Below are 71477 nucleotides of genomic sequence, written 5' to 3' on the forward strand. Positions count from 1 at the left end.
AGAAGAAAATCCGAACTAGTAAATACTCTTTGAGGGCTTAACCACTAGCCTGGAGAAAAACAAATTTACTAATATAGAATTGATGTTTTACTATTGATTTAACCCTAAAGCTACTAATATCTTATATAGACTTACTAATGTGAACCCACGTAGCTCTAACTCAATGGACTCTTTTATATATGAAATCTATCAAACATGAACACTCGCTCTTGACTTCAAGAACCCTCTTGAAGATTTTTTGCATCAATTTGTACACATACTTGCATAGTAGATTCAACAACTTCGATTGGATTATTAGATCTTCATAAGTTTTCAACTTGATCTATGGTTGATGCTTTGAAAGAGCTTGGTTAACGTAAACCAAGGTGTACAATGCCCGACTCTAAAAAGTTTGAAATAATGTATTGTAGAATCCACAAAACCTTAAATGCAGTGACAGATGATTGGGCTGAAATAGGATTCTATCAACATAATTCTTGATCAACTAATAAACATTATTCAAATTTTGATTGATCTAATATGTATTAAGGAAATGTTCAGATTACTGTCTTTGCAGCTTTCTTAAGCAATAATTGGAAAATATCTTGGACTTCAAATACCTTTTGAACACACTACAATACACAACTTTTTATTCCATTCGTTCAAAATTTGCCAATCTAACATTATGGACTCAACACTCTCCCTTTAGCAATCCATGAAAAGACCAAAATACACAATGAAAGCCCAATACAAGAAAAGCCCAAAATAAAATAAAACTCTTCCTAACCTGAAAACAATATAACCCAAGAAGTTGCAAGATCTATGTTGATTGTCTTGATATCAGAAGATACATGTCTTTTATGAAACACTCAAAAGAGCAAATCAAATGTATGCATGGAAACCAAGACAGATGAAACAACGTGGGTTGAGTGAACTGTCAAGGAAGTCTCTCTCCCTCAATCCTGCGCATGAAAGGTGATCTGGAAATTTGGTTGAGTGCTCTACTCATAGCATCATTTCCCAGGACTCTCGAAGATGAATTTTTACTTCTGCATTCATGATGGTAGTCCCCATCATACGAGAAAGATTCACTAGGAGGGATCCTTGATTTGTGCCTATATCTACTATCATCTTCACCGTTGCAAGAGAAGTCAGATTTAGAAGGGGCTCGTTTTCGCCGTTCGTGGCGTAAGCTTTTCTTTAAGTGATCAATTTCTAGCTGCATGGTTTTGGTATTTTTCTCATGAGAGAAGTGACTACCACCTCGAGAGTGACTCCTACAAGTATGGGTAGCATGCACACTCCCCTCCTGGTCCCTTCTCTGTTTGAGATCACGAAAGTGATCCCAACGCTGAGACCCCATAGATTCTACTTGGTTCGAACCTGAACCTACCATTGTTGGCCGTTATACTCACTATAGCACCAATAATTTCCCACAGATAGCGCCAATTGTAAAGACTAGATTTAAGTCCTTAGCCCAAAAGATAGATGAACCTTGGGCAAAACAATGAATTTGTAGAGAGTGGGTTGGAAAACTGGGTTAAAATGGGTTGGACAACAAATAAAGTGGGCTAAATTGACAAGAATAGGAAAATAGATTGAATTAAACTAAAGAAAATCTTCCTTGGCACATTCTGAGGAGATCAGTTTTTATGTATTTCCCATAAGTTTAATTACAATGTCAGCTCCTGATTGCTATAGTGTTTCTTCCTTGATTTCTCTCCCCTTTTGTCATTGCTCCCTTCTTCTTTTATACTCTTTTCCCTTTTCATCTCTACCTTTCACATGCAGACCAGATAGTTGGTGCTTGATACTTGTCCCATCAACCTCTTTCCTGAAATCTTTAGATAGTAGCTGTAAGGTTTAAAACAACTGTTCAAGTATCACCTCCACATTAATGTGGCTAGAAAGTTAGCTATAGAGCATTTAATGTGGTGGTAGCAGCTTTCTTCTTAGATATTTTCAGACTCCCTTTCGTCCTTTGTTTCTGCAATGCTTATTCATGCCAACAGAGCTTCCTGGAATATTTCCCCGGACAACAGACCACCTCTACGGACCTCGACTTTGGTTAGCCGCGGAGGGATTCATCCTCGGCCTAACCTCCTGGGCTATCATGATCAAAACTGACTTCTTCATTTACTAACATGGGCTCCTTTGACAAAGTTTACCCCTCCTTAGATGCCCTTTAGTCCTTGGCTTGGGCCTTAGGCCCACTATATACATAAATAATGAGCTCCTGGGCCCAATACCCCTACAATAGCCCCTCGAGATTCTTCTTTTTGGCTCCTCAGGAAGAACGAAGGATTTCAATGTCATTGTAGCTACCCTGTGCTCTTTGCATCCCACCTCTGCCTATGAAGACACCTTTTTAACAGCCCAAGGTACGCTTTTGGTGCTTCAGCATTCGAGACGCGCCTTCATTAAAATTTTACGGCTCCCTGTCCCCTACATTTTATGGCATGATGCAAATCCAGTGGCTGATGTTTTTGTTGGGTATCGAGCGGGAATTTTCCTGCTTCTAACTCCCTCCTTGATATAAATACCTCTCAAATCAATCACTCATCTCACTTTAGCATTCATTCCATTTTAGCGCACATACTTTGAACCTACAAATTTTTCCAACTCATCTATGCTCTTACAAATACCAAAAGCCTATCCGAGGACACTTTTATTCTTTATATAAGTCTTCTTGAACTTTTACTCTTTATTTTTCTATGGACTCTTCCTTTCTTTGCGTTCTTTCCTCCTTGTCCCCACTTTCTTTTCTCAATCTTCTTAGTTCCTTCCCACCTTTCCAAAAATGGGTAGATTCAAGAGTTTGGTAGACTCTAAGGAAGGAATAGAGAACTTTGGGGCTTAGTATAGGATCCCTCCTGAAGTAGATATTAGGTACTATAAAGAGGGGCATTGACACGAAGATAGGCAAGAGGGAGAAGTAGTAATCCCAATGATTGCCTTCATAGAAGGAGGGATAAAAATCTCTATGGGTACTGTTACCAGAGACTACCTTAGGGCTGATAGGTTAGCTCCCACCTAGTGTGCCCCTAATATGTTTAGAATATTAGGTTGTGTAAATGCCCTCAATGAGAGAATGGGCTTAAACCTTACCCACCATGACATAAACTGGATATACAACCTTCACCACCTAACTGGGCAGGGATACTACCTAAAATCTAGGTAGCCTGAAGTTAGGCTTATCCAATGCCTTCCTAAATCCAACAAAGGCTTGAAAAAGGACTTTTTGATCCTATCAGGGGAGTGGCACAATGGCCTTCCCTGTCCGACGAGGGAGGGGAAACCAGGTGGGATTCTAGACTTAGGATGGTTATTTTGAAGTTACCCTTTCTGTGCTCTTCTTATTTTCTCTTTTTTTTGTACTTGTACTTGATTTTTTTTTTTTTTAATTTGCATTGTTCTGTACTGATGATATTTTTTGTCTTTCCTAAAGGTTTTGCAGACAAAAACGTTGCCATCCCCAACTTCAGCCTTGTGAACCAGGCAAATTTAGATAAAATCCTGAAGGCCGAGTTGTTCATCCACACAGACGGATAACTAAGGGCTGCTCACCTGATCTTGGATTATATTCCGATTTCCAAGGCCTTCCAAGCGCCGAAGTGTGTAATCAAGGCAAGGGACCCGTGTCTACAAAGGATCAGTGTAGCCGCTCCAGGGTTCCTCACCACTGGTCTAATCCCAGAGGGCACATTTGCCACCTGTCCAATACTAGAAGGCATCCCCAAGGTAGAAGCCTCCTTTTCCCATCCCATCACTAAGGAAAAGGAAAATGAACAAGAAGAAGAAGTAGAAATAGTTAAAGTGTCCGACTCCGTGGACGACTTTGGGGTTTTTGATCAACTTTTATCTCCGGGTGCTTCATCTGGTGATCTCAGACAGTTTTCCCCATCCTAGTCTAGCTACCACCGAGGACCTACTCCTCTACTTGGCAATATAGGGATCCAACGGAAGTAGAGGTCAACCCTACAAGTACTGTTGGAATCCCAATTGGGGAGGGACGCTCTCAAGAAGTCGGCCCAGACAAAGCCCCCTCCTCCTCCACCTGTCCTAACCTTCTGAGCCGACCTTGCTGACTAGAAAAGGAAGTGGGAGGAAAAAGGGAAGGAGGTCACAACGGCAGGGAAAAACCTCCCCCCTATGAAGTTGAGCCCCAAAAGGGGGCTAAGCATTAGAGAGGCCTACAGATGAGGTTAGCCATCAAGGCAGAGCAGAGGGGTAACCACAAAGCTACAGCCCTAACTTAGGCCCCACGCATGGAGTTGGATGGGGCTCCCTTACTCAGTGATGCCTCTATCCGAGACTTCTAGCAAGGCACAGTTGGGTATGTGGCAGATGCTGTGGAACAATCCCTGCTATTGCTCAAGGATATGGCTGACCTCAGGTCTATGAGGCAGCATGAAGTCTTTCTCAAACTAAAGAGGGACTTGGGCCATGGTAAGTAAATTTTTAAGTTAAGTTTTAAGACAAGTTTTTATTTTATTTTTATTTTATTTATTTTTTAACTGTACTCCTCTTTTTTTCCAAGCCATCCAAGCCACCTTTAGGGCCAAGGAGATGGTGAACTATTCCCATCGAAAAATGAAGGAGGAAGAGGGAAGGAGGATAGCAACTGTGGATGCCTTCCATGTAGCTGAAAAAAGCATCCAAGATCTTAAGGCCAAGTTAATCGAGGAGGAGAGAGAGAGAGAAAGAGGGTTGTAACAACCCTGGACAGCGCTGAAAGACAGGCAGAAGGCCAAAGGGTACTGCTTTACAATGCTAAGGACCAATTGGCCGCCTCTAAGGAGCAAATCATTGCTCTGAAGAAAAAAATGGAGGAGGTCCAAAAGGCCAAGGATCAGGTGGAGAAAGCCAAGGAGGAGGTAGAAAAGGCTAGGAAGGAGGCAGAATAACAAGGGTATGATATTGGGGTGGCTGAGACCAAGGAAGCCCTTAGGGCCGAGGTCGTAGGGGTATGCCGGACTAATTGCCTCCAGGGATGGAATGAGGCCTCAACCAAGTTGGGGTTGAGGCTTCTTCTGTACTCAGGAAGGCAAAAAGTGTCTACTACCTTCAAGTCATTCGTGCCTCCCCCTCCAGCAGCTCTAAGGTAGACACCCTTCCCGAGGTGGCTGATCCAGAGAAAAGCAGCCCCCAGAAGGTCCCTCCCTCCTCTGGCAGCCCTCCACAAGTGGCCGAGCAGCCCAGGGTGAACGTAAAAGAAACTGAGGTGACTAAAGAGGTGGCCCCTGATGCCACCAAACCCCCGACTATTCCCCAGGATCCTTCTAAAGACAAAGAGGCTTCCAGGATGGAGATTGTTCTTGTAAGCCTCCCAATTCCTGCCAAAGGTGACTTTAAAGGAGTAGATCAAGGATCCTCGGACGCTGTAGCCCAGCAATCCAAGGTCTTTCCCTAAGGAAAAATTGTAATGAAAAAGAAGTAGATTTTTGTATAGTTCTCTCTTTTCTGTTTTTCTGTTATTTTGTTTTGGTTTTCATAGTTTGTAAGCAAACTGTCCCTTTTTGTACTTAACCTTCCTTGCTTAAAGGCTTTAATTAATGAAAGTTATGCATATATATTTTTTTCTATGATTGTCATATTGATGCTGATATAATTTTTATTTTATCTGAGACTTAGTGAACATAATGATGAGGTAAAGCTCTTCTTATTAATCTGCATAAGTAAGAGAAAACCATCCTATCTCATGGGTTAGTAGCAAAATAAATTAAATCTTCTAAGTCCATCACCTTGGTAAAGCATAATTTGAACTTTGAGGGCATACATAGTAATGTGGCATACATATAGGTTTAAACTTACTCTAGTCCTTACTCATTAGCAAGTTTGAAGGACCAGAAAGATAATCAATTCTCAAACAAATACAGATATGCCTGCAAATGCTTTAGGTGATGCTCATGAGTATCCATTTTAGCCTGCTACCACAGTGAAAATATTTGCCGTTTTAGAGTGGCTGACTATTTTTGACATTTGTAATCAATAAGAAACACTAATTTACCTTAAGCATGTAGTCCAAGGAGCCTGAAATGAATAAGGCTTTGCCCTGACACTTAGCAAAATAATGGGAAGTATTAATTTTTGCAAAGTATATGGTCCAAGGAGCCTGAAATGAATAAGGCTTTGCCTTGACACTTAGCAAAATAATAGGAAATATTAATTTATCCAAAGTATATGGTCCGAGGATCCAGGAATAACTGGGATTCTATTTAATACTTAGATGGATGTCAAGGAGTATTAATTTACCCAAAGCATGTGGTCCAAGGGAACAAGCATAGCTAAAGTTCTGTTTAATACTTAGAAAAGTAATTTAGCATATCAATTTACCTGAGGTATGTGGTCCAAGGAGCCAGGCATGACCAAGGTTCTATTTGATACTTAGAAAGATGCCATTAAGTATTAATTTACCTAAAATATGTGGTACGAGGAACCAGGCATATCTAAGATTATGTTTAATACTCAAAAAAGTAATTTAACATATCAATTTACCCAAGGTATGTGGTTCGAAGAGTCAGGCATGACCAAGGTTCTGTTTGATACTTAGAAAGATGCCATTAAGTATTTAATTTACCCAAAGTATGTGGTCTGAGAAACCAAGCATAGCTAAGGTTCTGTTTAATACTCAGAAAATCAATTTAACATATCAATTTACCCAAGATATGTGGTCCGAGAAGCCAGGCATGACCAAGGTTCTGTTTGATACTTAGAAAGATACCATTAAGTATTAATTTACCCAAAGTATGTGGTCCGAGGAACTAGACATAGTTAAGGTTCTGTTTAATACTCAGAAAAGTAAATGAACGTATCAATTTACCCAAGGTATGTGGTCTGAGGAACCAAGCATGATCAATGTTCTGTTTGATACTTGGAGTGACAATAATATTGAGCTTAATAGATAATGTAATAAACGATAATGTGACCAAGAAAGCTTTCATTAATAATAATACCTTTTCAAGTTATTTACATTCTATGAGCGTAGTACAACATTCTCATCTAAGTCCTTAAGATGATATGCACCTATTCCAGCTACCGAGGTGATGCGATATGGCGCTTCCCAGTTGGGCCCTAACTTTCCCCATGCTGGGTTCTTTGCAGTACTTAGAACCTTTCTTAACATCAAGTCTCTGGGCGCCAATGGCTTTAGCTTCACATTGGCATCATACCCTTGCTTGAGTTTGTGTTGATTATAGGCTAATTGGACCATGGCATTTTCTCTTCACTCTTCAATTAAATCTAGGCTCTTTCCTAACAACTCATCATTATTGCTCTGAGTGAAAGAACTCGTTCTCAGTGTTGGGAATCCAGTCTCTAGAGGAATAACAACCTCGGCTCCATAAGTCGTTGAAAAGGGAGTCTCCCTAGTGGACCTACGAGGTGTAGTCCAGTATGTCCAAAGGACGTGTGGTAACTCTTCTTCCCATCTTCCCTTTGCGTCGTCCAACCTCTTCTTAAGCCTACTCACTATGACCTTATTGACAGTTTTAGCCTGTCCATTCCTCTGGTGATATGCTGGCGTGGAATATCTATTCGTTATGCCCAGGTCACAGTAATATCTATTGAAAGCTTTGCTATCAAACTGGAGTCCGTTTTCCAAGATAAAGGTGCGAGGGATTCCAAACCGAGTGACAATATTTTTTCAAACGAATCTCTTGGCATCCACATCCTTGATATTCGCCAATGGTTCAACTTCAACCCATTTGGTGAAGAGTCTATTCCAACTAACAAATATTTCTTATTCCCTGCTGCCCTGGGGAAAGGACTTACGATGTCCAAGCCCCATTGGGCAAATGGCAAAAAACTGGACAGAGGATTAAAAACTCCTCTCGGTTGATGAATGTTGGGTGCAAATCTCTGGCGTTGGTCACACCTCTTCATATATTCTTGTGCTTCCCTCTGCATATTTGGCCACCAATAGCCTTGAGTGAGGGCCCTGTGAGACAAAGATCTGCCTCCTGTGTGGCTTCCACAAATCTCTTCATGTAATTTTTCCAGGAGTAGTTCAACTACTTTAGGGTGTACGCATAATAGATACGGTCTAGAAAAAGATCTCTTATACAACTTTTGGTCCTCGGATAGCCAAAACTGAGGAGCCTTTCTTCGCACCTTGTTAGCCTATGACTTCTCCTGGGGTAGGACATCCTCCTTAAGGAAAAATACTATGGATTCCATCCAACTAGGTCCTACTACCTAATTTGATGAATGTGAACCACATTTCTCCCTATTTCAATAGGCTTACACAAGTCTTCCACAAGTCTTTCACAAGAATCACCCGAGGTAAACTTTGTGTCGAGGAGGTTGCCAGTGTGGCAAGAGAGTCGGAATGTGTATTTCTACTTCTAGGGATTTGTGATAAGTTAAAAGATTCAAATATTGACTGTAAATGTTTAACCTGACTTAAGTACTCTTGCATTCTGAGATCTCTAGCTTCTAACTCTCCTTGAACTCAGCCTACAACCAGCCTTGAATCAGAGAATATTTCCACTACTTTTCCACCCATCTTCTGAACCATGGTCATCTCAGCTAACAGAGCTTCATACTCACCTTCATTGTTTGTGGCTGAGAATCCTAATCTCAAGGATTTCTCAATTATGATCCTTTTTAGAGTTATCAAGACTAGCCCTATTCCATATCCTTTGTGGTTTGCTGCGCCATCAACGTATACTTTCCAGGACAAAGGTTCTTGTACGAAGATTGCACCAACCGATTTTTCATCCATGTTCTACTTCTCTACTCTCTCTTCTAGTGGGGTTTCAGAAAACTCGGCCACAAGATTGACGAGGACCTGACCCTTAATAGAGGCGCGAGGCATGTACTTGTTATCGAAAGCCCTAGGATCGTACCCCACTTAGTAATCCTTCCTGTATAATCAGCGCTTCGAAGTAGAGGTCTAAGCGGAAGCTAGGTCCGGACAACAACTTATGTGATTGGAAGTTGTGGGGGAGCTTGTGTGTAGCATGCACAACTGCCAAAATGGCCTTCTCTAGGGGTAGGTAACGGACCTCGGCCTTATGTAGTGAATTGCTCATATAATAGATCGGCCTCTGCACACCACTATCAACTCGTACAAGCACCAAGCTTACTGCATGGGTAGCCACAACAATATAGGCAAACAAAACCTCCTTCACTTCGGGTTTAGACATAACGGGTGGCCGAGAAAGATATTCCTTCAACTACTGAAAAGCCAAGACACATTCCTCGGTCTATTTAAATCCCTTCCACTTATTCAAAAATTAGAAGAAAGGTCTACACCTATCCATTTACCAAGAGATGAATCGGTTTAGAGCAGCGGTCATCCCTGTTAGCTTCTGAACCTCTTTGGGACTTTGGGGTGGTTGCAGATTGTTAATTGCTTTAATCTAGTCAGGGTTAACTTCAATTCCGTGATGTGTAACCATGTACCCCAAAAACTTCCCTGATCTGACCCCAAAAGAACACTTAGAAGCATTGAGTCATAACTTATGCCACCTCAAGATCTCAAAAATATTCCCGAGGTCGTTAACGTGCTAGGACTCCAATTTACTCTTGACCACCATATCGTCTATATATACTTCAATATTCTTGCCCAGTTGTGGTTTAAACATCTTAGTCATCATCCTCTGATAAGTTGATCCTGCATTTTTCAATCCAAAAGACATCACCTTGTAATGGTAGTTTCCAATAGGGGTGACAAAAGCTGTTTTTTCCTGATCTTCCGAGGCCAAAGGTATTTGGTGGTAGCCTTGAAAGGTGTCCAAAAAGCTCATCTGAGGATGACTTATAGTGGCATCCATTAGCTGGTTTATCTGAGACAGAGAATGGATCTTTTGGGTAGGCCTTATTCAGATCTATGAAGTCCATGCATACCCACCACTTTCCACTTTTCTTCTTCACAACCACATTTTTCGCCAACCATTCAGGGTAGAACACCTCTTTAATAGCCCTAGCCTGCTTAAGCTTCGCCACATCATCTTTGCCAATGTCTGAATGATCCTTAGATAAGCGGCGAGGTGGTTGCCTTCTCGGGGTGATAGATGGATTGACGTTCAAATGATGACAGATGAAGCTCGAATCCACCCCTGGAGCTTCTTAAGCATTCCATGCAAACACATCAACGTTCCTCTTGAGAAACTCTACCAGCTCTTCTTTCTCCTGAGGGAGTAAGGAGCTCCAACTTGAAAAAAAACTTCTTCGAGTCATCACCTACAACAATTTTCTCTAGATCCTCACATTTCACCTCCTCGGCTGGTCCATTGACAGGTAACACCGGAGAGTTTGACTGTTATAAGCCCCCCTATAGAGGCTGAAGACTTAACTACAAGCTGGTGCATAATGGCAGCCACAAGGCACTGCCTAGCCATGGACTAACTCCCTACAAGCTCCTCAGTTCGGTCCCCTGATGGATACTTCACCTTCAAATGTAGAGTAGACGAGATAGCCCCTAGGGCATTAGGGCATGAAGCTAGGGTTTGGCTACGATGGCCGTGTAGGGAGAGTACGCATCCACTACAATGAAATCCACTTCAACCACCTCTAACCCTGCCTGCACAGGCAACCTAATCTGACCCCTTGGGATGACAACTTTACCGTTAAAGCTCACCAGAGGTGAATCATAGGCTCTCAGGTCCTTAGGCTTTAAGTTCAATCTTCTGTACAAATTAGGGTACATAATCTCTGCATCACTGTCGTGGTCTACCATCACCCTCTTCATATCGTACCATCCTATTTTGAGGGTGACCACCAAAGCATTATCGTGTGGCTGGATGGTTCCTATCTTGTCTTCGTCCGAAAAACTTAGTGCCGGTCAAATCTCTACTCTAGCCCTTTTTGGCTCAGAATTAAACTCCTTGGCTGATAGCTGAGCTACGGACATCACCTTAGAAGGATGAGAACTAGTCCTCCTACGTGCAGCAAAGATGACATTAATTACGCCTAACAGGGGCCTTGAAGAAGCGTTCCTCTGAGCCTTTAACCTTAATTGGTCTCCTTGTTCGTTGGGCCGATACAAAAATTGCTGTAACCTTCCCTCTCTAACCAGTTACTCCAGATGTTTCTACAGAGTTCTGCAGTCCTCGATGGTATGTCCCTACTCTTGATGGTATTAGCAATGAAGGTTTTGGTTGCGCCTCATGGGATAACCTCCCATTTTGTTGGGCCATTTGAAGTATGACTCATTCTTGATCTTCTCTTGGAACCTGATGTACTGACTCTCGGAATACCATGCTCAGCATTTGAGAAGCTGTAGGCCCAGATTGCCCAGCAAAATCCCTTCAAGGTCTGTTATTGTTATAACGGTCCGACCTGAAATTTCTCCCCTCCTGAGGGATAACCTTTCCCTTTCCCTTTCCTTTACCTTGTTGCTGGTCCTTCTCAACCCTTTTATACTTATCAATCCGATCTATAAATTGGCATACACTAGTAACAGGTTTCCTTGTCAAAGACTTCCTTAAGCCATGCTCGGTAGGTAGGCCGACCTTGAAAGTCCTAATGGCAACGTCGTCAAAGTCACTATCTATCTCATTGAACATCTCCCAATATCTGACCGAATACGTTTTCAGAGTCTCGCCTTCTCTCATGGACAAGGACAATAGGGTCTGTTCGACCATTATACATGGTGAACGTGGGTTGAGTGAACCGTCAAGGAAGTCTCCCTCCCTCAATCCTACGTGCGAAAGGTGATCTGGAAATTTGTTCGAGTGCTCTGCTCATAGCATCATTTCCCAGGACTCTTGAAGATGAATTTTTGCTTTTGCGTTCATGATGGTAGTCCTCATCATACGAGAAAGATTCACTTGGAGAGGTCCTTGATCTGCGCCTATAGCTACTATCATCTTCACTGTCGGAAGAGAAGTCAGATTTGGAAGGGGCTTGTTTTTGCTGTTTGTGGCGTAACCTTTTCTTTAAGTGATCAATTTCTAACTACATGGTTTTGGTATTTTTCTCATGAGAGAGGTGACTACCACCTTGAGAGTGACTCCTACTAGTATGGGTAGTATGCACACTCCCCTCTTGGTCCCTTCTCTGTTTGAGATCATGGAAGTGATCCTGATGCTGAGACCTCATAGATTCTACCTAGTTCGAACTTGAACCTACCATTGTTAACCGTTATACTCACTGTAGCACTAGTAATTTCTCACAGACGGCGCCAATTGTAAGGACCAGACTTGAGTCCCTAGCCCAAAAGATGGATAGACCTTGGCCTAAAAAGTCCAAAACAATGAATTTGTAGAGAGTGAGTTGGAAAATTGGGTTAAAATGGGTTGGACAACAAATAAAGTGAGCTCAATTGACAAGAACATGAAAATAGATTGAATTAAACTAAAGAAAATCTTCCTCGGCACAGTCTGAGGAGATCCGTTTTTATGTATTTCCCACAAGTTTGATTACAATGTTGGTTCCTGATTGCTATAGTGTTTCTTCCTTGATTTCCCCCCCCCCTTTTGTCATTGCTCCCTTCTTCTTTTATACTTTTTTCCCTTTTCATCTCTACCCTCCACGTACAGAGTAGATGGTTGGTGCTTAATACTTGTCCCATCAGCCTCTTTCTTGAAGTCTTTAGGTAGTAGCTATAAGGCTCAAAACCACTGTTCAGGTATCATCTCCATATTAATGCAGCTAGAGAGTTAGCTACAGAGCATTTAATGCGATGGTAGTAGCTTTTTCCTTAGATATTTTAGGACTCCCCTCTGTCCTTTGTTTCTGTAATGCTTATCTGTGCCAATAGAACTTCCTGGAATATTCCCCCGGACGACAGACCACCTCTACGGACCTCGACTTTGGTTAGGCACGGAGGCATTCATCCTTGGCCTAACCTCCTGGGCCGTCATGATCAAAACTAACTTTTTCATTTACTAACATGGGCTCCCTTGACAATGTTTACCTCTCCTCGGACGCCCTCTAGTCCTTGGCTTGGGCCTTAGGTTCACTATATACATAGATAATGAGTTCCTAGGCCCAATACCCCTACACTATTAATAAGATAATTCCCAATTTGAGTTTCATCATTTTGCGTACTAGAATATCCTCTCTAAAATACTGTTATCTTTTAATTAAATAATTTTAAATTTAAAAACACAAATTGGTTAAAAGAGTAATTTATTATTTTGAAAAAAGTTCTTAAGTTTTAGGCTTTTTCTTTCCTCTCCTCCAATTTGAATTACCAATTTTTATCTTAAATTCAAAATTTCAAACTTTTATCATCTCTCATGTAGAGAAAGATCTTAAAAATTAGGACACTATTCTATCTCAATTTTAAACATTATTAAAAAATACTCAGTTATTTTTTTTAATAAATAAAAATAAAAATAAAAAAAGAGCCTCATTGCATGCAAGAAGTGCGTGTGATGAGGCTAGTAATCTTCTAAATATGTTGAAAAACTAGGTAGTTCCAACCGTAGAAATCTAAGGGGGTGTTTGGTATTGTTGTTTAAACAATAGTTTTCAGTACTGTTTAAACAACATTACATATATTTCCAAATACTTTTTCTTCCACACGTATTTCCACAAAACAACAACAACGTTACTAGAAATCTCTTACCAAACGGGCTCTAAATTAGTAAAATGATTTCACTTAATATTTGGAAACCAATTCCAGGACAAAAAAATAAAAAATAAAATATGAATTAAGAAGATTGAGTTTCAAAAAATTAAGCAATATTGTGGAAACACATAAATTGAATACAAAGAAATAAATATTACATATAGGTATTAAAAAATGTAAAAATCATTTTAAATGAAATTACAAAGTATCCACACATCACATGGAACATCATATAGTTTTATGAATAGGATAGTAAATAATATATGATTTATAATCAATGTGACATGTTTGTTAAGAATAATGAGAGAGCGTAGCTCAACCTTAAGATTTCAAAATTTAATCTAAAAAAAATATTATTTAGTTATGTAAGATTAATTAAAAAGAAAATTACAAAATGTGTAATTTGAATTAATTTAACTAGTCGCTAACCCGTGCGATGCACGGATTAGTTGAACAAAATTTTAAATTTTAATTTTGTTTAAAGTTATGATCACTTGAAAAAATAAGTTACAATTTAAGAGGGAAATAAAATACTAACACCAATAATGTTAGGCATGCCATGCCTGTTATCAACGACATCCTTTCTTTAATGAAATTAAGGTCTCAATATTTTTTTAACATAATATTATCCCTCCCATTACTCAATTTGTTTGCAAAATTAGGGGTTTTTTCTTGCCATATAAAATGGAACCAAAAAACCCAAAAATAAGAAAATAAAAACTATAGAAGTTTTTACATAGAAAGCAGTAATTAATTACACTCAGAAATGACAATGACACTCAGAAGAAGAGTCATTAATCTAGAGCTATGTTTTGGAAAATATATATTTTTTTTTTTTTTGGAAAATCTAATTTAGTGTTATAGGCAATAGATATAATATTTAACATGTAGAAGAACAAAGGTGTATCATATGAATAAATTGACAATATATGAATGTAAAAAGAAGAAGAAGGAAGTACCAGTTGAAAGGCCATAGAGTTTTAATTGGGATAGAAGACAACCAATCTAGGAAGCACTTGGAATGCACTTATGATTCCAACTTTTATTCTTGGCGAGAGAAAGGAAAAATTTAAAGAACAAATTTATGAGGTTAACGCATAACCTAAGCTTGTTCATCAAGATTCAAGACCCAGCAACGTAAAAAAGGGTATAAAAAATAGAGTAAAAATGTAAAAATGTCATATATATGAATTTTTTTTTAAATAACAGTAATTTGTAATTCTTAATCACATTAATTCAAATGGTAAAGCAAAATATATGACTACATAATAGAAAAAATATAAGAGACAAATAGATTACCTCAAAAGAATATTGCATGGCTATAGCAATTGAAATTTGTCAAGACAATTTCATATATTGCAAAACATGAACTCAAAATTTACATGTTAAAACTTTTAAAAAGCCAAAAGAAAGAGTAAAGAACTCTTTCACTCCTAACCTTAAAAAGTGCAAAAGTTTAAAGTATAAACATCTAACAAAAATTGAAATTATCAACTCTCAATATAATAGGTACAAAAATCTAAACAGCATAATAAAAAATACCTTAACAAATCAAATTCAATGAAATCTTGAGGCTACATTGAATGAGAGGATTGAACTCTCTTGGATGGTTTTCATTCTTGTGTCAAAGAATATCAGGTATCATCATTGTCATTAATAACGCCTATAGCAAAACAACTACGCACATAATAAGACCCATAAATTAATATAATCACAATAGTGACGTTTTGTGATTCTTCGTCTCGTATCGAGGTCCATTGTCGCTGCTAGTAAAATCCATGAACGTCGTTCTCTGCTGCTTGTAGTCACATTACAGCCTCACGTGATGTAGTTTTGAATTGCATGAAAAAGAAGAGAAAAGTAAAGGATAGAAATGGCTGCCCAACGAAGTAACTAATTGTTAGTGGGAATTTTGTAATCAGTTTTTTTGGCCAATTTTAATATTGAAATCGTGACTGTGTTGCTGTTTTGTAAGGGATCGTTTACGTGGGACTGGGGAAGTATTTTTTGCAGGGTGTTTTTATATTAAATAAAATATTAGAAACGTGTAGGAAGACAAAGTAAAACTATAATTAAAAAATCCTAATAGTGATCTAGTGACCGGAGAATTAGAGAAGGAGAGAAGAAAGAGTCCAAAACAAAATAGAAAACTGTATGAGAGGAGGTGTTTGCATTTGAATACATCTTAAGAGTCCCGGAGAATTAGAGAATGAGAAAAGGAAGAGTCCAAAACAAAATAGAAAACTGTATGAGAGAAGGTGTTTGTATTTGAATACATCTTAAAAGTCCTAAATCAAATTAAAAAAATATAAATAATAAATATATAAGGTAAAACCTAAAATAAAAAGAATTAAAAAAAAAATAGTGATAAGGTAGAAAATTGTGAGAGTTTCAGAAATTTCGGTTATATATATATATATATATTGATTATAATTCTAACTATATATATTAACATATTTTGAATCCAACATTTTCTTTTCTTTGTCCTAGGGTTCAAAGGGATCTATAACAAAGCTCTGATGCAGACATTAGCCCGTCAATTAGTTGAAGCCCTCTGGAGAGAGGTTCGACTATTGCAAGAGCCAGAGTTTTCAAACCATGTTGTGACTTTTCTTTTTGAAGCTGCCAAAATGGGGAATGCTGAATTGTTAATTATAGTTATTCGCTCTTATCCTGATCTCATACGGAAAACTGACTCAAAACGTCGAACTATATTTCATATTGCTCTTTTGCATCGGCAAGAGAGTGTTTTTAAACTGATATATGAGATAGGCGCTATCAAGGATATGCTTTTAACCTATGTTGATGATGAAGGCCAGAACATCCTCCACTTAGCTGGACAATTGGCTCCTCCAAGTCGACTTAATATGGTATCAGGAGCAGTCTTTCAAATGCAACTGGAAATACGGTGGTTTAAGGTGGGTGTTTGACTGTTTGTATTACTTCAATTTCGTTTTCTTCTATTTTTAAATATGCGGGGGGCATACTTACGAATTTGCAACTCAAAAACTGTAGGAGGTAGAAAGGCTTGTTCCGCCTTCGTACCTGAACATGAAATCAAACAATCGTGAGGGCGTGGAGGGCCTAACACCATGGGATTTATTTACGAGGAAACATAAAGCACTACGGACAGAAGGTGAAAAATGGATTAAGGATAAAGTAAATTTTTACATTGTTGCGGCAACACTGATTAGCGCTGTGGATTTCGCTGCAGTTATCACCGTTCCGGGTGGCAGCAATCAAGACAAAGGCACCCCTATTCTTTTGAAAAGCATTTGGTTTAGGGTGTTTTTCATATCGAATGCAACAGCGCTATTAACCTCCTCAGCTTCAATAATGATATACCTGTCAATTCTCTCTTCACGTTTCGCGGAAGGTGATTTCCTCACGTCATTACCACTAAAGTGGGTGTTGGGATTCATCACACTCGTCATCTCTATAGCAGGCATGGTGGTAGCATTCAGCGCAACCTGCTTTCTGGTCTTGAAAAGTGAACTGACATGGTTTCCCATTGTTATAATTGCTTTAGATGGTTTCCTAATTATTTCGTTTGTTTCACAACACTGTAAGCTTTGGTTTGGTGTCATTTACTCAGCATTTTTGCCTGAGTCTCTTTGTGGGCAACGTAAAAACAGGCTCTTTTAGTGGATGATCAATGATGGCAACTGAACAATTGTTTGTGTCTCGATGTACCAACTTTTAATATTTCAAAAGTACCATAGTTTGGTACACGACTATAAGTTTGTGTCTTGAAATTGTGTTCTAATAATCGTAATCAAATTTCTTTAGTCTTTTTTATTATTATTCATCTTCATCAAATTTCATTTGTATTATATATATATATATATAATTTTTTTTTCCCCTAATCTTTTCAGTTGTAGTAAGTGAAATTAAAGGATTTTAGCAGTGTGATTGTGTTTCAGCAACAAAGGTTCATCTAAACAGAATTTAGCTGAGATCTTTGTCTTCAAAGGACCTTCATTGTGTCGGTCCTTCCTATGGTTAAACATGGAAAAAGCCTATGATCAGTTTGAATGGAGCTTCATCAAAGACACTCTCACTCTTTTCAAGGTCCCCAACCAACTGATCTCTTTAATTATGAGCTGTGTCTCCTCTTCGTCTATTTCCATTTTGTTTAATGGAGGTACCTTAGAGCCTTTCCTTCCATCAAGGGGTATTAGACAAGGTGATCCCCTCTCTCCTTATTCTTTCATATTGTGTATGGAAGTTTTGGGAGCTTTCATTGCTGATAAGTGTAATTCCAAGCATTGGAAACCCATCAAGGTTTCTCGGAGCGGTCCAGCCTTCTCGCATTTATTTTTCGCAGATGATTTGGTTCTCTTTGGAAGGGCTGACCGAAAGAATTGTGTGGAGATTAGGGAGGTGTTAGATTCCTTTTGTAGTATTTCAGGCCAGAAGGTGAGCTATGAGAAATCTCGAGTCTTCTTCTCCCCCAATGTGTCTTCTGAAGTTAGGACTGAGTTCAGTGACATTTTGGGCTTCCGCTCTACTCCTTCATTAGGGAAATATCTTGGGTTTCCTATTAAACACTCGACTGTTCCCAAGACTTCAGGTTTTTTATTGAAAGGGTACAAAGCAGACTAGCCGGGTGGAAAGCCAATCTACTCTCTTTTGCTGGCAGGCTTGTTTTAACCCAAGCAGTGACCACCACAATCCCCAACTATGCCATGCAATGCGTTGCTCTTCCCGCAAAGATTCTAAATAGCATTGATAGACTTAGTCACAATTTCCTTTGGGGTTCGTCAGAAAGCAAGAAGAGACTTCATTTGGTGAGTTGGAAAAAAATTGCAAAGCCTAAGAAAGATGGGGGTCTGGGTATCCAAGCTACCAAAGCTAAGAATGTTGCCAATCTAGCCAAGTTAAATTGGAGACTTCATACTGAGCCCTCTTCTCTTTGGGCTAGAGTCCTCTCCCAAAAGTATTGCTCCTAGAGGAGGTCGTCCTATGCCCGGTCATTCAAGTCTTGTTCAACTACTTGGTCAGCTATTCGAAAGGATGAATTGATTTTCAGAAAAGGAGCGAAATGGGTAGTTGGCAAGGACAACAAGCTATCTTTCTGGTTTGATAAATGGTTGAAAGTTCAAATAGTGTAAAAACACCCTTGAACGTTTAGACCCCCAATTTACAAATTAACCAATTCAAGCTTTACGTCAAACAACTAGTGTGCAGAAGATGAACAAAAGCTATAATATAGAATTGGAAAAACTATCTAAGCCAAATTAAAATCACAACCCACAGCAGATAATAAAAGGCAAAGATAAAAGGGAAGGAAGATGCAAACACAAAGACAACACGCGATGTGTTATTGAAGAGGAAACCGAAGCCCTCGACGTAAAACCTCTCCGCCGCCCTCCAAGCGGTAAACAATCTACTAGAAAATGTAGTTAGGATACATGGACAGCAATAGACCCTCCAAGCCTAATCTACCCAGTGCACCTAAGCCCTCCAAGCTTCTTGCTCCAATGAGGTTGCGCCGAACCTTTTTCTTTTCTAGCTTCCCCGATTTCGCTACTTGACCATAGCCTCAACCAATGTAGATTGGTTCCTTCCTAACTGCTTCCCAGAACACCAAACAACCCTCTCACAGTAATGAATATGGTGAGAACAAGGTTTTGGTAAAATGCCTCTCAAGGGTTTGACAATGGAGAGGAAGAGAGTTGAGGAATTTGAAGAGGCTCTAATGTATAGATTGTAGGTGAATCAATCTTGTTTTACTCTAGGGTTTCTCTCTCAAAATTCTCCCTAGAAGCTCTCTTTCATTTGTGGGTATAAGGGGTATTTATACTAAGGTGAGAGGAGAATGTGAAACGTCAGGTTTTTCAAAATAGGGGTGGCTCGCGGCTTGGCCTCGTGACTTAACTGAGTCACGAGATCCAGTCGCGAGATAACCGTATGGCTAGTTGTCCTGTCCTGTTTTGTCCGGTAGTGCTCCAGCTAGCATGATTGTTCACCTTCTGGCATGCTTGGCATGTGTGCTGCATCTGGTGGCTTGCAGCCGTGAGTCACCCGCGAGATCAAGCCGCGAGTCTCTGTTTTCTTGCACACTCTTGAGCAATCAACACTCTATCTCACTCACTACCCTTACAACAAAACCCACCTAGATATAGGGTTACTAAATGCTGAAATACAATCAAATTTGGCACGGAATAAAGCCAATAAGATGGTTGATTAAATTCAACCTTACAATCTCCCCCTTTGGCTATTCCTTGACAAAACCCTAAAACAGACTCTAGACTTAACATGTGAGTTGGGAACAGTTGGGCAAAACTTACTCACACTTAACTCTAGAAGTTGTGAAGCACTTGAATCATAAGAACATGAAACTCCTGAAACACAACAATACACCATGATCATTGTATGCAGAAAAGCATGAAATGCATATGAAACAGGCTTATAGTGATCAAGCAAAAATGAAGTGAAGTATCAAATCATGGCTTGATCAACCAAGTAATCACTACAAGGTAGTGATCACAGTGCTCATTCCCACTTGGAATGAACACTTGAACATACAAGTTAACAAGAACAGAGCAAGTTACTTGTATGCCTAACACTCAACCAATGCATAATACACTAAGTATATGCATCTAGGAACAATCTTACAAGGGCACAAAAGTTACAGTACATAAAAGAAAATGAAAGACATTTTGATAGAAGTACTGATTTAAACAAAGCATAAAAGGCTGCATAAAGCATGGTACAAACCATAAAGCCTACAAATATGCATAGAACATAACCCTAAAAGCTTATATAAGCAACATGGGTACAAAATACAATATATACTGAAACACATTAACAATATATATAAAGAGTAAACCAAGTTTATAAGTTATGAGTTAGAAACAAAAATACACCAAAACCACAATGTATCAAACCCATAGTGACAAATTATCAAAACATAACATAAACCGAGTTTCAAGTGCTTTATGACTGCTCCCCCTCAACATAGTGCTCCCCCTCAAGGTCTGTTTCTCAAAATTTCTCCCCCTTTTTGACTAGAATGGCCAAAGGGTCACTGCCCATGATGTGTGGTGAAGCTGTCAAGTTTTGCGGAGAGAATATCAAGCTGATCCTGCATGGTTTCCATCCTCTCAGACTATACTGTCTGGACACCTCTGGGTGAGGATAACTGTCCTGCAGCCTCTGCTTCTGTATCCATTGGATCACCTTCTTCTTGTTCAGCCTCTTCTTCATCTACATCACCCGGAAGCCGTACTTGTATCCTTATGATGGTTTGCTTGTTAATTGCTGAGTGTGTTGGCATTAGGCTGAGGTCTTGAGGAATTAGGACACCTTTTGCTCTGAAAATCCGCATGAGAAGGCTAGGAAAAATCAGCTTAGCTCGGGAAGTTGTTCTGGTCTCATCCATTATTGTATCAAATATATGAGAGTTGATATCAATGAATGTTTTCTCCTTGAGTTCCATAAGAAAAATGGCTCTGGAATTGTTGATAGTAGTGAGCTTCTTCACAGGATACAAGTTGTTCATCATGATGATGGTGAGGCACCTCATGCCAGCTGGAAATGCTGCAGTATTGAGACATTTCCCTTCTCTTTGACCACCAATGCGGTTTTGGACAGTTTTTAAAGACAACATCCTGTCTTTGTAGTTGGTAAACTCATGCTCCTCTAAACCCTCAAGACCAAGGACCTTATCAATAAGATGGGCATCTAGGGTGAATTCAGGCCCTCTTACCTAAAAATCTAACTCATCTTCCCTAATCTTCACATTGGAGTAGAATTCCCTTATCAGAGGCTCACACACACCTGGTAATCCACTTAACAACTTTTCCCAACCTTTGCCCTCAAAACAGGTGGGAATAAATGTGTCCTTTAAGTCCACTAGATCCACAAATCTCTCTTGAATTATGGTTCCCTTCATGAAAGAATCTTTGTATCTCTCAAAGTGTTGAACAGACCTAAACAGATTATTATCCATTTTCAATCATTTGTCAGCCTTCTTTGTAGGAGTTTTCTTCTTCGGAGTTGAGGGAGCCATTTGTAATCAAGCAGAAGAGGCCACAACACATAGATAGCACAATAGATAGAAATATAAACACCAGGGAATATGTCATAAAAATGAGCAATTTGGTGAAGCAAATGCCACATAGTATAGACCTAATCAGAGAGAAATGAGGACAATATCATGCAATGACAATATTATGCTAACACACCAGCCCCACAAATAGTGCATACACCACATGACAAGACATAGTACGGTGCTAAATGCAACTAATCATGAGTTACATTAATCACATGGCAGACAGAGTCAACAAACCAGATTCACCACAAATGAAAGATCAGAGATCACAAAAGACCCATACGAATTAGGTTTAAGCAAAATGTGTAAAAGAAACCAAAATGTCATAGAACATCAAATAAAGATTAGGCAGTCAGATAAACTTAAGATGACAAAAAGAAGAACATATATGAAACCAACAACTAAACAAAAATATGCATGGGAACAATTTCTTACAAAATCTAAACAAGAACAGACCCAAAAACACCAAAACAAGCCCATAACAAAAATCAAACACACCAACACAAATATTCACGAAAATGAAGATCAAAGTAAGAGATATGAGGTGAGAGAATAAGAGCCCATACCTTGTTTTTTCGAAGATTTGAAGGTGAACAAGTGCAACAATGGAGTTTGTGAATGGAGACACGGAGTGTTTGGGTAAGAACAGTTGAGAGAGTAAGTGAACAGTTACAAAAAGTTTGAGGGAAAACTGAAAAAGATTTAAAAACTGCCCCTATTTTTGCCAAACACGCGTTTTTCGTGACTGAAGTGAGTCGCCAACAAGTCGCCAAGTCAAGCCGCCAAAACACTCAAAGACAAAATTTTGAAAAAAATTTCTAAGTGTTTTTCGCAACTAGAAGGTCTACCCGCGAGGGAGTCGTGAGCTGAGCCACGAAAATTTCTATGTAACCCTCGCGACTGGACCTTCCACTCGTGAACAAGTCGCCAAAATTGACCAGCGAGCTCACGACTGTGGCATGTGACTGGACTTACCCGTGACTGAGTCGCCAAAACAAGGGAAAAGTGATTTTTGAAAATTTTCAGTTTTAAAGAACAAAATACTTTCCAAAAACACTTAAAAATCATTTTGTGCTTGAATCAACAAAGATTGAGTATGAGAAAACACATTTTATCAAGTACAATTACACAAATGAATATGACATTTATTGAATATAGACTTGTGTGTTGTGTGTGGATATCAACAATGAGATAGTCCTTAGTCTAATGTGAAGCTTCAATGATCAATTCAACCAAGGCATACACAATTAGCACTAGATCATGTGACCCATCTCAATTATAGAAATATACACATATGACCTCCCACAAAACTTGATAACATAACTTGGAGCTTTACATTTGACTCCACTTTCAATCATAACAATTGATCTTTTTGATCCTTTTGAGACAATCACCTCTCATTGTGAGAGTGGTATTTGATATTTGACTTTAATGAACTAGCCTTTGGCTTTTTGAATAAACAATCACTTTAATTTTTGGTCGCTTTCCCTTTTTCCTAGCCGAATACTAGTATGTGCGACAAGTTTTTGCAGCTCAATATCTCTTTTCATTTGGAGATTTACATTTGGTGAGCTCTTTTTAGCAAAAACAAAAATAAAGACTGGGAAGATATATAAACACAAGTCTATGCATGTCTCAAGATCATCATAACCATTCACTAATCATTCATGACAGGTTTGAAGATCTATTTACAACAATCACATAAATTTCAAGATTTCTCCCACAGTGATAAGAGTGCAAAGAAACAAGCTATGCTCGAAAATGCACAAAGCCATTAGCACAAAGGTACAAGGCAAAACAAGTTTTGAGACAAAACTCAACTATGTCAATCAAACTTTTTGATTTTCTAATTTTTATGTGATTTTTGGATTTTTGACACATAAGAAGAAAAAGATTGATCAAAAATAAAAAGACAACCAAAAGTATGCACAAAAAGATAAACAAACAACCATCAACATAAACAATAAGCAAACACTCAAACACCGTCACAAAGCATAGGAAGAATTAATGCATGGACATGTTGTAATGCTTATGCATGAGTACCCTTTTTCACCCACATGTCACTTGCGTTTGGGGTGATTTCCTTATAGGATTGGGAACAGGAGTTAGGGCTTTCAAACCTTCGTGTGAAGCTTTCCAAACAGTTGGTGAATGTACCAATCATCTTTATCACGTTCATCATTCCGGGATCACCGTTTTGATCTCTTGATGGTTCACCAGCCCAATTTCTTCTATCATTTCTAGGTCCTCGTGACCATTGAGGAGTTGCACTATTCTTTGCGCTCAGCTTTTGACAATTTAGTCAAGTATGCCCTTGAAGTCCGCAATGATGACACACATAATTTGATCTAGGCCCTCTTTGTGGTCGTGGACGAGACTTGGCTCAAATTCAGACCTGCCCACAGATTTATTACGTGAATTCAACAACCGTTCGTTCCCCACATTTCTCTTTTCCTCTATCTTGGGCTTCTCAGCAGTAGGACCAACATCAACTGATTCGTTGGCCTTTATAAACTTCACTTCTTTAGTGACATTTCCAGATGAGCTACTTCCTCTAGTATATCCCAATCCAGATTTGTCTAAAAAGCTCTTTTGAGATGAAATAACATCATCTAGCTTCTTGGTGGTGACCCTCTCTATTTTAACATTCGCTTGCACAACCTCTTACTCAAGAAATCTCACTTTTGTGTAAGCTTCTGACAGCTCATCATTCAGTGTTTCTATCTCACATTTGGCCTCCCTATATCGGATTAGGAGACTTTTATAGTCCTCCTCTGCCTACTTCATTTTTCTCACAGCTGCCTTGACCACCCTTGTGTACTTACCCGACTTCTCTAGGAGTGCGTTATAATTCTCTTGAAGATTGGCTGTGCTTTCATCTTCTTCAGCATCTGATTCTTCAACAGCTCCCAGTGAATCATCATCACTATGTTCTCCAAGGTCTCGTACAAGCAGATTCAACTCGTCTGAAGACTCAACATGGGCAATAGTCATAAAAGCTAAATAGTTCCCCTCTCCATCACAGCTTTCTTTAGAATTTGAGTCGGATGAATCCGAGTCACTCAATGTCGTGGCATACACTTTGCCTTTCGATTTCAAATAATTCGGACATTCTTTCTTAAAGTGTCCATGTCTGTTACATTCGAAACAAGTGACACCTTGTGTAGATTGGGATTCTTTTCCATCTTTCTTTTTGAATTCTCTTTTCTCCCTTCCTGAACTTTGGAATTTTCTTTTATCACCAAATTTTCCATTATTTTTGAATTTCAAGAATTTTCGGAAATTTTTTACAAGGTATGCATCATCTTTGTCAACCACATCTTCTCCCGATGAGTCATGGTCTTCCACCTTCTCATTAATGGTCTTAAGAGCAAGAGATTTACTCTTCCATTGATTGGGCAGCGACATTTCACAAGTCTGAAGAGAACCAACCAGCTCCTGGACTTTGATGTCATCAAGGTCCTTGCTCTCTTCAATCACTGCCACTTTAGCACGAAAACTTTCCGGCAATGATCGAAGGATCTTCCTTACAATTTTAGAATCTTCTGTTTTCTCTCCCAAATTGAACTTGCTTACAATCACCTCATTCAGCTTGCTATAGAAAGAGTTAAAGGACTCATCCTCACTCATTTTTAACTCCTCAAACCGAGTGGTTAGCACCTGTAGCTTGGTGTCTTTTACTTTCTTCGTGCCTTCCTAAGTGGTCTCCAATATCTCCCATGCTTCTTTAGCAACGGTAATGTGAGAGATCCTATGAAATTCATCTGAGACACACCACAGAAAATAGCATTGAGTACTTTACTGTTAACATTAGATGCAGCGAGTACTGCCTTATCCCATGTGGATTTGGCTTCCTCAGGCCTGGTCCAACTTATATCAATAGCATCCCAAACTGATTCATCAATGGAACATAGAAATTCTCTTATGCGAACCTTCCAAAAGCATAATTACTACCATCAAAATATGGAGGTGCATTTAGAGATTGAGACCGATCCATCTTAATAGGGAGTCAAGGATCACACTATGGTAATCAAACCACTAGAAGTGTACCCGCTCTGATACCAATTGAAAGTTCAAATAGTGTAAAAACACCTTTAAACGTTTAGACCCCCAATTTACAAATTATCCAATTCAAGCTTTATGTCAAACAACTAGTGTGCGGAAAATGAACAAAAGCTATAATATAGAATTGGAAAAACTATCTAAGCCAAATTAAAATCACAACCCACAGCAGATAATAAAAGGCAAAGATAAAAGGGAAGGAAGATGCAAACACAAAGACAACACGCGATGTGTTATCGAAGAGGAAACCGAAACCCTCGGTGTAAAACCTCTCCGCCGCCCTCCAAGCGGTAAACAATCCTCTAGAAAATATAGTTGGGATACATGAATAGCAATAGACCCTCCAAGCCTAATCTACCCAGTGCACCTAAGCCCTCCAAGCTTCTTGCTCCAACGAGGTTGCGCCAAACCTTTTTCTTTTCTAGCTTCCCGGATTCCGCTACTTGACCATAGCATCAACCAATGTAGATTGGTTCCTTCTTAATTGCTTCCCAGAACACCAAACAGCCCTTTCACAGTAATGAATATGGTGAGAACAAGGTTTTGGTAAAATGTCTCTCAAGGGTTTGACAATAGAGAGGAAGAGAGTTGAGGAATTTGAAGAGGCTCTAATGCATAGATTGTAGGTGAATCAATCTTGTTTTACTCTAGGGTTTCTCTCTCAAAATTCTCTCTGGAAGCTCTCTTTCATTTGTGGGTATAAGGGGTATTTATACTAAGGTGAGAGGGGAATGTGAAACGTCAGGTTTTTCAAAACAGGCTTGGCCTCGCGACTTGACTAAGTCGCGAGATAACCATATGGCCAGTTGTCCTGTTTTGTCCTGTAGTGCTCCAGCTAGCATGATTGTTCACCTTCTGGCATGCTTGGCACGTGTGTTGCATCTGGCGGCTTGCAGCCATGAGATACCCGCGAGATCAAGCTGCGAGTCTCTGTTTTCTTGCACACTCTTGAGCAATCAACATTCTATATCACTCACTACCCTTACAACAAAACCCACCTAGATACAGGGTTACTAAATACTGAAATACAAGCAAATTTGGCACGGAATAAAGCCAATAAGATGGTTGATTATATTCAACCTTACAATGGTTAGATAAAGGTTCTCTACGGAGTTTAATAGGAGGCCCCCTTAATATGGGGGAAGAGTAGATTGCCTTAAAAGATGTGACTGGGTTCTTGGATTGGACTAGGAGTGGATGTTCGTTTTCTTTCCCTGATAGACTGATCTTAGAAATTAAGGCTACACCCATTTATTTTTATGCTCGTAATGTGGACCTCATTACTTGGTCTTCTTCTCCGAGTGGTGTCTTTGAGTTGAAAGAAGCTTATCAACTTGCAAGTTTGGATGAGGAAGGTCAGTACACAGGCTACTTTGATGGGGACGGGATTTGAAAGACCTCCACCATCCCAAAAATAAAGTTCTTTGTGTGGCAGTGCTTACACAAGAGCATTCTGATCAGCACTATTCTTGCAGCAAGGGGTATGGATGTTTCTCTGGTGTGCCACTTGTGTAGGGAAGGTTCGGAGTCCATTTTACATGTCCTTAGAGACTACCATGTTGCTCGCAATCTTTGGACCTCTTTATCTCCTCCAATGACTGAGTCTATTTTCTTTGGTTTAAACTCCTCGGAATGGCTTAAGCAAAATTGTTGCCTCTCTAAAACTTCCCCTATTTCAGACATTAGATGGGGAATCTTTTTTTCTTTTGGCATATGGACCTTATGGCTGAATAAGAACGGTGTGGTTTTTAGGTAAGAAAATGGGCAATGAAATCTAAAGTCTGATGTTCTTGCTAAAGCAACGAAGTTTGCCTATATTGGCCTCAATGCAAATCAGACCTCAACCCGAAGGCAGATTGCAATTAGTTGGTGATTTCCTCCTCCTACCTGGTTCAAGCTTAACTTAGATGGCTCTTCACTTGGTAATCTGAGAAAGGCGGGTGGTGGAGGACTTATTCGGAATGATAAGGGAGAGTGGCTGAAAGGTTATGCTAGGAATGTGGGGTTTTCGACTAGCGTGGCTGCGGAACTATAAGCTTTACGTGATGGGCTCAGATTATGTATAGCACTCAAGCTTCCTACTGTGATCATTGAATTGGATGCCAAGCTTATTGTTGACCTTCTGTAGAAAGCAGATGGCCACGGGAACTGCATTGATGCTCTTGTAAGTGATTGTAAAACTGAGTTAGGAAATATTCCTAGAGTCCAAATTAATCATTGTTATCGTGAGGCGAATAAATGCGCTGATGCACTTGCTAGAAGGGGTGCTATGCTCTCCCAAGACTTTGTAATTTTCTTGGACCCCCCGCGGATGTTTCCTTGCTTTTGAGTCTTGATTATGCCAGGGTGGCCTATGACCGTTTTGTTGCTGTTTAGTGTTTAATGAAATTTCCTTTCTACCAAAAAAAAAAAACATGTCTGTTGTCAAAGTTTTTGGAATTTGCATTCAATAGCTAAGTCTCGAACTCAGATGACAACTGTCTTCTGTCTTTTAACAGGCGTGAAGGAAGATCGTGTCATGATGGCTTTTTCTTACTTGCCGTGGGAGACGAGTCTTCAGCAAGAGAGAAGTAGAAAAGCAAGTGGTGAGTTTTGGTTTTGACAGTTGAATAATAGGATAGCGTACAGTAACTTAAAACAACCGACAAATATATGATAGATCTCGTCTTGCAGCCACAAAAGTGACTCGACTTGACATGCGCCCCCTCCTCTTCCCTTCCCATGATCCCATCCCATGCCCTCAGTAGTCCCTATCTCATGAAAACCGCTATCAAGTAATAGGATGGCTGGATGCTTTTGGGTGTACTTTATGCGTTAGAGAGACGGATGGTTTAGGTTGTCTTGGTATGAATGGGTGTTTGTGTCAAGGTGCAAATAAGCCAAATCCAGATTTGGTTGAGCACCATTTGGACTTTTGGTAGCAGTAGTGGGGGGTGTAGTGGTTTGTGTGAGGAGGAAGAGGCTATTGGATTTGGTTACAATAAATTGGCTGAATATTTGCCTTTTACCATTATTGAAACTTCATTTTGTTTTAAATTTTTTGATTCACGAGGAACTATTCTGTGTTTTTGACTGATTTCAAGAACAAAAGAGTAGAGAACAATGAAAACACCTTTCAGGAGTTCTCAAAATACCTGTTTTTGAGTTGCAGGTTTCAGAACATTGAGAACAGAAAACAAACAACCAAACATTTTCTGGAGACACATATCTGTTTTTTTGGAAAGAAAGACTAACTTCAAAGTCCAAACTTACTCTTCAAAATGTGCACCAGTGTGCAAATATTGTATTTTTTTTTTTCGTAATTTGAGCTTCTGAAATTTTCAAATTGACCTTAAAATCTTCAAAATTTCAGCATACACATCAGATACTTCCCTCACCCACCAATTCAAAATCTTCATTTTATTTTATTTTTTTCAAATCTCATTTGTGGAATGCCTAGATTAACAAAGAAAATGGGATTTAAAGGGATCAATAAGGGATAAAACGAAAAGAGAATCAATGGGTTTGAAGGAAGGGTGTTTTACCCCAGTTATGGATAAAACAATGCAGCGTAGGCTCAAACATGATGGTCAATAATATTTGTTTATTAGTTGGTTAACCACCGAAGTAACTCAAATACCAACTTAGAATCAGGGAATTCTAGCCTTTTACCCCTATTTTTCAAAATATTTGGCAATATACCCTTGTTTCCAAACTATTTAGGTCCGTGCCCCTGTTTTGAAACTCGATTTGTTCAAAATTGAGTTTCAATAAAGAACTCGATTGGTTTAAAATCGAGTTATGCCCGATCAAACTTATAAAATAAAATTAAAAAAAAAAAAAAAAAAAACTTGCATGGAACTCGAGTTCATGAAGCTCGAGTTCCCTTTAAAACACTACTATAGCACGATCTGAACACAGCTATAGGTTTTGGGCTGATCAAACTTAAAATTAAAAAAAAAAAAAAAAAAAAAATTGCATAGAACTCGAGTTCCATTTAAAACGCCACTATAGGTGTTCCTGAACACAGCTATAAGTTTGGGCTGATCAAAATTATAAAACATAAAATAAAATAAAAATAAAAGAGTTCCATGCAATTTATTTTATTTTATTTTTTATTTTTTAAGTTTCATCGCCCCATACTCGATTTTCTACCAATCGAGTTTTTTGATTGAAACTCAATTTTAATATAATCAAATTTCGAAATAGAGTCACGGACCTAAATAGTTTGGAAACAGGGAGATATTGCCAAATATTTTGAAAAATAGGGGTAAAAGGCTAGAATTCCCCTTAGAATCAACCCCAAACTTTAGAGTGGTTGTAAAATGCATTTTAGACTAATTTGTTTCATACTCAAACATATTTGGACTTTGGAGCCAAACTTCGTCCTTGCTCAAATCTACAATTTCTATTATTACTATTTTGGCAAATGGGAGAGATCCAAGTCCTAAGACCTCTAGCATTGGATGAATCTCAATTATTTCGAAAGAGTTTAAAGACTGATGCAAATTTTAATGGAGAACTCTTTTTAAGACTTTTCTCTATCAAATTTGTCTAAAATACGCCTAAGATCCAGCAAGAGGCTTCCTTAAAATATCTTACTCAGCTGTTCCTTACAATATATTCGCTTGGACAGATACCATGTAATTGACAAAATAAAAATATGACTATAAAAATATTTACCCCATTATGACTTTGAAAGTTCAAATGTATGTATAAATACCCTTGAACGCTTAGACCCCCAAATTACAACTTAACCAATTCAAGCATTATGTCAAACAACTAGTGTGCGGAAAATGAACATAAACTATAATATAAAATTGGAAAAACTATCTAAGCCAAATTAAAATCACAACTCACAGCAGATAATAAAAAGGCTAAGATAAAAGGGAAGGAAGATGCAAACACAAAGACAACACGCGATGTGTTATCGAAGATGAAACCAAAGCCCTCGACGTAAAACCTCTCCGCCACCCTCCAAGCGGTAAACAATCTACTAGAAAATGTAGTTGGGATACATGGACAGCAATAGACCCTCCAAGCCTAATCTACCCAGTGCACCTAAGCCTTCCAAGCTTCTTGCTCCAACGAGGTTGCGCCGAACCTTTTTCTTTTTTAACTTCCTGGATTCCGCTACTAGACTGTAGCATCAACCAATGTAGATTGGTTCCTTCCTAACTGCTTCCCAGAAATCCAAACAGCCCTCTCACAGTGATGAATATGGTGAGAACAAGGTTTTGGTAAAATACCTCTCAAGGATTTGACAATGGAGAGGAAGAGAGTTGAGGAATTTGAAGTGACTCTAATGTATAGATTGTTGGTGAATCAATCTTGTTTTTCTTTAGGGTTTCTCTCTCAAAATTCTCTCTAGAAGCTCTCTTACATTTGTGGGTATAAGGGGTATTTATACTGGAGTGAGAGAGGAATGTGAAATGTCAGGTTTTACAAAACAGGGGTGGCTCGCGGCTTGGCCTCGCGACTTGACTGAGTCGCGAGATCCAGTCGCGAGATAACCGTATGCCCAGTTGTCCTGTTTTGTCCTGTAGTGCTCCAGCTAGCATGACTGTTCACCTTCTGGCACGCTTGGCATGTGTGTTGCATTTGGCGGCTTGAAGCCGCGAGTCACCCGCGAGAGCAAGCCGCAAGTCTCTGTTTTCTTGCACACTCTTGAGCAATCAACACTCTATCTCACTCACTACCCTTACGTCAAACCCACCTAAATACAGGGTTACTAAATGCTGAAATACAAGCAAATTTGGCACGGAATAAAGCCAATAAAATGGTTGATTAAATTCAATCTTACAATCTCCCCCTTTGGCTATTTCGTGACAAAACCCTAAAACAGACTCTAGACTTAACATGTGAGTTGGGAACAGTTGAACAAAACTCACTCACACCTAACTCTAGAAGCTGTGTAGCACTTAAATCATAAGATCATGAAACTCCTGAAACAACAATACACCATGATCATTTTATGCAGAAAAGCATGGAATGCATATGAAACAAGCTTAAGGTGATCAAGCAAAGATGAAGTGAAGATTCAAATCATGGCTTGATCAACCAAGTAATCACCACAAAGTAGTGATCACAGTGCTCATTCACACTTGGAATGAACACTTGCACATACAAGTTAACAAGAACAAAGCAAGATACTTGTATGCTCAACACTCAACCAATGCATAATACACTAAGTATATGCATCTAGGAACAATCCTACAAGGGCACAAGAATGACAGTACTTAATACAGAATGCAAGACATTTAGATAGAAGTACTGATTTCAACATAGCATAAAAGGCTGCATTAAGCAAGGTACAAACCATAAAGCCTACAGATTATGCATAAAAACATTAACCCTAAAAGCTTACATAAGCACATGAGTACAAACACAATATAACCTGAATAACATCAACAATATATATGAAAGATTAAACCAGGATTATAAGTTATGGGTTAGAAACAAGAATACACCAAAAATCACAGTGTATCAAACCCATGAAAACACTAAAGAACATAAACCTATAAGTTTAAAGGATAAGACTTAAAATAAAAGTATGTCAAAAGTATGTGTGTACTCCCCCTATCACTATGCACACTTCCCTTTGAACTTTCTCCCCCTTACTGAATGCTCTCCCCCTTTTTGGCACGAATAGCTAAAGGCTGTCGTCCAACTTCCATTGAATAGCGTCTAGCTGATTCTCCATAGTCTCGAGACGCATTTGAACATGGTTGTTTGTGGAGTAGAGAAGTGTCACAATCTCATCAATGCATTTCTGAATATGTTCAAGTAAACTACCCACTCTATCAGTATGAAGATCAGTCTGTACTTGCGGAATGCTAACTTGTGGAACATCAGGAATAGCATGCGAAGTAGGTGTGGTATGTGCAGGTGTCTCTGACTCAGGGGCAGATGGAGTAACCGGAGAGATGTGTGCACTCTTTGGAGTTTTAGAGGAGTGACTTCTGCTAGCTTGAAGAGAGAACATGGAAATAGGACACTGACGGGTCAACATTTTTCCATCTGTGGGAGGAACAATGCCTTCATAAAGAATGAGCTTCATGATGAGACTGCAAAATGGAATAATTCCTCAAGCTGCAGTTCGAACTGTGGTCTTCCTCATGGTGTGAAAGATGTGAGCACAGATATCAATAGGGGCTCCTGTAATAAGATCACAAAGGAATTGAGCTCTCCCAAGATTTATGAATGTAGTGTTGGACAGTGGGTAGAGATTAGAGAACATGATCAACTTCAGTGTGGTCAGCTCTGGTGCAAACTTTGCGGTGCTGATGGATGTGCCGACAGTGGATACTTCATGATCAGATCCTAGGATTTGTAGAATGTCTTGAATCTCTGGAGTTCGATCATCATACGGAGTTAGATCCACATTTTGAGGTCTAGTGATGCCGAGAACATCGGCGATGGAGTTTGGGGAAACGCCAAATTCCTTTCCTCTAACCCAGAAAATAAGTTCAACTCCAAGATCACTTGCATTGGAGAAGCATTCCTTAACCAATTCATCCATTGGATCGACAAAGTTCCCAAACAAGTTTGCCCAATCTCATGGCTCAAAGATTCGAGGGATAAAAGTGGTCCCTAATGTGTTAAACTCCACCACCCGTTCCACTATAGGAGTTGACTTATCAAAGATGTTTGAGTAGATGTGTGAGGTAAGCGGGGTTCTAAACCTCTCCTCATTGGAGTCTTGAGATGCCTGTGATGAGAGTCGAGTCCTTTTAGCAACTGGTGTTGCTGGATCGTCAGCAACAATGTCTTTACCCTTGGAAGATCGACGAGACATCTGCAAGAGAATAGGCCCACAGCAAAGAACCAACAACAGTACCATACAAGATAAATATCAACATGATTCGATGCAAATAAAAGTGAAAACCAGAGATTTTAATACATAAATACAAACTTAAGACAGTTCAGACCCAAACAAACTTCCATCAATACTAAGGTGCACAATATGACAGGAGTAGCAAAATGGTGATAGTGCAATAGAGCATAGAGATACACAAATTCAAACATAACTGTCAATGAGACAGTTTACCATGACCATGATATGCATACAAAGATAGCATTCGAACATTAAGAACGGATATCATAAAACAGACCACATAAGATAGGAACATGGATAAAATTTCAAAATGAAGAATCAGAACACCCAAAATAGAGCACATGGCAGTGAGACACAACATTCAGAAAACGAAGTTGTTTTAAATGAATATTTTTAAGATGCCATCACACACGATATGTTATCATAAAAACACAGTAAACCAAAACCGCAAGCCAACTTCAACACACAAACATGTGAAAGGAGCAAGTCACATAAATACCAAACCCATTTGACAAAAGATTTTGAGAATCAACAACAGGCAAATATCAGAACAAAGAAAAAACACATTGTGACCAATCAACATGAAAACGAATGAAATCAACAACAAACATAACAAGCCATACCCATCACACAAAGAGAGGAATGTTTCGAACACAATATCTATCCAAATGGCAAGAAAAACATCCATGAAATAGGGAAAATAAGATGAGGAAAACAAGACCCATACCTTTTCTTGATGATTTGGATAAGAAATGAAGCACCAATGAAGTTTGAAAATGGGTACACGGAGTGTTTGGGAAGGAGACAGTTGAGGAAGAAGATGAATAGTCACAAAAGTTCGAGGGAAAACTGAAAAAGATTTAAAAAACTGCCCCTATTTTTGCCAAACACGCGTTTTTTGCGACTTAAGTGAGTCGCCACAAAGTCGCCAGTTCAAGCCGCCAAAACACTCAAAGACAAAAATTTGAAAAATTTTTCTAAGTGTTTTTCGCGACTGAAAGGTCTACCCGCGATAGAGTCGCGAGCTGAGCCACGAAAATCTTTGAATAACCCTCGTGACTGGACTTTTCACTCGCGAACAAGTCGCCAAAAATGACCCGTGAGAACGCGACTGAGGCTCGCGACTTGACTTACCCGCGACTGAGTCACCAAAACAGGGCAAAACTGAATTTTTGAAATTTTCAAATTTTGAGAACAAAATACTGTCCAAAAACACTTAAAACACTCAAAAATCTTTTTGTGCTTGAATTAACAAAGATTGAGCATGTGAAAACACATTTCATCAAGTACAATCACACAAATGATTATGGCATTTATCAAACATAAACTTGTGTGTTGTGTGTGGATATCAACAATGAGATAGTCCTTAATCTAATGTGAAACTTCAATGATTAATTCAACCAAGGCATATACAATTAGCACTAGATCATGTGATCTATCTCAATTATAGAAATATGTATATATGACCTCCCACAAAACTTGATAACATATTTTAGAGCTTTACATTTGACTCCACTTTCAATCATAACATTCGATCTTTTAGATCCTTTTTGATACAATCACCTCTCCTTGTGAGAGTGATATTTGATATTTCACTTTAATGAACTAGCCTTTGGCTTTTTGAATAAACATTCACTTTAATTTTAGGTCGCTTACCCTTTTTCCTAGTCGAATACTAGAATGTGCGACAGGCTTTTGCAGCTCAATATCTCTTTTCATTTGGAGATTTACATTTGGTGAGCTCTTTTTGGCAAAAAAAAATAATAATAATAAAGAGTGGGAAGATATATAGACACAAGTCTATGCATGTCTCAAGATCATCATAACCATTCACTAATCATTCATGACAAGTTTGAAAATCTATTTACAATAATCACATAGATTTCAAGATTTCTCCCACAGTGATATGAGTGCAATGAAACAAGCTATGCTCGAAAATGCACAAAGCCATTAGCACAAAGGTACAAGGCAAAACAAGTTTTTAGACAAAAATTCAACAATGTCAATCAAACTTTTTGATTTTCTGATTTTATGTAATTTTTGGATTTTTGACACAAGAAGAAAAGGATTGATCAAAAACAAAAACAAAAACCAAAAATATGCACAAATAGACAAACACACAACCATCAACATAAACAACAAGCAATCAATCAAACAATGTCACAAAGTATAGGAAGTATTAATGCATGGACATGTTGTAATGCTTATGCATGAGTACCCTTTTTCACCCACATGTCACTTGCGTTTGGGGTGATTTCCTTATAGGATTGGGTACGGAAGTTAGGGCTTTCAAACCTTCGTGAGAAGCTTTCCAAGCAGTTGGTGAATGCACCAATCATCTTTATCAAGTTCATCATTCCGGGATCACCATTTAGATCTCTCGATTGTTCACCTGCCCAATTTCTTCTATCATTTCTAGGTCCTTGTGACCTTTGAGGAGTTGCACTATTCTTTGCTCTCAACTTTTGGCAATTTGGTCGAGTATGCCCTTGAAGTCCGCAATGATGACACACATAATTTGATCTAGGACCTCTTTGTGGTCGTGGACGAGACTTGGCTCGAGATTCAGAACTGCCCACAGATTGATTACGGGAATTCAACAACCGTTCATTCCCCATATTTCTCTTCTCTTCTTTCTTGGGCTTCTCAGCAATAGGACCAACATCAACTGATTCTTTGGCCTTTATAAACTTCACTTCTTTAGTGACATTTCCAGATGAGCTACTTCCTCCGGTATATCCCAACCTGGATTTGTCTGAAAAGTACTTTTGCGATGAAATAACATCATCTAGTTTCTTGGTGGTGACCTTCTCAATTTTGGAATTTGCTTGCACAACCTCTTGCTCAAGAAATCTCACTTTTGTGTAAGCTTCTGACAGCTCACCATTCAGTGTTTCTATCTCACATTTGGCCTCCCTATATCGGATTAGGAGACTTTTATAGTCCTCCTCTGCCTTCTTCATTTTTCTCACAGCTGCCTTGGCCACCCTTGTGTACTCACTCGACTTCTCCAGGAGTGAGTTATAATTCTCTTGAAAGTTGGCTGTGCTTTCATCTTCTTCAGCATCTGATTCTTCAACAATTCCCATTGATTCTTCATCACTATGTTCTCCAAGGTCTCGTACAAGCAGGTTCAACTCGTCTGAAGACTCAACATGAGCAATAGTCATAAAAGCTGAGTAGTTCCCCTCTCCATCACAGCTTTCTTCAGATTCTGAGTCGGATGAATCCGAGTCACTCAATGTCGTGGCATACACTTTGCCTTTCGATTTCAAATAATTCGGACATTCTTTCTTAAAGTGTCCATGCCCATTACATTCGAAACAAGTGACACCTTGTGTAGGTTGGGATTATTTTCCATCTTTCTTTTTGAATTCCCTTTTCTCCCTTCCTAAACTTTGGAATTTTCCTTTATCACCAAATTTGCCATTATTTTTGAATTTCAAGAATTTTCTGAAATTTTTTACAAGGTAAGCAACATCTTTGTCAACCACATCTTCTCCCGATGAGTCATGATCCTCCACCTTCTCACTAATGGTCTTAAGAGCAAGAGATTTACTCTTCCGTTGATTGGGCAGCGACATCTCATAGGTCTGAAGAGAACCAACCAACTCCTGGACTTTGATGTCATCAAGGTCCTTGCTTTCTTCAATCGCTGTCACTTTAGCACGAAAACTTTCCGGCAATGATCAAAGGATCTTCCTTACAATTTTAGAGTCCTCCGTTTTCTCTCCCAAATTGAACTTGCTTACAATCACCTCATTCAGCTTGCTATAGAAAGAGTCAAAGGACTCATCCTCACTCATTTTTAACTCCTCAAACCGAGTGGTTAGCATCTGCAGGTTGGTGTCTTTTACCTTCTTCGTGCGTTCGTAAGTGGTCTCCAATATCTCCCATGCTTCTTTAGCAACGGTAATGTGAGAGATCCTGTGAAATTCATCTGGGGACACACCACAGAAAATAGCATTGAGTGCTTTACTGTTAGCATTAGATGCAGCAAGTGCTCCCTTATCCCGAGTGGATTTGGCTTCCTCAGGCCTGGTCCAACCTATCTCAACAGCATCCCAAACAGATTCATCAATAGAACACAGAAAAGCTCTCATGCGAACTTTCCAAAAAGCATAATTACTACCATCAAAATATGGAGGTGCATTTAGAAATTGAGACCGATCCATCTCAAAAAGGGAGTCAAGGATCACACAATGGTAATGAAACCACTAGAGGTGTACCCGCTCTGATACCAATTGAAAGTTCAAATGTGTGTATAAACACCCTTGAACGTTTAGACCACCAAATTACAACTTAACCAATTCAAGCATTATGTCAAACAACTAGTGTGCAAAAAATGAACATAAGCTATAATATAGAATTGGAAAAACTATCTAAGCCAAATTAAAATCACAACCCACAGCAGATAATAAAAAGGCTAAGATAAAAGGGAAGGAAGATGCAAACACAAAGACAGCACGCGATGTGTTATCGAAGAGGAAATCGAAGCCCTCGGCGTAAAACCTCTCCGCCGCCCTCCAAGCGGTAAACAATCTACTAGAAAATGTAGTTGGGATACATGGACAGCAATAGACCCTCCAAGCCTAATCTATCCAGTGCACCTAAGACCTCCAAGCTTCTTGCTCCAACGAGGTTGCACCGAACCTTTCTCTTTTCTAACTTCCCGGATTCCTCTACTAGACTGTAGCATCAACCAATGTAGATTGGTTCCTTCCTAACTGCTTCCCAGAAATCCAAACAGCCCTCTCATAGTGATGAATATGGTGAGAACAAGGTTTGGTAAAATGGCTGTCAAGGATTTGACAATGGAGAGGAAGAGGGTTGAGGAATTTGAAGAGACTCTAATGTATAGATTGTTGGTGAATCAATCTTATTTTTCTTTAGGGTTTCTCTCTCAAAATTCTCTCTGGAAGCTCTCTTACATTTGTGGGTATAAGGGGTATTTATACTGGAGTGAGAGAGGAATGTGAAACGTCAGGTTTTACAAAACAGGGGTGGCTCGCGGCTTGGCCTCACGACTTGACTGAGTCGCGAGATCCAGTCGTGAGATAACCATATGCCCAGTTGTCCTGTTTTATCCTGTAGTGCTCCAGCTAGCATGACTATTCACCTTCTGGCACACTTGGCACGTGTGCTGCGTTTGGCGGCTTGAAGCCGCGAGTCACCCGCGAGAGCAAGCCACGAGTCTCTGTTTTTTTGCACACTCTTGAGCAATCAACACTCTATCTCACTCACTACCCTTACATCAAACCCACCTAAATACAGGTTACTAAATGCTGAAATACAAGCAAATTTGGCACGGAATAAAGCCAATAAAATGGTTGATTAAATTCAACCTTACAGACTTCTCCAACTTGAAAAACCAGGATCTAATAATCTAATTAAATGACTGAGAGCATACCTAAATGTCAGCCAAGTTGGAACATACAGATGCTACCAATGAGTTCCATACAGAAAGTTCTAACTTCATACCCTGATTAATCATCTCCGCCAACCATAAAACAGCTTCGTATTGCATACCCATGGAGGAAGGATCCCTGATGGTTATATTATATGTATCAACACAAGGCCAATATGACTTGATTAACATCTCCTACAACACTTGACTTGCTTCAATTGGGAGATATCTAATTCATGACATAACCCATCAATGAAAATGCTGTAAGTTTCCTTGTCTGCATTGCAACACAACCACTTAGCAAGCACTGATATCCTCTATTATATGCCCTAACATTTGGTACACAATTTCCCTTCATTTCCTCTACAATTAGCTTCACTGCTGCATCCACATTACCCTTGCTTCAATAAAATCTTAACAAGAATTTCCACAGCCTTTCAAATTGCCAATTAACACATAAAGCACGTAACAAGGTTCTATAGACTACAATATCCTCACCAATACCCTTCTGAGTGATCCTCCAAAAAATTGAATACAACAAATCGGTGGCCTCATTCAACCTACCATCTTCACACAACCCTTTCATTAGAATCCAATAGTTTCTTTTATTTGGATAGCAACCATGATGATTCATCTCTAGGAAGACTTGCAATGCAAGATCAGAACGACCCCTCTCATCCGTGAGCAAGTCCAAGGACCGAATCCTAGACTTCATTTCCCACCCATAAGAGCTCTCCAAGATCAAACGTTGAGTGACTACAATCTTAGATTCATTGACCAAGATACACAACTGGGTATTGAAATATTTTGTCCTATTCACGCTGTTGAAATGAGGGATGCTTTTAAAAAGAGAGATTGCTCATCTAGCCATCCAGCTCTCACATAAGTTTTGATTGCATTAACAAAGACTAAATCTTTGCATTCACAAGAATCTTCTTTCATCCAATCAATCACCTCTTTCATCTCATGTTGGATATTTTTATAAAAAATATTATATTTAATTTAATACTAATTTATGTGTATCAATTATCCCTTAATGTCAGATACGTTGATTGCTAAATTTGAAAATTCAAATATAATTCAAAATTTGAATAGTTTTTGTCAATGGTCTTAATCAGGAAATTTATGAACATTAACGTGATATTAATACCACAATAGCCAGCATATTTGGTTTTATTACAAATATATACTTTCCATTCTAAACGTTTTGTATTCAAATGTTCTTAATTGAATATGACATAATAACGTCATATATGGAAGAATTTCAGCACTTAAATGTACAGCTATTGCGGAATTATTTTATATTACCATATATACACAAGCGTTTACTATATTTATGCATATTTGAAATTGTATGGCTTTTAATCTTCAGCCACTCTATGGGACATTAAATGCATAGCATCATGATACTTTCTTTTCTTGTTCTCAACGTACAAAAGTCTGGCAAAGACTTGATATCCAGTTTATGTTATGTTATATTATATATATATATATATATATAAAGAAAGATATTGATTATATATATATATATATTAATTTCAATAACTTTATGACTATTTAATTGGTGTCAAACGTTTTATTTTTTTGGCTAAGGACAAGCAACATGTCTAGTTCTATATATATGGAAAGAAATAAAAAGTTTCAGAGACACACATTTTAATTTTGAAATAGAAAGCTGCAGACTTTTCAAAAACAATTTTTTGTCTTAAACACTTACCATCTATTGCTTCTTACTACTCACAAAATATTCTATCTTTTACAAAATTTTCTGGGAAAAGAAAGTACAATAGAGAGCTTATATCCTACGAGCAGTGTAGATTCGCAAGGATAATCAGCAAAGGTGGCTGGGCTATTGTATCATGGGGATAATGTGTAGAAACTATTTGTCTAACTACATCGGATATACTGTAGATGGCATGATTTGTCTCAAGACAGTGACTTGGTCCACGCCTCATCTCTGCCACCTTTTTTTGGTAAATCAAATTGTGTAATTTCCAAGGAAAATTCAGGTATTATCTCTCCTTTATTTCCAACAATTTGAGACAAATCGGTATGGAGAACACAAAATCATCCTTGGAAAATGGTAATGTTATGTCTAATTCCTCTGGAGCGGGTGATCTTAATAAGCCATTCCGCTTCTGTGGTGTTAACTTTAAGGGGTGGAGACAAAAGACTTTATTTTATCTTACTCTCTTGAATGTGGCTTATGTGTTAACTGAGAAAAAACCAAAGAAAAAGAAATATGAACAATTGACTGAAGAAGAATTTTCTCAACATGAAAAAGATGTTAAGAAATGGGATAAGGGTCATCTTTACTTGAGAAATTATTTACTTAATTGTCTTTCTGATGATTTGTATGATTATTATGATCAAGCTTACAAATCAGCCAAAAAGATATGGAAGGCATTGAATCAAAAATATGATACAGAGGAAGCTGGATCCAAGAAATATGCATGTAGCCGATTTTTCAGATTTTAGATGGTTGAAGGCAAGCCCGTGGTGGAACAATCCTATGAACTCCAAATGATTTCACAAGATGTTTGATCTGAAGGCATTCGAGTAGATGAAAAAATGCAAGTTTCAGCCATCATTGACAAGCTGCCTGAGTCTTGGAAGGAGTTTGCCAAAGTCCTAAGACACAAGCAAAAGGAACTCTCCACTGAATCCCTTATCACCCGTTTGAGAGTGGAGGAAGAGGCTAGGAACCAAGACAAAGCTATTGAACTCCATGGAGCAAGTGGTCCGAAGGTAAATTTTATTTCTTCAAATGAAAACATGCCAAAAGCCAATGTAAAAAATAATGACTATGTAAGGCCTAAGAAAAGGAACTTCAAACGTAGGCCAAATGGAAATCGGCCTCAACATAAGACCCACTCTAATCAAAGAAAGAACCAAACACACCATCCTAAGCATGCTCCAAATAATGGCAACCACACTAATAATAGCAATTATGCATGTTTTGTATGTGGAAAGCTTGGACATTCGGCTAGAAATTGTCGCTTTCGAAAACATGGGCCTATGGCTCAAGCCAATGTCATTGAAGAGCCTCTTGTGGCTATGGTTACTGAGATTAATATTCTCGAAGGCTTAGGAGGGTGGTGGATTGATTCTGGGGCAACCAGACATGTTTGTTATGATAAAACTTGGTTCAAAACATACACCATTTTGGATGAGAAAAAGAAAATTATGCTTGGTGATTCTCATACCATTGAAGTTGTAGGTATTGGAGAGGTGCCTCTCAAATTTACTTCTGGGAGACAAGTCACTCTCAAAGATGTCTTTCATGTTCCTGACATTAGAAAGAATCTAGTTTCTAGTTTTTTGTTGAATAAGGCTGGTTTCAAACAAGTCTTTGAGGCTGATCAATATGTACTCTCTAAAAAGAGCATGTTTGCTGGCAAAGGCTATGCTTGTGATGACATGTTTAAACTTAATGTTGAGATGAATGAAAATTCAAGTTTTGCTTATATTGTTTCTTGTGTGAATGTTTGGCATGGTAGATTTTGTCATATTAACAATAAATATATGAAAAATATGAGTGGTTTAGGTTTAATTCCTAAACTTGAAAATGAACTTGAAAAATGTGAAATTTGTAGCATGACTAAAATTACTCAAAAGCCTCATAAATCAATTGAAAGAAATACTGAATTACTAGAGCTTATCCATAGTGATATTTGTGAATTTGAAGGACATTTGACACGTGGAGGTAATCGGTATTTTATAACCTTTATAGATGATTTTTCAAAATATTCATATGTCTATCTTATGAAAAACAAAGTGATGCTTTTAAAAATTATTTGTTTTCTTAAAAGAAGTTGAGAATACTTTTGATAAAAAGGTTAAAAGGTTTAGAACTGATAGAGGAAAAGAATATGATGCTCTTGGTCTTAATAATTATATTCAATCTCTTAGTGTTGTTCACGAGACTACTGCCTCTTATTCTCCATCTTCAAATGGAGTAGCTGAACGTAAAAATAGTACTCTTATAAATTTAACTAATGCTATGCTTGTTAGTTCTGGGGTTCCTAAATATTTTTGGGGTGAAGCTGTTTTAACTGCAAATTTTGTTTTGAATAGAGTACCTCATAAAAAGACTTTTTTAACTCCTTTTGAATTATGGAAAAAATATAAACCAAATCTGAATTTTTTCGAAGTTTGGGGTTGCTTAGCATATGTAAGGCTACCTGATCCCAAAAGACCTAAACTTGGGGTAAAGGCTTCTACATGTGTATTTTTGGGTTATTCTTTATATAGTACAACTTATAGATTTTTTGATATTGATAATAATACAATAATTGAATCTAGAGATGCAATTTTTCATGAAAATAAATTTCCTTTTAAATATAAAAATAGTGGGGGTTTTGAACAACAAGAGAAAGTTGAATGTTCAACATCTAAGTCAAAAGATGTTAATGAATATGAGATTGAACCTAGGAGGAGTAAAAGATCTAAGATTGAAAAGGATTTTGGTCCTGAATATTATGTGTATAATTTACAAGGTGACCCTACTTCTTTAGAAGAAGCTTTACCTTCTCCTGATTCAGGTTTCTGGAAAGAAGCCATCAATGATGAGATGGGTTCTATTATATCTAATAATACTTGGAAACTTGTAGATTTACCTCCAGGTTGTAAAACAATTGGATGTAAATGGGTACTTAGGAGAAAATTAAAACCTGATGGATCTATTGAAAAATTCAAAACAAGACTTGTAACTAAAGGTTTTAAACAAAAAGAAGATATTGATTTTTTCGGTACTTTTTCTCCTGTTACTAAAGTTATGTTTATTAGATTATTGATTGCTATAGCAGTTATTCATAATTTGATGATACATCAAATGGATTTAAAGACGGCATTTCTAAATGGAGATTTAGAAGAAGAAATCTACATGGACCAACCAGAAGGTTTTAGAATGCCAGGTAATGAGCACAAGGTATGTAAACTATTAAAATCTTTATATGGTTTAAAACAAGCACCTAGACAATGGCATGAAATTTGATCAATGTTTGCTTTAATGAAAGTGACAAGTGTATATATTATAAAACTTTTGATGATGCTCATGTTATAATTTGTTTATATGTTGATGATCTTCTAATTTTTGGTCCTAATATGGATATTATAAATGTTGCCAAAAGGCTTCTTGAAAATAACTTTGATATGAAAGATTTAGGAGAAGCTAATGTGATTCTTGGCATGAAAATTTCTAGAACTTCAAATGGCATATTTGTAGATCAATCTCATTATATAGAAAAATTTTTGAAAAAATATAATTACTTTGATTGTAAACTTGCAAATATTCCTTTTGACTCTAGTGTGCATCTTTTCCCTACTAAAGATGAAAATGATATTTACAATCGAAATGAATATGCTAGTATTATTGGTAGTCTTAGATATGCTACTGATTGTACTAGACCTGATATTGCTTATGCCGTAGGAGTTTTAGCAAGATTTACTAGCAAACCCAATTTTAAGCATTGGAATGCCATGACTCAATTAATGAGATATTTAAAAAGAACTATGCACTATGGTTTGCTATATCAAAGATATCCTGCTGTTCTTGAAGGATATAGTGATGCTAGTTGGAACACCTTATCAGGTAATTCTTTGTCTACCACTGGCTATGTATCTACAATAGGTGGTGGAGCAATAAGATGGAAATCTAAAAAACCAACAGATTATTGCTAAATCCATCATGGAGGCAAAATTAATTGCCTTATCTTCAGCTAGTGAAGAAGCGGGTTGGTTACAAGATTTATCATCTGAAATTCCCATGTGGGAGAAACCTATTTCACCCATCTTAATTCATTGTGATAGTACTGCCACTATTGGTAGAGTGCACAATAAATACTATAATGGTAAATCCAGATCTATTAGAAGAAAACATAGTACTGTGAGATCATACATAAACAATGGTACCATAAATGCTGATTATATTAGTACAAATGATAATATTGCGGATCCATTAACTAAAGCTCTAGCTAGAGAAAAGATCTTGATAGCATCGAGGGGGATGGGACTTAAGCCCAAAGAAGAATAAACTACCTATGAGGATACCTTACCTAGGGACTGGAGATCCCAAGAACTAGGTTCAAAGGGAAAAACTAATCATAGAGTAGTTTGATTAACATGCACCAAATATATGTATGAGTAATAATACTCATGTCCCTCCCTATGGTGTGCGTGCATGTATCTTGTAACGTTATATAGGATGAGTTTTTATAAAAACTCTTAATGTGGACTATAGCTCTTATGAGTGGGATGTTAGAGTTACAAGAACATCCTTGATAGCCACACCTAAGTGAGCATGGAAGTGAGGCCGCTTCCTTTGAGAATGGGGCTAGTTCTCTAAATAGCTCATGGATGCTGGGATAAAGCACAAGGCCGTAATGTACTGGCTTAGAAGCTCGTAGCAGAGTACTAGAATATTATGTGTGTGATGTAATGTTTTGTATCCATAAAAAAGTTATAGTTCAAGACTTAGATCATTATTAACTTTGGAACAATGTTGCTGAAACACCAAATGAGGGTTCAAGCCATTGGCACTCCCATTATGCATAATGTTCTACTTAACCCAGAAAATTTTCTTATATATATATATATTTACCTATTTATTTTTTATAAAAATAAATGGGGGATTGTTGGATATTTTTATAAAAAATATTAATACGCATTTATGTATATCAATTATCTCTTAATGTCAGATACATTGATTGCTAAATTTGAAAATTCAAATATAATTCAAAATTTGAATAGTTTTTGTCAATGGTCTTAATCAGGAAATTTATGAACATTAACGTGATATTAATACCACAATAGCCAGCATATTTGGTTTTATTACAAATATATACTTTCCATTCTAAACGTTTTGTATTCAAACATTCTTAATTGAATATGACATAATAATGTCATATATGGAAGAATTTCAGCACTTAAATGTATAGCTATTGCTGAATTATTTTATATTACCATATATACACAAGCGTTTACTATATTTATGCATATTTGAAATTGTATGGCTTTTAATCTTCAGCCACTTTATGGGATATTAAATGCATGGCATCATGATACTTTCTTTTCTTGTTCTTAACGTACAAAAGTCTGGCAAAGACTTGATATTCGGTTTATGTTATATTATATTATATTATATTATATTATATATATATATATATATATAAAGAAAGCTATTGATTATATATATTAATTTCAATAACTTTATGACTATTTAATTGGTATCAAACGTTTTATTTTTTTGGCTAAGGGCAAGCAACATGTCTGGTTCTATATATATGGAAAGAAATAAAAGTTTCAGAGACACATTTTAATTTTGAATTAGAAAGCTGCAGACTTTTCAAAAACAATTTTTTGTCTTAAACACTTACCATCTATTGCTTCTTACTACTCACAAAATATTCTATCTTTTACAAAATTTTCTAGGAAAAGAGAGTACTATAGAGAGCTTATATCCTACGAGCAGTGTAGGCTCGCAAGGATAATCAGCAAAGGTGGCTGGGCTGTTGTATCCTGGGGACAACGTGCAGAAACTATTTGTCTAACTACATCGGATATATCATAGACGGCACGATTTGTCCCAAGACAGTGACTTGGTCCACGCCTCATCTCTGCCACCTTTTTTTGGTAAATCAAATTGTGTAATTTCCAAGGAAAATTCAGGTATTATCTCTCCTTTATTTCCAACATCTCACAAATCCGGCCTGCATTTCCTACTATGCCAATAATGGTTGCTGGACTGGACCATTATGACCGTAATTGGGGTACTTGTATTTGGCATCCTTGAAGATTTGGAATGCTGTTGATGGGTTTTTTTTGGTTCCGCATAATTTGAGAAAGGTGCATCGGTGTCAAAAGTTTTGGCCATCTCACAATCATGGTGTTTTAACATCTACACAATCATACTGAAACAATGAGTCCTGAAAGATAAGCAATTAAATCAGCACTGAATAGCAAATTTATTAATCTGCATGAACACATGATATATAAAAAATCCAAAACTCAAAAACAAATGTTGGGCATTTATTGTGTGTAGGCTTATGATTGCATTCTGTGTGTAAATAAATAACAAGAATTCCTTGCATGAGTTCACATATATTGAATTTTGTGTAATACTAGAGATACAAGCTTTTTTATAAACTGTTGATGTAATAAATGGTTATTGGTAAATACAAAAATGAAGTTAGTTATGTGCCCAGATAAAAACTAATAAAAATTTGCTACAACAATATTTTGTAAAAATATTGTAAAATAGTTTGACTGTAGCATTACTCTTGAATTTTTATCTTAGGCCAGCTCTTGCTTTGGCATAATATAGAACAATTAACCTGCAGAGCCTTTGTATCTTTATAATGGGACAAACCGAAATAACAGGTGGCTCTAATAAGGTTACCTGAACTCCTACAAATATGTCAGAGTTAGACATAGATCTTGTAAGTACATTGTACGTACAATATTGAAGTACATCTGCACAGGCATTTCATCAATCACTTGAAGTGCAAACCTACGAGTGTTTGCTAAAACTCATAATGTACATCATAACATGTCAAATGTGAGCCAAAAACAATATGAAACATTTATAAGATACGTAAAAACTTGAGAAATTATATGGAAATATCCTCCATGACACATTATATTTGAATGTACAAACTAGTTAAGGATGAAAGCAGAACTGGTACCAAAGGCCCATTAATTGCAATGAGCAAAAGATTTGGTGTAATACCCAATAAAGGACAGAAGCAATAACGAATTTTCACTTAATTTATGTTTCAGTTTTATCAACCCTTTATCATTGAGTTCAGTACCTCATCCAAAAAAAAAAGAATAAAATAAAATAGAGTTCAGTAAAACAGAATGAATACCACAACTAGACCACCATTACCCCACTGGCAATCTTTTTTTTTTGGTCCCGTTTTCTCATGAATTTTTACAAGATTAGACAATACACTAGTCCTTAACAGAACATAGAATGATCAAGAGGGTAATGTAATACAACACCAACACTTTTTTATCAGTTGGCTTTCCTTTCAGGACAGATTGGCTTATTCGCTTTTTAAATGGGATATGCGGGTGATATCATGTGCTTATTCTATAAAAACTTTACTGAAACTAGTGATCATTTTTTCCGTCGGGTATTCTCTCACTCCTAGAATATGGTGAAATCTTATGCATTTGTTCACGGTTCACAAATTAGTGTGTTGATGGCATGAAGTTCTCAAGTGGGGTATTGATAATTTATAGAGGGAAAATTTCAGATCCTCTTTATTTTAAGTAGTGTGCGCTGCAATAATATTTACAGTGTATTTTGTTGTATTGAGCTTATCAATAATATCTCATCTGATTCATCAAAAACAGAAATTGAATAAACAAATAAATGTTTTCCCAGTTTCACTCTGTAACATCACAAAATAAAAATAAAAATAAAAATAAATAAAGATATTGACAACTTAATCTAAAGTGAAATAAAAACTAAAAAGAGCAAATTATAAGCTACACAATCAAAAGCACTGCTCATTTCGTCAAGCGTTAATAAATCAACTAGAAGGTCTTAGACTTATAATTCATTACAGCTTAGCTATTGCTAAAACTCAAATTTGAAATTTCTAGAAGGGTTTGGCCCTAACTATGCCCAATTATTCCAGCACTCTTCAAGTTAAATTTAACACCACTGTTTAAATATTTGTCCTTTTCATGAAATGAAGATGAGGAATCAAACTCAACAATTTAACAAGATATCAATTTCGTCATGTTTTAATAGCCGAACCTATAATGTCGGCTTTTCAAATTTCTCTACCTGGGCCAAAATAAGGTGGCAAATGAAGTCACAGTTGGATCTAAGAATCAACCGTTCTTTCCAAATCCTCTAAATTACGCTCTGGTTAATGTTCATCAAAAGCTCAGAGTTATGATCATTATCCAGTTCCAACGAAAAAAGAATTATTTTCATTATCCAGTTCCAAAAAAGTTTTTCAAGTTTCAACCGCAGTCTCCCCAATATCTACATTTCATCAAAGCAAGCAAGTAGCAATGCCCCACACTGATGGACCAGATTCAACTGTGACAGCATAACCCATACGGGTACAAATGCGTTGAATAAACACCTAGCAAAATTTTTTTACTATGATTTTTTTATTTATTCCGGATACAGTGGCGACACATCTTGAACACTGGAGTAAGAAAAGAGAGAAAGAGGGAGAAAAAGAAAACAAGGAATCTTCGAATTCGGGATGCACTCTACCGTTGACTGTGACCTCCATGCGGGTAGTCTGGTCAAAATAACTAAATACTACGTTTTCATAAAATTTATAGCAAATTAGTACCGTTACGAAAATATTTAATAATGTACCACTTTTTTAGTACTTGAATTTCACAAAATCGAGTTTTAAATAATATACCTCGAATTTGTGTAATTAAAAAAATAATATGATACTCAATATTACGAAAAGTGAGTACTTCGATCTTATTAAAGTTGAGTACCTTCTTTTTTCTTTTTTCCTTTTTTTTCTTTTTTTCCTCGTACAAAACTTTTATAAGTACAGAAAATGGTGTGGCCTCAAATACTTAATCTGAAAGTTTTGTTTTGGGCCTAAACAATTGGTGTTTATGTCCATTCCCACAACTTATCCATCAATTCAGACACTCCTATTCCAACTTCCAAAACACCATAAACCAAAAATAGTACTCTAATATAACAAAACAAAAAGTTACACTTTGGGTCCGTTTGGATTGAACTTATTGTTGATGAAACTGAAAACTGAAAACTGAAAATACTGTAACAAAATAATTTTTAAATGTGTGAATAGTGCCTTGGAACCCACTTTTAATATTTTTTAATGCATGAACAATACTGCTACAGTGATGAACAGTGTGTGAACAGTGATTTTTGTCCCCTACACAGTGAAGCCATGTGATGTTACTGTTCACACGCAATGGAAAAAAAATATGAAAATGCGAACTGGAGAAACGCAAACGCGTAGATGCCCACCCCCAACGCTCACTTTACTCTAATAAAAAAAAGTTTTATCCTTTTGAGAATGGCTTATATAATTGAAATTGAAAATTTTTTACTAAAAATACTACAAAGGAAGTTAAAAAGTAGTTGAAATAGTACAATGAGACCTATAAATAGTACCAAAAAATACAATAAAACTCAAATAATAAAAAAAATAGACTGAATAGTAGTAAAACTAAAATAAATAAATAAATCTAAATTTTTAAGCCAATAGAAATGCAACCTTACTCGTTAAGAATTATGATTTACAAAGTTGAAAACTTGGAATTATTGGTTTTGCTTTAATGAGAGTAATTTTAATTTTGTGATCGTGGGCAAGTTGATGACAGCTAGTTATTATGAAAAAAGAAAAGAAAAGTGTTTGATCTTATCTCTTCTCTCTGGTAAAACAACCACAACTGACAACACACAAAAGTTTTGGTTTACCTACTCCCTTTATATTCTCAAGATCGTTCCAGAAAATTCCAAGCACAAATCGAAGATCTTCAACTGTAATTTATATGAAGATGAGCTTTTCTTCTTTTTGAGTCCGTAGACAAGGGAGCAAAGCCAAAAAAATATAAGATTTGGAGAACTTTTTTCACCATTATTCTCAAACTGAAGCAAAGAACAAGAAAGAGTAGAAAAGGAAAGAGACTTGTAGACCAGGTGAATTCATGTTTTTTTTTTTTACTTCAAACTTTATATTTGCCGGTAGGTTACGAAATTAACTCTCTTATATCGGCTGATATGGTACGAAATTCACTTCTTTATTTGCTATACTCGTATGACTGTGTCACTAATCCGAGTATGACTACATCCACAATTATGGTTAAACTCATGAAAGCACGTGTTGTGACTTGTGAGTTTCTATTAATAATATTTTTTTTTTTTTTTGCTGAAGTGTCTATTAATAATTTTAAGATATATTCGTTATTTTATCTTTATAAATCTCGTAGGCGTGCTTTTTTTGAAGTCCAAGTTCAGGGATCTACTGAAAGTCACAACGACTCCAATAACAGCAACGACTACATCAACAGCATAGCCAAGGTATCTCCCACCTTCTATTTCTATTTCTTTCGTCACTCATACTCACACGCACGCACTTAACACCACGTCCCACAACTCCCACAAACGGACCATAACCACCGCAATACACCACCGTATACAGTAGCTTAATCACTATCTATGAAGCACGGGTGCGTTTTGGAACTCGGGTGCGGGTGCGGGACTCGGCAATTTTTGAAAAAGGTGGATGCGGGTGCGGCGAGACTCGGCGATTAAAAAATTATTAAAAATATTTTTACAATATATTTTTAATATATTGCTAAACATACTTTTTCACATTATATAAATAAATACCAAATTTAAGAGTAATAGTAGATAATAACTAAAACATGATGTTCATAAATTAAATACAATCCACAAGATTGAAACTAAAACATTCCATGATGTTCGGAAATTAGAATACAACTCATAAGTTTGAAACTAAAACAAAATAAAAGATAATCAACAAGACAATCAAACACAAAGATCATCATCCTCAAGTTCAATAGCTTCACTTCGAACTTCACTTTCACTAATAATAGCATTAGTGTTAACATTCCCAATAACTATGGCCTCCAACTCTGGCTCATCAAGTGTAAGAGCTGCGTTCTCAAGAATTCCAGCTTCTCCATGCATGTCACTCTCATTCCAAGAGTCTCCTGTAATATCCCACATCTTTGTTGCTGCATGTATGTACTCTTCATTGGGCCTTGACAAGAGTCAAAGATTAGAATGCACATATACCAAATCCTCAGTGCGAGCAGGAGCCATTTTGTTTCTTTTTAAGAAATCAATGAATTTGTATGTGCTCCAATTTCTCTCAGCACATGAGGATGAGCAAGGTTGTCTAAGAAGTTTAAGGGCAAGGGTTTGAAGAGTTGGAAATGTGGAGCCATGGTATTGCCACCAAACCAAAGGTTGTAAGGTCCACCTATCTGTCAAGGCACTTGGTGAAGGAAACCTCCCTCCTGAAAATTTAACAAACTCAAACTTCACCACTGTTAAGCCATTCTCATCTTCAAAGTATCACTCCAAACACTTGCTTCTTTCCATAGAAATTTCATGATCCCGATGTGGAGGGATGCGTTATGGATTCTCCAAAAGCCATTCAATGGAGTAATACCTAGTTAAAGATTAAAAAACAAATATAGATGAAACGTGTGTTTTACTGAAAGGGTGAACTAAGGAAAATAGAGAATAAATGTACTTACTTAGGATTTAAGGAATGAGCCAAGCAATGTAGTGGTGTACAATTTTTAGTCTATCGATCAATCAGTATATCATACACCACACCCCAAAATGAGTTATACTGATCATCTTCCAAGCCTTCATGCCGATATATTACTGCCTTCACCTTCTCTATCATTGAATCTCACATCTCATACACAAGATGAAGACAAGGCTTATCTGTGTCGGCTATTCGTAGCATATCATAAATGGGTGTTGTGAATTCAAGGATATAATCAATATTATTTCACCAAAGATCACTTAAAATCATATCTTTCACCTTTTGAGCTTTTCCAACATCATCCTTCCTATAAGAAGCCCATTGGTCACTAATAGCCATGGCTTGAATGCATCTTTTTATCAACTTCAACCTTTTCAACATTACAACCACCGAAGTAAATCTAGTATCAGCAACTTGGAGCAGTTTTAATGGACAAAATTCATTAAACATTGCCAACCTCATTGAATGGTTCATGATAAAAATACGTATAAAGGATGCATCATCAGCAACATGTGTAATCCAACTACATTTCTCATATGTAACTTCATTCTTTTCAGTGTTTTTTGCTGCACAAATATTCTTCAAAGCTAGATGGAGAGTGTGGACAACACAAGGTGTCCAAGATATTTTAGGATACTCACCCTCAATAAGAGCTCCAGCAGACTTCATTACATTAGCATTATCAGTGATGACTTGGACAACTTTTTCATGTCCAATCTCTTTTATAGCATCCTTCAACACCCCAACAATGTAATGCTTGTCTTTGAACTTACCTGACCCATCAATTGCCTTTATAAACACTGGACCCCCATCTGATATAGCCATAATATTAATAAGAGGCCTCCTTTGTGGATTTGACCATCCATCAGAAATTATACTTACACCATTTTCAAGCCAAGAGTCCTTAATTGGTTTCAAAAGTCTTTCAACATGAGCTCTTTCTTTTTGCAAAAGTGTTGTTCTCAAGGTATTGTATCCAGGAGGAAGATAACCCAGAATCCTATGGGTAGCAACAAATGCATAGGAACTACGATAATGTGGATTCCTTGTAAAGTTAAACAGAAGCCCACTGGTGTAAAACATCCTAGCAATTTTGCTATCCAAATCATATCTAGCATTATTCTGGAATGCTTTCTCCAGAGTAGTATTCATAGTTGCCTTCCTCCTCTTAGCATCAACCGAATTTGTACTATGACTACTATCACTCCCTTCCTGTCTCCGAAATGGGGAAATAGGTATCCCACGGCCTGGGGGAGGTGAGGGTAAGGGAATTTGACTTCTCTGTTCTTTCTCTAACTTATTATTCTCAACTTGATCATACATTCGCTGCATTTCCAACCTATGGCTCTTTGACACCTTAACACATGCTCTAATACCTTTGCTAGAAATTTGTAATAAATGAGCCTTAACCCTAGAATAGGATCCCATAAAAACTATATCACAATAGTTGCACTTAAAGTATGTGTTTCCACCTGATTTAATAGATGCACTAGGTGGTTTTTCTACTTTAGTCACATACTGCCAAAGAGGAGATTCATCATTTGACACTTCTTGTGAACTTTCTGTGCTATTAACTTCGTCCATTGCAAATTCAATAGATTCAATTTAACCTACAAATAATAAATATTAACTAAATAAATTAATGATAAATCAAACCAAGTTCACAGCAAAAAAACACAGCAACCAGGTTCACAGCAAAAAAACACAGAACCATAGAACCAAAAAAACCCTTTAACTCCCACAAATCACAGGTTAACAAAAACCTTTAACTCCCACAAGAACCGAAAAAACAAGCAAAAAAACACAGCAAGCAGTCAAGCACACAAATTTTCAAATTCACAAATTCACAAAATCGAAAAAACCCTTTAACTCCCACAAATCACAGGTTAACAAAACCCTTTTAACTCCCACAAGAACCGAAAAAACAAGCAAAAAAACAAAGCAAGCAGTCAAGCACACAAATTTTCAGATTCACAAATTCATTTCTAAGCAATTTGAAAGAGAGAAATAGTAAAAACAAAGAGTAAAAATTCAAGAAAAGAAAAGAGAGAGAGAGAGCACACTTGAAGGCTGAAGCAGAGCACAGAGAAGAGAGATGAGGGACGGAGCACAGTCGCACAGAGAAGAGAGATGAGGGACGGAGTGAGAGAGGGTGTTTGGACGAAGTGAGAGTGTCTGAGAGAGCCTAGGTATTTAGGTTAAGTTCAAACGGTGCGTTTTGCACCCTTTTTTTTTTTTTTTTTGAATTTCGGCCTGACTCGGCCATTTCAGCTTAAACTGGCCATTTCGGTGGTTTCGGCTGATACGGTCGATACGGCCCGAGTCGGCCCGATTTGAGCCACGTCGGCGCAAGTCGGGAAATCCAAGTGGCACAACGCGACACGGACGCGTGGTCTGCGACATCCCTCCCGCGTCGCCGTGTCGGACGCGGGTGTGCTGGGTCGGGAGCCGCGTCCGTGCATCCTAGATCACCATTCACCACCCAATTTTAAGCCTAAACCCTCGGACCATCGTTCCAACACAATCTCCTACCACAAGCTCCTGACCGAATGGGAAATCACCCCAACAATCAACATTATGGCTCCCAAAACAGGAAGAAACAAAACAGCACCCTCACTGAACCATGGTAAAACTAACTAAACACACAAATAAATAAAAAATAAAAATAGAGAAGAAAGAAGAAAAATGAAGAGGAAGATTTGATATGGTTTGGGAGGACCTTCAGGTTAAGTCTTGAAAAGTGTAGTTTCAAACCTGATTGATGTAAAACTAATAAGCCTAAGAATTATATAGATTCCTTTTAATTTCTACTTCAATTTTCTTTGGTGAAAGGAGTATTCCACATATTTTTGGAATTTTTAACAAACAATTTTAAGATGCTTTTTATATTCTTCCATTGTTTAAAGAACACAATAATATCATCTATATAGACTACACAAAAATCTTTAAACTCTTTAAAGATTTTTTCCATCAATCTTTGAAAATCTTGAGGAACTATATTAAGTCGAAAAGGCATTACATTACACAATTCACCTTAAAATTGATGGGATCTTTATAGCCTGTTCAACTTGGATTAGATCTCAAAAAAGGACTATGATTTTTCCATATAATATAAATGATTTATTTATCTAATTTTAAAAACATATTTTTAAATTGTTTTATATTTGGTCATTTGAAAAAATAAGAATTATGTTAAAGAAAGAAATCAACAAATACATTCAGTATCATTCATGATTTATTAATTATAAAATGATAATCTCCAAAATGTGTCTTTTTAATTCATATAAAGTTCGGAATAAAATTACAAACTTTCAAATAAATTAATTCATACTTATTTTCATTTCAAACTTTTAAACTAATTTCATAATATTTTTCTCTAAATAATTAATTCATACTTATATATTTGTTTCCATTTTTAATATATTTTTAATTCTTTTTCATAATCTTATCTTTTAATTATATATTTCTATAAATAGATAAACTCAATATTCTTTTATGAATAATTATTTTAATTATTTTAATATTGACTTTATTTAGTTATGTAATGTAAATTAGGGATTTTATCATTATAAATCTTTGTTAAAAAAAATTTAAAATTATTTATCTCTTTGGAACCTTTAAAAAAAAAAAATGTTTATCTTACATGAAGAATTTTCAAAAATTAATATTGTATAAGCCTGTCCTTATATGCTTATATTTTTCATTAAAAATATTATTTTAAAATTGATCAATCAATTTTTAACCTTTTAGATATTTTTTGTAAAATATTTTTAACTTTATTTAAATTTTGATCACACATATTATTTGACTCGTTACCTGCAAGTTGAAAGAATGACCAACCCAAAGCTGTCCAGTCTAATGACCCAAGCCCAGCCCGAAATGAAAGGCCCAAAATCTATTATTGCTGAAACCAATTAACCCAATCAGATTTTGTGACCCACTGCTTCCAATAAAGAAACAAAGCTATGTCCAATAAAATCAAGCCTAGTCAATGGGTCCACCAACGGACCATCTTTGAGGATTGCTCCATTTTATTGTGATTCTAAAATCTTTAAAATAACTAGTCGCTAACCCGTGCTATGCACGGGAAAGTTTGACAATTTTATTTTAATTATTATACATATTTGTTTTCTTTATTAAGCACTAATAAATTAAAAAATATCTATTAATTTCATATTAACATGATATAATATTATATATGTTATCTGTAGAGTATATATGAACAAATAAATCAAGGTTAATAGTAACTTGATGGTTATTTCATAGGTTCATATAACAATTTTCACATTAAAATTGCAACAATATAACAACAAAAACTCACATATAAATAAATACGAAAATAATTTGTTTATGCTTGTGTACTTCCACTTCTCATAAATGAAAATCTCCATTACTGTATACAATTGTATCTCTATATTGCTAAATGTACAGAGGGATTGTATTTTTGTATGATGTAGTCTCATTTTTCACCTCAAGGTAAAGTTAAACATGGCCCCAAACAGCAACAAAAAGTTGTTTTTAGGCCCTTAGCAGTGTTCTTTCTTTTCCATGGTATACTCCCAAAAGTGTAGCTAATATGCCTTGAAAAAGAAAATAACTTATAATCTTCCTTGACAATAACAAACAATAAAAAAGACCTCCTTATGAAAAGGTCCACTTAACAAAATAATAATCATATTCTTTAGTTTCACTAATCCACAGTTGAAGAAAAGTGAGGTTTTAATATTAGAAAAAAATACACTTTCCACTTGTTTCTTTCTTCACCCTTTTAACAAAATCCTCCTTCTTATAATTGATGCAAACATAAGCTCCACGATCCTTGCAAACACAATCATAAATATATTATACATGGAGGTACCATATATCATACATAGTTGTTAATACTATCATCAATCACATATATTGTCTAACTTCTCTTATCATAGATATTTCAATTCTTTTTTTTGGGGGGGGGGGGGGGGGAATTAAAAGAGCTACAATGGCAACCTTCTAGGCTGGACCATGTTGTCCTTTATTTTATGGTTGTAGTCAATAAAAATCAATATTAAGCAAGCAAGAATTTTAGTTCAAGTTGATCAAATGATGCGCATGAAGAGTGGCAGAAAAACATCTTTGAATGTAAAATAGGATTCCACTCATCATATCATAACTTAAAGATTACTTCCAAACAGCTCTATTAGAGATTTGCAGTAGAATTTAACTTGCATTTTCTTTATGCCTAACATCATAAAGAGGAAAACATGACTTAATATACAAAGAAAACAGAAACTTGGGAAGAGAACAACTTTTTGATAAAATAGTATTAAAATTACTACAACTTGAATCCACCCAAAAAATTACACCCATGACAAACTAAACACTTTACAATTGAACAGATATAGCATAGCCTCCTCTAATAATACTTTGCCACTAAACACCCTTGCATTTTTCTAAATCCAAATATATACATAGGCAGCCCAAGCCAACTTGAATAATGAGGAATTACATTTAGGATGTAACCAACTGATTTGAGGACTAATTTGTACATGAGTTTTGACATCTGACATGATTTATATCAATTTATAAACCAATAACCCACAAATTGGAATAAAAAATTATTAATTTCAAGAAAATTTCTAAAATTAGAATGTAGCATAAAACCAAGAATGCACAATCCAAACATAAATCAAAAGGTGTGGGAATGAACACATTAGATGGTCCAAATAATTATATTTCCACTATTTAAAACCAAGACAGCATATCCCCAGTCTGCATAATGCAAAAATACACACCTCAGGTACAATGTCTAAGATATTTATGATTATTGCGATACATAAAAGTAAATAAACATAAATACAGAACTTAGTGGGTCATCATCAAATAGTTTATGATAGTTCATCTATACTATAATCCCAGTACCTGTATAGGCTTGTAAACTAACATAAGTGCAAAAATGTCAAGTAAAACCAATTGCTCTTAGAGGCCTTTTGTCAAACACTTAGCATATATAACCAAGAAATAGAACTTGGTTAATCTAGAGGTGTTGTAATAGAGGGAAGCAATATTTCTAGTACCTAAAGAATATTTAGAATAATGGAATATACAAATTAGAAACATATTGATGCCTCCTATTAGAAGCAAGCCTTCCAACATTATTTCTTCATTGGACCAAGTATGGCTTGATCACTTTTTAGCTCAGATACAATGTGAAGTAAAAAAGTGTGACTTGTTCTAAACCCTTTCGAAATACATTTAGGGGATATATGGGTGTTCAACATTCTATAGCAAATCATATAGTTATCTCCAATTCATTATCATTGAAGGATGAGGATTCATTAGCAATTATGTTGAAAACAAAGAATGAATGAAAGATAATTTTGGGCTGAGATCTTCATTATTTACATCAAAAGAAGAATTGCTAAGCATGAAAAGCCATAAAGTGTTGGCTTCAAGGAGATTTATATGCTTATACAACAGTGGCGGTGCACAACAGAAAAGGCTAACTGTTATAATAGTGCTTTTTTTTGCTTTGTTTCTGCTTCTCTATTTCACCAACAGACATGATCTCTATTTCAAGTAATTCAGCCTCAACATTGCAAGTGAAGGTTGTGGCCAACCCTAGGAGTATATTGCAAGGAGTAAGGGAATCAATTAAGATAGGCCATTCAGTTGCACACTCTATTGTCTCTGCATCTTTGTACTACATCAACCCCTCTAATTCACAAAGCCTAAAATTGTGAATTAGAGATTATTAAACAAAAAAAAAAAAAAAAAAACAGTGAAAATATATATGAGAGCGTGAAAGTTTGAATTTTTTTTGCTTCTTCCTCCCCAAACAAAAAAACAAAAAATAATAAAAGCGAGAGCCTAGAGACTACAGTAAACTAAACCAAACAACTGTATTCAGCTCATTCTTATTTCTTACGTCAAAAAGGAAAAACAACAATCCTTTTTATTTGTTTCTTTCTCAGCAACCAAACAGAGAAAGCACAATCGGAAAACTGACCTAGTTAGCTCAACCGAGGAACTACTCTTTCACTTTTCACTCCGATCTTCTACGGAAAAAAAAAAAAATCAAAGCGTGTAAAACACTACTTTCTAACCAAACAAAACTTAAACAAAGAAAATAGAAAAACAAACAGAGAGAGAGAGATAGAGAGAGAAACCTTTGGTTTAGGGCTTTGGGTCGAGGTGAGGTCCGATGAGCAAAAACCCTTCACAAATCCGAAAATCAAAATCAGTAAAATTGCAGAGAAATTAGACCCAAATTCATTCTCAACAAAAAATTTTAAATTTGCAGAGAAATTCCCAAACTCTAATGTTAATGCACAAATCCACCATAAATGAATCATAAAAAAATTATACCTATCGAATTTTGAATTTATCTGTAAATCAAAGGCTCACAAATCAGTGCCTACACAGAAACCTAAAAAAGAAAAAAAGAATCCAAATTTACAAAGGGAAGGAAACCACATTAAAATTGCAATAATATAACAACAAAAACCACTATCAGAAATCGAACTGAGAAATTTTAGGGCAACACTCACTTGGATGTGCGGAAACTGGAGAGGGACTTTCCCATTGATCCAGGATGGTTTGTTCTTGAAGAGGTATTGTGAGGCAGCCTAGAGAGAAGAAGGTTAGAGAGAGACGGTTGATTATTAAATTTGGGTTCCAAGGGAGGCGAGAAGAGAAGGTTTTAGTGAAGTATTGGTTTTAGAGAAGAGAGAGGAGAAGAAGATGGCGTTAGGTATTCTTTTCAGAGTTGGGTTTTGGGGAGAAGGGTAGAGAAATAGAGAGAAAGGATTCAGAGTTGGCTTTGTGGAAAAATTTGACTACGATTAGTGTGGGTATCGGGTTTGCTTTTCACGTTTGTGGAAAAAAAATTTGGTTGCTTATTATTATTATTTTTTTAATTTAATTAATGCTGACGTGGAAAATTGTGGAAGCTCCAAAAACTTTGGTTTTATATATATATATATAGATTAACGAGTTTCAGTAAGTTTAACGGGTAAAACTTTTTGTCACTAAAATAATAAATCGAAGTTATAAATCTAGCTTATACCAAAAACCAATCAATATCTAGACATAATGATAAAAAGTAATTATTATGGAATGGGTATTATAAGTTAAAATTCTATTATCTTTTATAGTATATCTATAATTAAATTTTTTTTGCTAAAATGTAAATTGAATCCTCTAAGTTTGGCTAATATTCATTTTAATCTTCTAACTTTATTTTAGTTCAATTGAATTCTCTAAGTTTCAAATTTATTCAATTCAAGCATTCTAATTTTGTTAGAAAAGTTTCCCATTAGAGCTCACCCATAAAGGAGCCGGATGTGCTTTTAGAAGTCTGGGCTACATTAGTTTCCTTCCACTTTTAGAGTTCTAATAGTAAGTATTATCAAGCTCATGTAATAAAAATCAATAGCATAATAATTATTGCTGTCTTAGAAATTTTTTGTTTCCTAAGTCCATAAATCATAAGCTCGGTATTTCTGTCATGGTAAGTTACACAAAATCTTTATTTAAAATCATTCCTCACTCTCTCTCTTTTAAACTTTAACCTGAAAGGCGTTAAGCTTCGAATATACATATGATATGACAAACATCACAAGGTGGTCATAATACCAAGAAGGCAAGCACCCTTTGGGTGGGAAATATTTGGTATTTGAAAACAACCATTGCAATTTGCAAATTATCATTAGCCCATAAAGTTAAATTATTTCAAATAGGAATTTTTATTACGTTAAGCGATAATTATTTTTTATTTATTTTTGTACTCTTAAACTATTCACAGAATTTTGTATTCCGTGTTTACATACATAATATCTTACGTATTTCAAAAGAAGGGGGAAAAGAAAAACCATCAAAGAGGGTGCTTTCAATATATCTCATAGAATGAGTCATCCTCACGGGGCTTCTTTTGAAAATATCGATCAACAAGGACCCTCTTCCGTTGAATCTATTACTGCAGATACTAGTCCTCACATGGCTTTAGTGATTAAGTCGGAGACAAGCCGGCATGTCGCACAAGAAAATCAAAATCAGACTTATAAGTGTGAGACCTGTAAGAGTAAGTGTTCTCTCTTTATCTCTTGTATGCATGCAGTTACTCAAACAAAGTGACGCATATGAGTTTTCGAATATCATTAGGAAAAGTTCTACAAAATAGTCTAATTTGCAAAGTAGAGATGTTGAGGATATTACAAATTGGATGATTAAATATAATGATTTTACAAATTTTATCATATAAGATGATATGTCAACATTTAAATACAACACAAAAAATAATTAAGTATAATATTTATTTATTCTATAATTGATGTGACATCATTTATTCTATAATTTGTAAACTTTTTGGTAGTGAAATAATGGTAGTACCCTTAACAGTTTCAATTACAAAAATGCAAATTTAACCGTATAAACCTTACAAATTTAACTATATAACTGTACAAACCTTATAGGTTAGACTTATCCGTTACACAAACCATTTCTACTTGTATGTGTAAAACAAATGCATGGAAGTGGATGAAAGATAGCTTTGGATAGTGTGCTCATCGATATCATGAGTGAGGGAGGGGATGTTAGCATAAGACCATATGATTGGGCCTATTGGGTACCCATGCAGGCAGCTGATTAGAAAAATCCTAATTTTAAGATTTACTACAAGAGTTTATTTTAGCATCTTATTCAAAATAGAAAATTGAGCTCAATAGAGTGGCATCTGTCATCGTCTTCCATCCATGGAGAAACAATTCAAGCATCCTATCTCTCTCATTTGTGTTCTCACTCTATTCTAGGGTTTCATCAAACAATAGCACTAGGATTTGGTTTGTGAATAATACTAGGCACTTGTATTTTAATGCCTACGCATTGACAAGCCAAAGGAACACCTTGAATTTATTGTTGAGTTTGTACTCTTCTGCTATGTGCTCGTTTTCTAATTTGTTTTTAGCAATGTAGTAAGGTAAGATTCAAAACCCAATTTTGTTTGATATATGATTCTTTAAATATCATTATTTATTAGCGCAATCATTGAATGGATTTGAAGTTTTTTTACAAAGAAAGAAAGCAAATTTTGTGAATGTGATACGTTACGTTTTCTGAAAGTGAAGGTCATATTTGATATATTTCAAACACAAATAAATATCTAATGTAATAGATATCTAACTCTCAAAAAAAAAAAAAAAATAATTGAATATTTTAGCATCACCACTGTGAATTTTCTAAATTCAAATAAAAAAAAAAAAAAAAAACCTAACCAACCTAGTATTAAAAAAAAAAAACATTATTTTGTTTTTGTTTTTGTCTTTATTAGTAAATGATTGTATCTTAATATATTTAGAAACAATGATTTGGAGTAATTATAATTTTTTTAATACTATTTGGATGTCTATTTGGAGTGTGTTTTTTTTTTTTTTTTTTTACTCCGGCCATTGCTAGCGTAAAATCATGAGTCCGTCCTTGGCTATAAAGCTATTTTAGGGGAAAAAAAAAAAATTTGACTTTTAATAAGACACAAAGATCTTACACACTTATAAGCTCATTTCCGTCCATCAGCATTTATACTTGTAATGGTGCGAGGTGATATACAATGAAACTTTAAAAAGTATGTATTCGTCACATATCCTTTCCTTTAAGGAACGTAACGGACATATTACTAGCTCATATAGTTGAGTCCAGGGCATGACATTACCAAAACATTATTACTTTTATTAATACATATGCTGCTTAAAATTCCAGAGCCAACAAGATCTGAGTACCTTGAAATCTATCGAGCTGCCCTAGAAGGTAACTGGGACAGAGCTAAAAGAGTGGTGGAAGAATATCCAGAAGCCATTCAAGATTCCATTACAGAAACGCGTGACGTTCTTCACATTGCATTCGCATCAAAACACACGTCTTTTGTAAAAGAAATGGTGAGATTTTTGACCGACGAAGACTTAGAACGGATAAACGTAAATGGAGATACAGCCCTTTGCTTTGCTGCAAAATTAGGAACAGTGAAAATTGCTAAGGAGATGGTGAAAAAGAACAATAGGCTCCCAATGATCCGCAGTAGCGAAGAAAGGACACCACTTCACATAGCAGCAAAGCTCGGAAGTAGAGACATGACGTCGTATCTATGCGACGTGACTCTTTTCGAGGGTTTGTCTCCTGATGAACGCATAGAGATCCTTATGGCTACTATTACCAATGATATGTATGGTATGTCCCACATCTCAGAAACTATGAGTTTCAGGCAATCAATTAAAAATTCAATAACATCGTTTTATGTCCTCACGAAAATTTTGATTGGGCATGCAACCTTCGACAATTATCAAATGTATTGTTTTTATGGACAGATATAGCACTCAAAATTCTGGAAAAGGATGTAACATTAGGAACTAAAAAAGATAAAAAGACTATTGCAGCATTGTGTGAGTTGGCCAAAAAACCCTTTGTAATTGGCGGCAAAAGTCGGCTATCACTCTGGGAAAGATGCTTCAACTTCGGTTAGTTTGGCTTGAATCCAAATTTCCTTCTTTGCATAGATATAACATTTCCCAAGTACGAGTTTATATTAAATTAACACAATTTTTTGACAAATTTACTCAAATTAAATCAACTTAGAATAAGAAGTAGCTTAATCTCAATTAATTTTAAATGATATTTCTACTTTCTAAACCATTGGAAATTCTCAAATGGAAAACCATTTTCTATTTTAATTGTCTTGTCTATCATAATACTTGTAACTGTTTCTTTTATAGACACATAACAGTTACTGGTAAGATTTTCTTCCTTTTTATTTTTGAATAATTTTAGGACCATGGGATTTCATATTGCCTTCTTATGGAGAAAATGGGTTTTTGCCCTTTCTTTTTAAAATATCCAGCAAAATGCCTCATGTCTAAAACTAATTAGGAAAATGCCTCTGTAGGGACGCGTTTGGATCTTAGGCCCAAGGTATTATTGGATCCAAGCCCAATAAGTCCAATACAATGAATTTGTAGAGAATGAGTGGGAAAACTAGGTACAATGAAAAAGGACAACAGTTAAAATGGAATTTAAAGGATAATTAAACAGAAATTGACTAGATTTCTCAAAGTAAATTGGTCCTCGACACAATCCGAGGAGGTATGTTCTAGTATATATTGATTGGAAATAGTTACAAATATGGTTCAAGTTGCTACAGTGCTTTCTCTTACAAATTTTCGATCCTTTCTCTATAGAGGGTCTCTTACATTATATAGTTCCTTTTGGATGATCTTGACCCTACACTTATTGATCATTTAAGCTACTACTTGAGTGCTTGTCCCATCAAACACCCCCTCAGACCTTCTGTGAGTAGAGGTAGCCAAGGCAGCACTGTTTCAGGGGTTTTCTCTACATTAATGCAGCTAGAAAGTTAGCTGCAGAGCATTTAATACGATGGCAATAGTCTTTCCTAAGATATTTCTAGATTTCCATCCCTCTCGTAAGTTCATAATAGACGTCCCCATCAATGGAATTTTCCTGGAAGATCACTTTGGACAAAAGGATATGCATTTGGTCTGTGCTTCACTTATTCGAGGAGACACTCCTCCTTAAACTATTTCCCCCAACCTTTCCATTTGCAACATACTCAAGGGACTCTAAACTTAACACCTTCACTACCATTTATTCGTCCTTAGATCACCCCACGTTCTCAGCCAAGGCCCAAGGCCCAGTATATAATTTAGGCCCTCATCCCTACAATAGCCCCTCAAAACTTCGGTTTTTTCCCTCTCATCCGAGGAGAAAAAGTGGAGTTTTGTTTTTTTAAGAGTTAAAACTACTTATTCCTTTGATTTACACACATGGGAGCATCGTTTTGCGCTCCCCATAACTATTACTGACGCTTCGGAGCCCATGATGCATCATTAATTGCTCCAGGCGACGCTTTGTCCCCACATCCAATGGTAAGGTGCAGATCCTACGATAGACATTTCTCTTCGAATTTTGAGCGGGATAACTCCCACTTAATTCCTCCTCCTATATAAGGCGCCTGAAGGGCTCATTTTTTCTCACTTTACAAAAACCCTCAAACTCTCAAACTTTCAAGAACTCTCAAACTCCCAACCTTCAAGAAGTTCCTGCAGTGTCACTCGTTCACCTTCCCGTAAGTGCTTTTTTTTTTTTTTCTTCTTTTTTTTCTAGATTGTTTTCTCCTCGGCCCTCTATTCTTCGTTTCCTTTCTTTAAAAACTTCACCCACTTCCTTTTAGCTTAAGCAAATGGGTAGGTTCAAGCACTTAGTAAATTCTCTCGCAGTTATGGAGGGCTTTAAGGCTAGGTACCACATCCCGCAGAGAGTAGCCCTGCAATATTGTGCCCCAGACCAAATTCTTGCAGATAGAAGAGAAGGTGAAGTTGTAATTCCTATGATCGTCTTCATAGAGGGAGGAATGACACTTCCCATGGGTAGGGTAACCAGAGATTATCTGATCAACCACAGACTCTGTCCCTAACAGCGCGCTCCCAACCTGTTTAGAGTTTTAGGGAGTGTAGATGCTCTGAATAAGCAGATGAATCTAGGGCTCACATGGCACGATGTCGTTTACATGTACGAGTGCCATTCCTTTGCTAGCACAGGATTTTATCTCAAGTCATGGTCTGACATTGTTTGAATGGTATCATGTCTTCCTAAGTCCAACAAGGGCTTGAAGGATGATTACCTGATCATCTCCAAGGATTGGCACGACGGTCTTTATTGCCCAATTTAGGAGGGAGAGAAAAGTGGGGTATCCTAGGATTAGGTCCCTCGATAAGGGATTTAGCCCTTTTAGCTTTACTTCCTTTTAGTTTTAACACTTCACCTTCCTCTGATGATAATTTTGATCGATCTAACCATGGTTTTCTCCTCAGATGTTTTTGTAGATAAAAGGCATGTTACCCCGAAACTTAGCCTGGTCAACATTTCAGGTCTCAACAAGTTGCTGAGGTCGGAGGTATTTATAAATGAAGACAGACAGCTATGAGTCATCCACTTAATACTTGACTACAATCCTCTGTCAAGAATATACCAGGATGCGGGCCAAGAGATAAAAGCCGGTGATCCTAGATTAGCCTTCATAGACGTTTCTGTGCCTGGCTTTTTGGCCCAAAGAGACCTTCCACCAGTTGAACTGCCTTTCCAACGCTTTCCCTTAGAAGTAGCTATTCCGAGGGAGGAAACTACCTCCTCGAGCTTCTCCTTTGAGGCCGAGATTGACCAGTTTCGCTTCGAAGAAGAAGAAGAAGCTTTAGGAAGGCCAGTGGAGGTCTCGGAATCTGAGGGTGAACTTAACAGATCCTCGGCTACCCACTCTCCTGGACTTGTAATTGCACAGGTCGATACCACCTTCGAGAAAGAGGAAGTAATGGCATTGAATCCAAGGAACAAGGGGTCTTCATCAAAGGACGTTCCCAAGTCCTAGGTTTCTCTCGATCTACCCCTTCATCCCCCTCCCCCCACAACTGACCTTGGCCTGATCCCTATTTTGAATCTCAAGAAGAAAAGAAAAGAATAGGAGCTGAAGGAAGGGGAGGTGGTCCCTCAGAAGGGAACTAAGTAGCAAAAAATTGCTAAGGACCCCAAGGACAAGAGGGCTAGCTCCACAGACAACAGGGAGGAGCACAATAAGGCCGAGGTGCGTATTCAGCAGCACACGTGGTCACCTCGGCTGGAGGTGAATGGTGCTGCCATCCCCTAGAACGCCTCTATCAGGGAGTTCTAACAAGGGCATTTCGCCCACATTGCTGAGGCCTTGGAGCAGTCCCTACTCATGCCTAAGGACATGGATGCCTTGAGACGCGTGAGGCAACTAAACCTCTTCATGTCCCTAAAAAGGGACCTTGCCATGGTAAGTCCATAACCACATCTTTTAACTAAGTATTAATATATCTTCTCTTCTTTTCTTCTTCTTCTTCTTTTTTTTTTTTTTTACATGGGGTTATTCTATCTTCTTTATGCAGATTACCTAGGAGGTCTTTGTGGTTGAGGAATGGGTCAAGAAGGCTCGAAACAACGCTAGGAATGAGGCCCACCTCCATGTCGAGGCTGAAAAGTCCTTAGGGGCCACAAAGCAAGAGTGCAAGGAGTTGGTCTCCAAACTGATTATCGAGGAGAGGGAGAGAAGAAGTGCTGAGGCCGGACTAAAGAACGCCCAGACCCAAGCTGAAAACCAACGTAAGCTGCTTTATCAGATTGAAATAGAGTTGGCCACCCAAAGGCAGCTAGTCCTAGAGCTGAAGTTAGAATTACAAAAGGCCAAGGAAGCAGCCCAGGCAAAAAAGGAAGCGACAAAGACAGCAAAGCAAGTGTCCTACCTCCTCGGTATAAAGGAAACTGAGACTAGGCTGGCTGAGGAGCTGGTTGAGGTTTGCAGGGATTACTGCAAGGTGTCATGGGAGGAAGCTCTTAACCTTGTAGAAGTCCCTACAGACTTAGAATGGAGGTAGCCTCGGAGTGTAATTTACCATCCAGATATCCGTGAAGCCCCAGTTGCTATCCCATCTCCCTCTATCCTTGCTCCAGAGTCTTCAAAGTAGCCTTTGACTACTCAGGTTGCTCTCTCCCTTCCTGAGGCTTCAAAAAGATCCAACCAAGCTGGTAATCAAGGGCAAGGGGCTGAGGTGGCCAAAGATAAGGGCAAGGTTAAGGAGCCCAAGTCATCCTCGAAGGCCGAGGACATTGCTAAGGCCAAGAAAGCTGCAAATAAGGTAAAGGGGGTTAAGGCCAAGACCAAAGAGATTGATCCTAAGGCCAAAGATACCTCTGCCTCCCAGCTAAGCCAAAAGAAGACCCTCCTCTTCCAAAGGCTCAGACTTAGTAATTAGGATTTTCTTTTGTAGTTTTCTTTTTATATTTTCTTTTTTGTAGTGGCATTCTACCTTTGAACACAATGTATTTCCCCTTTTTTTTAATTCAACAAAAAGACTTTTCTTTTTACTTTATGTGCTTTTCCTTTACATGTCTTTAAGTTTAACAATATTGCACACAACACCAAACTGCTGCTACTCTCTATTTAATAAAAGTTAACAGTAATATATTACTGATAATTTAAACAAATTGAACAAGTACTTGCAATAAAGAGCATTATCACTTACTTCTAGTAGGGGCAAACAACTTTCACTATGTTCAACACTTCGATAAATATCCAAAAACATTAAATTACCTAAGGCCAGTGATCCGAGGAGCTGAGTGTAACCTAGGATATGCTTTGACACTTAGGAAAAATGAATAAATGTCACTAAGTATTAATTTACCTAAAGCATATGGTCTGAGGAGTCATGCATGACTAAGGTTCTATTTAATACTTAAATAGAATGAATAGATCTCCTTAAGTGTTAATTTACCCAAAGTATATGGTTCGAGGAGCCGGGCATGACTAAGGTTCTATTTAACACTTAGAAATATGTCATTGAGTATTAATTTTCCCAAAGCATATGGTCTGGGGAGTCAAGCATGACTGAGGTTCTGTTTAATACTTAGAGAGAATGAATAGATGTCATAAAGTGTTAATTTTCCCAAAGTATGTGGTTCAAGGAGCCAGGCATGACTCAGGTTATGTTTAACACTTAGAAAGATGTCAGTAAGTATTAATTTTTCCAAAGCATATGGTTTGGGGAGTTAGGCATGACTGAGATTCTGTTTAATACTTAGAGAGAATGAATAGATATCATAAAGTGTTAATTTTCCCAAAGTATGTGGTCTGAGGAGCCAAGCATGACTAAGGTTCTGTTTAACACTTAAAAAGATGTTAGTAAGTATTAATTTTCCCAAAGTATGTGGTTCGAGGGGCTAGGCATAGCTAAGGTTCTGTTTAATACTTAGATAGATGTCATAAAATATTAATTTATCCCCAAGGTATATGGTCCAGAGAGCCATGCATGACCAAGGTTCTGTTTGATATTCAACAAATAGTAGAACAGATGACAAATAACATGATAAACCAAAACTACGGCAAAGACTGCTTTCATTAATAATAATATCTTCTCAGGTTGTTTACATTCTAGGGACAAAGTACAGTATTTTCATCTAGATCTTCTAGATAATATGCGCCTATTCCTGCCATTGAGTGATGCGATACGGTCATTCCCAATTAGGCCCCAGCTTTCCCCAGGTTGGGTTCTTAGCAATGCCCAAAACTTTTCTTAACACCAAATCTCCTGGTGTTAGTGGTCTCAGCTTCACATTGGCAATATAAGCTTACTTGAGCTTGTGTTGATAATAAATCAATTGGACCATTACATTTTCTCTTCATTCATCAATTAAGTCTAAGCTCTTCCCTAACAACTCATCATTGTTGCTCGAATCGAAAGAACTCATCCTCAGTGTTGGGAATCCAGTCTCCAAAGGAATAATGGCCTTAGCCCCATACGTCATTGAGAATGGTGTTTCTCCTGTTGAGCTGTGAGGCATAGTCCGATACATCCAAAGGACGTGTGACAACTCTTCCACCCATTTTCCCTTCGCATCATCCAACCTCTTCTTAAGGCCATTCACTATGACTTTATTGACAGTCTTGGCCTGTTCATTCCCTTAGGGTAAGTTAGGGTGGAATATCTATTCGTAATTCCCAAGTCACAACTGTATCATCGGAAGGCCTTGCTATCAAACTATAGGCCATTATCCGAGATGAGGGTACGAAGGACCCCAAATCGGGTGATTATGTTTTTCCAAACAAATTTATTGGCATCTACGTCCCTGATATTCACCAAGGGTTCAGCCTCGACCCACTTAGTGAAGTACTCCGTGCCAATTAGCAAGTACCTCTTATTCCCTATAGCCTTGGGGAAAGGGCAACAATGTCCAAGCCCCATTGAATAAATGGCTAAGGGCTGGACAAAGGATTAAGGACTCCTCCTGGTTGGTGGATGTTTGGTGCATATCTCTAGCTTTGATCACACTTCTTTACATACACTTATACTTCTTTTTGCATGTTTGGCCACCAGTAGCCCTGAGTGATAACTCGTTGAGATAAAGATCTGCCTCCAGTGTGGCTTCCACAAATCCCTTCATTTAACTCCTCAAGGAGTAGTTCTGATGCCTTAGAATATATGCATAACAGGTATGGCCCAGAAAAGGAGCGTTTGTACAATTTTTGGTCCTCAGATAGCCAGAACTGAGGAGCCTTTCTTCGTACCTTATCAGCTTCTGATTTCTCCTCGGGCAGGATATCCTCCTTCAAGAATAGTACTATGGGGTCCATCTAGCTAGGCCCTACCCTAACTTGATGAACATGTACCATCTCCCTCTTCCCTTCTATGGGTTTACATAAGTCTTCTACAAGAATGACCCAAGGTAAGCTCTGCCCCGAGGAGGTTGCAAGCATGGCTAGGGAATTAACATGTGTGTTTCCAATTCTAGGGATATGCAATATGTTGAAATATTCAAACCCTGACTACAAATGCTTAACTTGACTCAAGTATCAGTACATTCTCATATCTCTTGCTTCTAACTCTCCCTTCACCTAGCCTATGACCAACCTTGAGTCCGAAAACATCTTCACTGCCTTTCCACCCATTCTTTGAACCATGACTATTCCCATTAGTAGAGCCTTATATTCAGTCTCATTGTTTGTGGCCGAGAAGTCTAGTCTCAATGATTTCTCAATAGTAATCTTCTTGAGAGATACTAAAACTAACCCTACTTCGGATCCCTTATGATTTACTACACCATCAACGTATACTTTCCAAGATAAAGGATCTTGTAGGGAGATCATGCCAACCAAATTTCCATCCATGCCTCGCTTCTCTGCTTCTACTTCTAATGGGGATTCAGCAAACTCGGCTACTAGATCTGCAAGGACTTGACCATTGACAGAGGTACGAGACATGTATTTGATGTAAAAAACTCATAGGATTGTGCCTTATTTAGCAATACTCCCCATGTAATTAGCACTTCGGAGCAGAGCTCTGAGCAGAAGTTAGGTTAGGGTACAACTATGTGTGTCTGGAAGTAATAGGAGATCTTATGTGTAGCATGCACCATTGCCAAAATGGCCTTCTCTAGTGGTAGATAATGGACCTCGGCTTCATGTAATGACCTACTCATATAATAAACTGGCCTTTGTGTGTCACTATCAATTCGTATCAACACCAAGCTTACAACATGAGGAGCCATGACAATATAAGCAAACAAGACCTCATCCACCTCAGGACTGGACATAATAGGCGGCCAAGAGGGATATTCCTTAAGCCGCTGGAAGGCCAAAGCACACTCCTCAATCCACTCAAATCTCTTCCACTTATTCATCAATAGGAAGAAAGGTCTACATCTATCTGCTGACCGAGAGATAATCCGGTTTAAGGCAGCAGTCATTCTGGTTAGTTTCTAGACTTCCTTGGGATTCCAAGGTAGTTGTAAAGTGCTTTAATCTGATTGGGGTT

At 37.2% G+C, this 71477-nt stretch overlaps 2 protein-coding genes and 1 pseudogene across 2 annotated transcripts; 1 reads left to right on the forward strand and 2 right to left on the reverse strand.

Annotated features, from left to right (window-relative positions):
- Positions 1-16134: 16134 nt before the first annotated feature.
- Positions 16135-17215, forward strand: LOC115966435 (ankyrin repeat-containing protein ITN1-like). Its single transcript, XM_031085670.1, has 2 exons — positions 16135-16422; positions 16520-17215. Exons 1-2 carry the CDS (start codon positions 16135-16137, stop codon positions 17147-17149), a joined length of 918 nt encoding a protein of 305 aa, XP_030941530.1. The 3' UTR covers positions 17150-17215.
- Positions 17216-39251: 22036 nt separating this feature from the next.
- Positions 39252-46732, reverse strand: LOC115966436 (annotated as a pseudogene).
- A 5633-nt stretch (positions 46733-52365) lies between these two features.
- LOC115966437 lies at positions 52366-53703 on the reverse strand. The gene has a single exon (XM_031085671.1). The coding sequence runs from the start codon at positions 53701-53703 to the stop codon at positions 52366-52368; it is 1338 nt and encodes a 445-aa protein (XP_030941531.1).
- Positions 53704-71477: the final 17774 nt, after the last annotated feature.

This window comes from Quercus lobata, chromosome 11, assembly GCF_001633185.2.
Source record: "Quercus lobata isolate SW786 chromosome 11, ValleyOak3.0 Primary Assembly, whole genome shotgun sequence".
NCBI classification, from domain to species: domain Eukaryota; kingdom Viridiplantae; phylum Streptophyta; class Magnoliopsida; order Fagales; family Fagaceae; genus Quercus; species Quercus lobata.

Bases quoted from the DNA above. Each gene is read 5' to 3' on its own strand.
- LOC115966435 (XM_031085670.1), top strand. From the start codon at position 16,135: ATGGGGAATGCTGAATTGTTAATTATAGTTATTCGCTCTTATCCTGAT. The intron at 16,423-16,519 runs GTGGGTGTTTGA...CAAAAACTGTAG, and splicing joins TGGAAATACGGTGGTTTAAG to GAGGTAGAAAGGCTTGTTCC.
- LOC115966437 (XM_031085671.1), bottom strand. From the start codon at position 53,703: ATGGACGAAGTTAATAGCACAGAAAGTTCACAAGAAGTGTCAAATGAT.